The sequence below is a fragment of the Vicia villosa genome, linkage group LG7 (assembly GCF_029867415.1).
Source record: "Vicia villosa cultivar HV-30 ecotype Madison, WI linkage group LG7, Vvil1.0, whole genome shotgun sequence".
NCBI classification, from domain to species: domain Eukaryota; kingdom Viridiplantae; phylum Streptophyta; class Magnoliopsida; order Fabales; family Fabaceae; genus Vicia; species Vicia villosa.
This window is the reverse complement of record NC_081186.1, coordinates 26,094,752-26,166,840: the sequence shown is the minus strand read 5'-3', so window position 1 is coordinate 26,166,840 and position 72,089 is coordinate 26,094,752. Positions and strand designations below refer to the sequence as shown.

Below are 72,089 nucleotides of genomic sequence, written 5' to 3'. Positions count from 1 at the left end.
TTTTATTGTTTATCTTTTCTAAAAACACACAAATGTTCTCTTATTATATTTCCTATTCATGGCTTTTCCTTAATACAAGTTATTTTTTCCTTTCTATTTTTCTGATTTTCTCTCTTTCTCGAATTCGCAAACGTCCAATGATAATTTGGAATGAACATATGCATATGAACATGATTATCCTTTATCTTTTTATCTGTATGATTAGTAAAAAGATAGGAAAGGCAAATAGACAATGTCTAAAGTAATCCAGAAGTCCTCCCTCAGAGTCAATAATCTGGAGGAATCCCCACAGAGTAATCATTAAGAAGATATCTTCAAATACTCTCAACAAAAGACTTAGCTCCTCAACGGAATTCACGTCTTCAACACTGTCGGTTCCCCGACACTTTGCTCTCCTCCAACATGGTTTATTAATATCTCTCATCCCCAATCAGGGTACATCAAGCTACTGTTCATCCCCAGGCAGAAATCATAAATCCCCAGCTGCATATCTTCCAGACAAGATAAAGACACCAGGGTCCCGATCAAAATACGTCATACGATATGAATCATGATCATACATCGCATATATATCCATGCATTGCATACAAAGTTTCTCATTTATTTTGAGAGATTCATTACATAATACATGCATCATGACATTGCATAAAAACTTGCTATACCTATTGCAGAATACAGGTACAAACAGATGAATGAAATCTCCAACTTTCCAAGATCTAATTCAGTTACTACGAACGGTACTGACACAGTCAACGCTCAAAGATCTACTTCTATCATCACGAACGGTGTAGACACGATCATTTCAAAGATCTAATTCATTTACCACGAATGGTGATGACACGATCATTTTCAAAGATCTAATTCAGTTAATACGAACGGTACTGACACGGTCGACCCTCAGAGATCTAATTCCATCATCACGAACGGTGTTGACACGATCAAATTTTTCCTAAGTCTAATTCAGTTACTACGAACGGGGCTGACACGACAAGAGATCTAATTCTATCATCACAAACGGTGTAGACACAATCATCTTCCCAGGATCTAATTCAGTTACTACGAACGGTACTGACACGATCAAATTTCAAAGATATAACTCTATCATCACGAACGATGTAGACGCAATCAACTGTCATAGTCTAATTCAGTTACTACGAACGGTGCTGACACGACCAAGTCTCAAGGATCTAATTCATTTACTACGAACAGTAATGACATGATCAACATTCAACAACTACTTCTCAAACACTTCAAGTTCAAATATAGTCTAATGTATGACTTATCTTAATGCTCATCTGGATGGCATCTTTAAGCCCATCCCCCGATGGTACAAATTTTTGGGTACTTTAGTGTTCAATCCTCTTCCACCTTCAGATCAGAAATCAATAAATTCAAAAGTTTCTAAATTAGGGTTTTCATAGGAGAAAGTCAACTGAACTTTGACCAGCCATAACTCCTACATGGAACATCAGAAATTTTCCATCCAAAGCTCATTTTGAAGGAAATTGAATTCTCTACAATTTTGTCTCTCATAAGCCAAGTCCAAAAATGCTTCATTTGAGAGATATGACTCAAAACATTATAGGCCCCTTTGAAAATCAACCAAAAGTCATCTTTTTCAAAAGAGCATACAAGGAGCATGGAAAACTATTTTGACATGAGACCAAAGACATTGGTTAGAGGACTATTCAAGGTTTCTAAAAAGTCCAAGAACTTGAATAAATGTTGAAATATGAGGAAATGGCAAGGTGCACAAGTTCACCTATTTTCAAGGGCATGTATGAAGAGAAAAAGTCCAAAACTCCAAATATTTCCAAATGGGCCTATAATCTTTTTATCCTATCATTATTCTAAACTCATGCAAGCCCCAAAACAAGAGCCTTGTTATTTTTATTATTTTATTAATTATTTTATGGTTTTTTATCATTTTAAATCATAAATTAATTAGATAAAATAGTAAAATTAATGAAAGATATTATTTGCTTTGATTTTAAGTCAAGAAATCAATCAAATATATTCCCTCAAACACCCAAATTTCGTGCAAATAGAATAAAAAATGATTGAATCAAATATTGGACAAATTTAGTAACTATTTCAAATCAAATTTTTGCCAAATTGTAAATCAATGATTCAAAGAGATTCATTCCACAATTGTTGACCTAAAACCTTGCATTATAAATACATAACCCATTTAGAAGCAAAGGGCACGAATTTTCAGCAGTTGAAGAACCCTAATCAAAGTCTTAAAGTTCAAAAAAAAAAAGCAAATTCGGATTCCCAATGGCAACCACTTTCAGGAAGATTTAAGGATCGAATTGTGTTCCAGGAACATCAGGAAAGCTTCTCCAATCAGTTTCAAGGCTTGAAACATTACGAGTCATCGCCCTCTTCTCACGGTTTGGTTACTTTTTAATTTCTTTGATTGCACTGATTCTTGCATCATGAGCATGTTTTAATTACATAATGTTGTTTGGTATGATGTGTTTGATGTTTTTGAATCACTGAATTGAAGGTCGAACGCAGATATGGCGAGTTTCCATGGTTAGGTTTAAGAAATCTCAAAACAGGGATTCTTAGGTCGAGGCAATTTAGGCTTAAATTGAGGGCTCCATTGAGTTCGTAGGACCTTGTAGAATCGATCTGGGTTGCTGTTTGTTGTGTTTGGTTCGTTGTCTTGCAGATTACATGTTTGTGGGATCTGCTACGAGAAATTGGCCGCAAAACCGTAGCAAATTAGTAGCTGACGGTTCGTAGCAAATAACCAGGTGCAAGGATGAAGAAGACGAAGAGGTGGCAGCACCTCATTGGTTCGTTTGAAAGGATTTTGGCGCGTGCGTACAATGTAGGCGGCCTACGCAGATCTATGGTGTGCTCTTGCTCTGTAGCCATCCGATCACATGAGCCTTGGATCCAACGCACAGGGAGCCGCTGGCACATCATAATCCTTCGCAGCCTCACCACACTGAATCGAAGCTAAGAATTTTCTAATTTTTTTATTTTTAATTATATAACTTAGTTTTTATTTATTTGTTTATATTTATTCTTTCAAAACCTTTTTTTTTTAAATTTCTCTTTTAATAAAATTTGTTATAAATTTTCTTTTTTCTCAAAAAACATTAAAAATAAAAAAAATATTTATTATTAATAATACCTTTTGTTTGATCAAATTAATTAATTTAATTGTTTAATCGTTTAATTAGTTATCAATATTTTTAATTGATTAAAATATATATTAGGGTTAGGCAATTTAATCGAAATTTTATTTTTGCCGATTTAATTAATTAGGTTGAAAACCAATAATTAATTAATTTGGTTTTTTATTTATTCTATTAATCATAGTTAACTTGTGCCTTAATCAGGGTTTACGATGTTTATCATCAGATCATTCCTACACTAAAAATTTTTCCTTTTCTTTGTACAATTTTTCAGGGTTACCATCAGGGTTCTTCCGACTACGCGCCCTATCAATCAAAAGCTAAGTTCTAATCCCTCTTTTTTTTAAATATTAATTTTGCCTTATAAACTAAATTAGGGTTTATTTTCAGTAGCCAGTGAACTACTCCTGCACTCACCCTTTGTTTATTCTTCCTTTGACAATTTTCAGGGTTAACCAACCGGCCAAAGCTCGAACATTTGGTAACCCTAAAACTCATTCTGTTTTTAATTTCTTCTTTTAATTATTACTTATGTCAAACTTATTGCTCTGTTGGGATCTGTTTTATTGCCTTGTCTTCCCCTTCCCCATGGCTTATCTTGTAACTGCTCCTAGTTGTATTATGTGGCCTTGAAGGCACTTAACACTGTTATGCATATTATTAGTATTATTATTGCGTGGTTAGTAATTTAGGGCGTGAAAACTCGAATTAAACCTAGAATAACTAATTATAAGATAATTATTTGAATTAATCACGTGATTGTGCACCCACATCCCTTTTATGGTAACCTCTTCTGTTGCCTGTTGCCTGTTGCCTGTTGCCTTGTTGCCTTTTTTTCCAGTGCAGAATAGTCAAGTCCCTCGAATACGAGGACGCCTCAGAAATGTTGCCCTCAGTTCATTCTTGTCACAAAAGATCATAAGTCCCAATGATGCTGCCTTCGGTTCGGTTATATGATCTCGTCCCTCGAGGTTGCCTATGATGATGTGATAGTCCCTTTCGATTATTGCTGATATGTCCTCTTGGTTGCCTAATAATGATGACTATTTTGATCCTTCCCTTAGACTACCTGCCCCCTATGGCAGGGACAGTCTTATGGCGAACGATAATTTCGACGACCCTTCAACCTCCAAATAAAAGGACTTCCTACCCCCTTATGGTATGGAAAGCCCTAAAAGGCTAAAAGAACTTTTTTACAATGTCAAGGTAATTTGCCCTTAATTGCTTTGCTCTGGCTTAAATCTTTTTCTTACACTTTTTCATAAACCTTCAAAAAGGCTACGCTCATTTACGAGTTAAAGTCCTTATTTTCTTCTTCTACATTTCTAAACTTTTGGTTACAAAAGAGCAAAGCAATTAAGAGCCCATGGAAAACCATGGATGCAAAGGGTGCCTTACACCTTCCCTTTGTATAAATTACCCCCCGAATTCAGGTTTCTTTTAAAAAGGTTTTTTTTCTATTCTTTTAGCCTTTCTATTTAATTTGGATAAAATAAAAGTCGGTGGCGACTCTTGCTTACCGCGATATTTTCAATAAAGTCAGTTCACCGTATTACAGTAATTAAATAGAGAGTTAGTGTTTTAAATTGATTTCGTTACTTCAAAAGACCTTAAATTAAGTGAATGAAAATACTTTAAAAAATAAATAAATATAACTTTTGCATCTGTGGTTGCATAAGTCGCCAGGGTTATATATTATCAGTTTTTATAATACATGATTTGTCATATGCATTGTGTGATTGCCTTAGTGACGGGTAAAGATTTCTGTGTGATTGTTTTAGTGGCGGGTAAAGATCTCTGTGTGATTGTATTAGTGACGTGATTGCATTCCTTCATCACATGGAATATGCATTTCTGTGTGGTGCCTTAGCGGCGAGTTATTTTCCTCATTCATATGAGATGAAATCTGTGTGGTGCCTTAGTGGCGGACTGAAATATCCGGATCATGTAGTTTTAGAGCATGCATATTTTGCGTCTAACTCTTTGTTGGTGTTGTTAATCTTGAGTTAATTACTTTATATGCATTGGGTTATGGTTATACTTCTATATTAATAACTTTGGTGAATTTTTTGTTTATTTAATTCTCTTGGACATGAGAGGTGCATCGGTATTTTTCTAGTTTTTAACTCTTGTTTAGTTTTTTTTATATGGGTAACTGGCCCTTACAACAACATTTTAGGTATTGATGTGGAGTTCTCAAAGTGATTGATGTTTGTCTGATGCGTGATCGTGGGGAAAAAGGGATTTTCTTTTAAGCAATATTATGTAGTAATTAAACCATCCGCATTAAATTTTAAAGTTATTTATTTATTATTTTTCCCATTGAATTAGAAGCGCGGTTTTCCGCTTAGGAATTTGGATTGGAGTTGAATGTATTGCATTTTAAATCATTTTACTTTCGTTTAAAACAAGTATTTTAATCATTTCTGAGTCATGCTTCGGATGAAAATCTAACGCGTTACAATTGGTATCAGAGTAATAATCCTCAGACAAATATTTTTGGGTTGGGACGAGTGTGTGAGACGCTTGCTTTCAATTGTGTGTGAATGTTTGATGTCCTTCTTTTTAGACTTGTTATTATTTTCTCCTTATTACTAAGATGATCAATAGTTATTTGTAGTCATAGTATGCTTTGATTTGTAATTTTGTAATATTGTGATCTATGTGGTTGTTATTGTGTTTATGTTTTGTGGTTGTAGATGTAAAAATGTTTGTTATTGTCTATTTGTTTTAATTTTTATAATCTGTAATTTTGGTTTTAATGAAAACATAATTTAGCTTACTTGAGGTATATATTTAATTATCATATTCATTTGAGATCAGAGTGAGGAGGGAAAGTGTGACATTTTTGTTTTATATTAGTTGTTATAAACTTAAATGAACAATTTACATAAATTTATACTAAAAAAAATTTGATTATAGTTTTCAATTGTGAATTTATATAAGAGAAGTTGAATAGTTCTAATGTAGTTTTATTTTTTCAAGTGTTTTCTTGATTTATCTCAATCTTTTAGTTTTGAGGATACAATTACTATTTTAGGTAGTAATAATGTAAGTCTTAGACTTATATTTTATTATAACTATTTTATTTGTGATATAACATTTAACTTTGCATCATATAAATATTGATTTTACTGTCGCTTGACTTTATTTATTTAAGGAGTTATATCTTACTATTTTAGATTTTTAGTTTCGAAGAGGAAACTATTTTAAGGGGGTAAGAATGTAACATCCCGATATTTTCTATACATTAAATATATTCTTTTAATAAAATTTTACTGATTTATTATTTAATCAACAATAAGTCTTATAATAAGTATTGTTAAATTTTAATTATTTTTTTTAGCTATAATTAATTTAATAAATTAGTAATATCAATATTAAATGTGTTTGGTTAAATTTATAAATAAATTTATTATATTTAATAATTAGTGTTAAGAGTGATCATTATATTTGTGATTTTATTATTTTTATAATTATAAATATAAAAGCATTTTAATGTGATATTTTTTTAAATAAATAATACTTAAAGAATAATAAGAGTAATGAGGTGGTGGCTTAAAGAAGAAAAAAAATAAGTGAATGGAAAAGGGATATGACGTGTATATGTTTGGTCATGGTTAGGTTTAGGTTTATAGCGTTTGAAATAATAATAATAATAATAATAATAATAATAATAATAATAATTAAAAATAAAAGTAAAATTAGGAAATTAGAATCAGTCCAACTCTCTCTTTCTCTCTCTCTTCACTTATAAGTCTTAGACTAGTTCAATATTCTCCTAGTTTTTAGAACTACACGATCCTTCACTTTTCTCTTATCTTCCATTTTAAATCTATGTAGCTCAATCTATTTTCTTTCACTTCAAATATCCCTTTAAATCTATGGAACTTTTGCATTTAGGATGTTGTGCACATTATCAATAGGTAACCTAGTCCTCTTTTAAAGTCAAAATGTCCTTATGAACTCTTATTCAAAGAACTTCCATCCATGATACACCTAAAATTTTTTGGATGTTTATCCTATGCAACTTCTCTCTAGCTCACAGAACCATATTTCAACCTAGAGCTAGGAAAGCTGTTTTTCTTGGTTACAAGGAAGGTACCAAGGGTTTTATCCTCTATGACTTAGACACTCATACCATTTTCATATCTAGAAATGTGGTTTTCTATGAAACTACATTTCCTTTTCAACCTCATAACTCACCTCATCATATGCTTGTTCAGTCTGTACAAACCCTTAATGACCCCATGTTTAGACACCTAACTTTTCCCCTAGTCAGCAGCATAATACTACTGAGTTGTCCTCCTTCCCAGATACCAATGACAGTACTACTGTCCTATCTCCTCAGCCTAATAGCTCCCATATTTCTGCCTATCCTAGCTCGGTTTCCTCTGTTCCCACTGATGTGACTTCTCAAAGTCCCATCTCTCATGTTTTTCAAGAGGACCAACCTCTTGTCATTCCTGCTAGCTCTTCTCCACAGGATAATTCTCCTCCTGCACATAACCCTTCTTTACCGGTTAGACATTCCTCTAAGGCTTCCAATCCTCCTCAATACCTAAAATATGACCACTGCTAAAGGTTACACACAAATGGAGGGCATTGATTACTTTGACACATTTTCTCCTGTAGCCAAGATTACAACAATTAGAGTTTTATTATCCATTGTTGTAATCAAAGGGTGGCACCTTGAACATTTGGATGTCAACAATGCCTTCCTTCATGGTGATTTAAATGAAGAGGTATATATGACTCTTCCTCCTGTTATTATTGTTGATTCTCCTTCTAAAGTGTGTAGGTTGCAGAAATCTTTATATGGTCTTAAACAAGAAAGCAGGAAATGCTGCTCTAAACTCTCCTCTTTCTTGGAATCTTTAGGCTACTCTCATTCCCAATATGACCACTCTCTCCATGTAATATCTCAGCAAGATTGTTTTACTGCTATTTTGGTGTATGTTGGTGACATAGTCGTTGTAACACCCTTCTAAACCCCGCAGCAATTAATAAAATAATCAGAGTAAAACATAACAACAAGGGTACCACAATTAAATAAAACAAATAAATCCATTATAGTCTTATGCCATGCTTTAATAGGAACGTTCACCAAACAACATTATCATGTTTATCACAGCGGAATAACAAAACATCTTCCAAAATAATTCCAACGGAGGATAATCCAAACCAAATAAAATAAAGTGTAACAAAATTAAACTCTAAATCTATCGTTTCCAGTGTTACAAGACTAGAGCATGACCGACACGACCCAACGACTGGATTAACTCTACGAGCTATCCTCACCAAAATAAATAAGTCGCTACTCTTCAATCTGAAAAAGTCAACATGTAAGGGTGAGTCTCATTCACAATTAATAAATATTATGCATTCATAAGCAACAAAACATCATAATAAATCATTCACCCTATTTGCAATATATTCAGATTTTCAATTGTCATTCATCAACCACAACAAATACATCACCCAACATAACACTAGAATCCATTCAATCATGTTATGACAAATGCATATGAACCAACTGACACTATGCATGTGGTACCAATAAGCTGTGGAATTAATTCACCTGACCGATCTAAACATCACCAAGATACAGCCCTACCGGCACAAATTCCACACAATGGGAATTATGCCCACCATTAATCGAAACATCACCGGGATCCATCACCAAAATGATTTTATGAATGCACACATATGACATACTTACACATCACCGATCCGATGAAATACATCGCCTTACCATAACTCACCATTATCATCACCAACAAGTATGCACATGCTTCCGCAATCATTCGATTATTTACACATTTGACGCAATAACCATATGAACCAATTGACACTATGCATGTGGTACCAATAAGCCGTGGAATTAATTCACCTGACCGATCTAAACATCACCGAGATACAGCCCTACCGGCACAAATTCCACACTATGGGAATTATGCCCACCATTAATCCAAACATCACCGGGATCCATCACCAAAATGATTTTATGAATGCACACATATGACATACTTACACATCACCGATCCTATGAAATACATCGCCTTACCATAACTCACCATTATCATCACCAACAAGTATGCACATGCTTTCGCAATCATTCGATTATTTACACATTTGACACAATAACCATAACAATAACCATAATTCATCCATCATTACACCAATACATTACCATACTCACAATATATATATATATATATACATATATGCACAATGCTTCATTTTACCAAAGCAATTGAATCAGTTTTAAAAAATAAAGTCGGGCCACTGCCCATCTCAACAAATTATCATATAAAATATTTAATTAGTTTTGCAACGCCCAAAAAGGCACCTAAAAAGGATACACGGATCAAAATATACGTTGTTTCAAAGTTCAGAAAATTTTTGCACCGCAGGGTCCGCTTAGCGACCCTCAAGCGCGCTTATGGAATCAATTTTCCAATAACCCCGCTTCAAGCGATCAAAGACAGTAGCTAACTACGTTGGGACATCCACTTAGCGGGCTCAATTAATTTTTGAAAAACAAACAGTATCCGTTTAGCGAGCCAGAGGCCGCTTAGCGGACGTGCGATTATGCAGAGTTTCACCTCTGTGACAGACCTGTGAAATCCAACATCCCTCATTCAAAACTTAGTCTAAACATCGATTAGGCACGTATTATCATAATGTCAATCATCATTCAACCTCAATACCAATTAAAATAATAATTTCAATTACCCTAACCATAAACTCCCAAACCTAACAATCCCAAACCCTCTCATATCCAATTGAAGAAAACAATATCTTAATCAATCCTATCACCTATGAAACACATAATAGGTACTATAGGAAGAGTCCCCCTTACCTTGATTCAAAGTTTCTTGACAACCCTCTTCTTCTTCTTCTTCTTCTTCTTCTTCTTCTTCTCTGCTTTGTAAGTGTTTTGCAAACCTCCTCTTCTGACTCTTCTGTTGCCCTATTTCCCAATTTCCTTTATTATTATTATGAAATACAATAGAAAATAAATTCATTAAGGCCTCACACGTAGTACCCCCTCTTTACTAAACACATAAAAGATACTAATAGGAAGAGTCCCCCCTTACCGTGATTCAAAGTTTCTTGACAGCCCTCTTCTTCGTCTTCTTCTCTGCTTTGTAAGTGTTTTGTAAGCCTCCTCTTCTGACTCTTATGTTGCCCTATTTCCCAATTTCCTTTATTATTATTATTATGAAATACAATAGAAAATAACTTCAGTAAGGCCTCACACGTAGTACCCCCTCTTTACTAAACGCAACATCAAGCCCACTTACATCTTTCACAATTTTCCCAATTAATCCGATTAATTAATTAACTCTAATAATTAATTTTAAATTCCAAATAAATAAATAGGAAATATGGGGTGTTACAACTCTCCCCCACTAAAATAGTTTTCGTCCTCGAAAACATACCTCAAGCGAAGAGTTTAGGATAGGAGTCCTTCATCTGACTCTCTAATTCCTAAGTAACATTTCCACCTGTTGCTCCTCCCCAAGCTACTCTGACTAACGCTATCTCTTTACCACGTAACTGCTTCAAATTCCGGTCTTCGATCCTCATAGGCAATACCTCAACTGTTAAATTATCTCTCACCTGCACATCATCCACTTGGATCACATGAGACGGATCTGCAATGTATTTCCTCAACTGAGACACATGAAATACATCATGAAAATTCGCAAGCGTCGGTGGTAAAGCAATATGATAAGCCACGTCTCCTACCCTTTCTGTAATCTGAAATAGACCAATAAAACACGGTGTCAACTTCCTTGACTTCAGCGCTCGACCAACACCCATCATAAGAGTCACTCTTAGAAACACATGATCTCCTTCTTGAAATTCCAGTGTTCTTTGCCTCTTATCGTGATAGCTCTTCTGACGACTCTGAGAAGCTTTCATCTTCTCCTAAATCATTTTAATCTTTTTTGTCGTCTCTTAAACAATCTCTGGTCTAATTACCGCATTCTCACCGGATTCATACCAACATAATGGCGTCCTACATCTTCTACCATACAGAGCTTCAAACAAAGCCATACCAATGCTTGAATGAAAACTATTGTTGTAGGTAAATTCAATCAACGGTAAATAACTATCCCAACCACCACCTTTTTCCAACACACAAGCACGCAACAAATCTTCCAACGATTGAATCGTCCTCTCTGTTTGACCATCAGTCTGCGGATGATAAACAAAACTCAATCTCAACTTAGTACCCAACGCTTTCTGCAAACCTTCCCAGAATCTCAATGTAAACCTTGGCTCTCTATCGGACACGATACTCGAAGGAATACCATGTAAACTCACTATCTTCTCAATATACAATTGAGCTAACTTTTCCATCGAATAATCCATTCTCATCGGTATAAAGTGAGCAGACTTCGTCAATCTGTCCATGATAACCCAAATAGCTTCACAGTTTCTAACTGTCCTTGGCAAACCAGACACAAAATCCATAGATATGTTGTCCCACTTCCACTCCGGAATAAACAACGGTTGCATAGCTCCATACGGCTTCTGATGTTCAATTTTCGACTTTTGGCATGTCAAACAAGAATAAACGAACTTAGCAATCTCTTTCTTCATTTCAGGCCTCCAAAACAACTTCTTCAAATCATGATACATCTTGGTAGCACCAGGTTGAATACTCAACCCACTCTGGTGTCCTTCTTCAAGAATACTTTTCCGAAGTTCGGCAATTTCAGGGACACAAACACGATCACCAAACCTCATTATACCATTCTCGTCAATCCTGAAATCACCTCCTTTGCCTTGGTTAATTATAGTCAATTTATCAACCAACTCACATCAGTTTTCTGACCCTCTCTAATCTCATCAAGAATTCCACTTGTCAACTTTAGCATACCCAATTTAATACTATTAGGAGTACCTTCACATACCAAACTTAGATCTCGGAATTGTTCAATCAAATTCAATTCCCGCACCATTAGCATAGACATATGTAAGGACTTCCTACTTAACGCATCAACAACGACATTCGCTTTAACCGGATGGTAATTCATCCCAAAATCATAATCTTTAAGAAACTCTAACCATCTTCTCTGCCTCATATTAAGCTCTTTCTGATCAAAGAGGTACTTCAGAATCTTGTGATCGCTAAACACTTCAAACCTCGAACGGTATAAATAGTCTCTCCATACTTTCAATACAAAGACTACAGCTGCGAATTCTAAGTCATGAGTCGGATAATTCCTTTCATGTACTTTGAGTTGTCTCGAAGCATAAGCCACAACCTGTTGATTCTAAATTAATACACCGCCCAATCCCATCAACGACGCATCACAATAAACCACAAAAGATTCCGCCGAATTTGGAAAAATCAGGATCGGAGCACTGGTCAAGCTCTTCTTCAACTCTCGGAATCCTTCTTCACATTTAGAATCCCAAATAAACGCTTGCCCCTTTCTAGTCAACTTAGTTAACAGCAACGCTAACTTCGAAAATCCTTCAATAAACTTCCTATAGTAACCCGCAAGACCCAGAAAACTACGAATCTCTGACGCGGACTTCGGGGTTTCCTACTGAGATACCGCTTCAACCTTCGTAGGATCTACGGAAACGCCATTCTTGGAAATCACATGACCAAGAAAGCTTACTTCCTCTAACCATAACTCACACTTCGACAACTTCGCATAAAGCTTCTTCTCTTTTAACAATTCCAATACCACTCTTAGATGTTCTGCATGCTCTTCTTCGTTCTTAGAATATATCAGAATGTCATCTATAAATACTACCATGAACTTGTCGAGATAAGGATGAAAGATCCTATTAATATACTCCATAAAAACACCAGGCGCATTAGTAACTCCAAATGGAATCACTGTATACTCGTAATGACCGTACCTTGTTCTGAATGCAGTTTTCTGAATATCGTCCGCCTTCACTCGAATCTGATGATACCCAGACCTCAGATCAAGTTTGCTAAATACACTTGCTCCAACCAGCTGATCCATCATATCATCAATCCTCGGTAATGGATACTGATTCTTGATAGTAACTTTGTTCAGCTGCCCGTAATCCACGCACAATCTCATTGAGCCTTCTTTCTTCTTTACCAACAACACCGGCGCACCCCATGGCGAAATACTAGGACGAATAAATTCCTTCTCAAGCAACTCTTCTAATTGACTCTTCAATTCAGCCAAATCGGATGCCGACATACAATAAGGCATCATCGACACCGGACTAGTCCCAGGAATCAATTCAATAGCAAATTCCATTTCCCTCTCAGGTGGCAACTCTTTAACAACTTCTGGAAAGACTTCTGGAAAATCACGTACAACCGGTAATGCACTACCCACCGCTTTCCCTTTCACTTCCATAGACGCAATTAACATAAACACAGCTGCCCCATCTTTAACCGCTTTGTCATACCCCAAAATTTGCCCATCTCATTTTACTTCCCAAGCTCATATCAAAACTCAAGACTCAAAGGCACATTCTCCTAAACAATGGCTCAATGAATTAGGGTTTCAAATTCTCTAAGGAAAATCAATGGTTCAAGGTCTCCAACGGATCTCATATGGCTTATGATTTTTTGACAAAATTCAGGTTTCAATTCCAAGGATTGACCACTCAATTGCTCAGAAAGTCAACAGTCGACTAGTTTGACCTAAAAGTCAACTATGGTCAAAGTACAGTCAAAACTCATGGTTTTTTGTCAACAACCTTATTTTGAAGTATCATTCATCATTTGATCAAGGATTGATCATGATTCATCAAGAAAATATCAGAAATCAACAAATTCAAAAAGTTTCTAAATTAGGGTTTCATAGGAGAAAGTCAACTGAACTTTGACCAGCCATAACTCCTACATGGAATATCAGAAATTTTCCATCCAAATCTCATTTTGAAGGAAATTGGATTTTCTGCAAATTTGTCTCTCACATGCCAAGTCTAAAAATGCTTCATTGGAGAGATATGGATCAAAAGATTATAGGTCCTTTTTGAAAGTCAACCAAAAGCAGTTTTTTGTCAAAGCCAGTATCATCAAGATAAAATCTTCAAATGGAAAAAAGCTTCCAAAATGGCTTGTAGAGGACATCTTGAGGTTTCCAAAGAGTCCTAGAACTCCTCCATATTTTAAAAATTGAGGGAGATATGCCTTGTCAAAGTTGGACAATTTTGAGAGAAAAATGTGAAACAAAAAGGCTTCAAAATAGATTTCTTTGCAAAGAGACCCAACTTTTTGTGGCCCAATCTTGATCCACAAGTTATCCAAGGCCTCACATCTGGTTGCCACGAATTTTGGTTTAATATTCATATTTTTATTGAATTTAATTCATGAAAAATATAATATAAATCAAATAATGAGAAAAAAATATTAAGAGGATTTGTTTTTATTCTATTTTCACTTGATTCTAATCATCAATTATACCCATAATCATTCAAAAATCGTGCAAATTGGAATGGGAGAGATTGAATCAAATATTGGCTAATTTTAGAAAGATTTGAAACCAAATTTCCATCAAATGCCAATCTCTTGATTCAATAAGATTGGATTCAGTTTTGTTGCCCTAATTCCATATCTTATATATACACAAACTAGTCAGATTGCAGGAGGGGAGAATTGGACGAAAATTTGGCAGCATCCTGTACCAGTTCAAGAACAAAAAAGTGAAACGCAAGGGGTTGGCAGCCAAGGTTAGAGAGCAATTGAAGCCACCACACGCACCCAAGAAGGTTCCTCACTCTCTTCTGAAGCTAATTGCATCCCTACCGTTGATTGTAGCGCTCAGAATCACCAGATACGTTCACGGTTTGAGCCTCTAAGATTTACAATCGATTTCATTCATTCTTACATTATAAATTAAATTTGAATACATGTTCATGTTTGTAATAATGTTTGCAAAGTTTATGGGCCGATTAATTTGAGTTTAGTTACATGTACGTGGATAGGCCATGGTTAGGGTTCATAAAACCTTGAATTGGGGGTTGTTACTTAGAGACAGAATTAATCCAAATTGATTACAGTTCTGCGCTCAAGGGGTGAGGTTTATTGGAACTGAGTTAACTTTTGTGATGTATTCTGTTTATATGGTTTGTATGAGACTTGCAGGACTTAGCTATGGTGAAAATCGCTGCTGAGTGGAGTTTAAGCCGTAGCAAAATTGAAAACGAAGAAGAAGATGGGGGCTGCGCGCGTTTCACTTAAATTCCACTTAGTTTGTTTGTTCATATTGCTTTTGTGACTTTTATTTGACAGCGAAGTTAAAGTGGTCGGGTGGTCAGTGTATCAATCTGGAGCGCTTGGCATGCAAGGGCAAGGGTTCGATCCCTGCCTCTTGCATAATTTTTTTGAATTATTTCTTAGCATAACTTTGCAGGAAGATCCAATGCGCGCGTTCTCACCAGGCGCACGGTACAGCCTCCCTGTCCACCATCGGATATGCGCGTGGATTAATCCAGTGACTCAGAACTTGCAGTTCCACCATGGACCCTCAGGCCAACCACACAGGAGCAAAGCTAAGTTTTTTATTTTTATTTTTATTTTATTTTATTTTGTGTTGATTTTTTTATATATTTTCTTTATTTCTTTTTTTGTTTTGTTTTAAAATTCAAACCCTTTTATTTCTTTTCTTTTCAACTTAACCTTTTTTTTATATATAAATAAATTTAGATTAATGTTTTTTTAATTATTTAATTTTAATATTTAATTTTAGTGAATACTTAATTTAGTTTTAAATTAATTAAAAATTAGTTTAATCGATTTAAAAATTAGGATTAATTAATTTAAAATCAATTTAGGGTTCACAAAATTATTTTAATTAGGATTAGCCAATTTTAAAATTAATTAGGTTGAAAACCAATAATTAATTTTTAGGTTTGTTAACCTCGATTCATTTAGAAACCCTGATAGCCTTAGGTTTACTGGTAGGTGTTGCCCATTAACCCTGGTTAACTTGTGCCCTAATCAGGTTTGCGAGGTTTGTCATTAGATCACTCATACACTACAATTTCTCTTCTTTGTGCCCAACTTTCAGGGTTAATCAAAATTCTCCGACTACGCGCCATACCAATCGAAAAGCTAAGTCCTAATTCTTTTTTTATTTAAATATCATTTTTATTTTTATTTTTGCCTTTTGCCCAAAATAGGGTTCACTTTAAATAGTCAATGAACTCCTCCTACACTCACCCTTTTGTTTATTCTTCCTTTGCCAATTTTCAGGGTTACCCAACCGGTCAAAGCTCGAACCTTCAGTAACCCTAAAACTCGCTTTTTTTAATTTCTTCTTTAATTATTACTTGTGTTAAACCTATCGCTCTGTTGGGGTTTATTTTATTGCTTTTTTTCCCCTTTCCCATGGCTTATTTTGTAACTGCTCCTGGTTGTATTGTGTGGCCTTGAAGGCACTTAAACTGCTATTATAACTGCGTGGTTATTAATTCTAGGGAGTGCAACTCTGAACTGAATTTAGAATAACTAATTTACAAGATAATTATTTGAATTGAATCACGTGATTGTGCACCCACACACCTTTTATGGTAACCACTTTTGTTGCCTGTTGCCTGTTTCCTGTTGCCTTGTTGCCTTTTCAGTGCAGAATAGTCAAGTCCCTCGGATATGAGGACGTCTCAGCAAATGTTGCCCTCAGTTCATTCTTATCACAAAAGATCATAAGTCCCAATGATGTTGCCTTCGGTTCGGTTATATGATCTCGTCCCTCGAGGTTACCTACGATGATGTGATTGTCCCTTTCGATTATTGCTGAGGTGTCCTCTTGGTTGCCTAATGATGACTATTCTTTTCCTTCCCTTAGACTACATGCCTTCTCTATGGCAAGGGACAGTCTTATGGCGAACGAACTCTCGATGACCCTTCAACCTTCAAATAAAAGGACTTCCTACCCTCCTATGGTATGGATAGCCCTGAAAGGCTAAAAGAACCTTTTTAATAGGGGTAATTATCTCCTAATTGCTTTGCTCTGGCTTAAATCTTTTTCTTACCCTTTATCAAAAATCTTCAAAAAGGCTACGCTTATTTACAAGCTAAAGTCCTTATTCAAATCTTTTTCTTTATTCACTGCAAACATTTTCAAAACATACCAAAGTGAGCTAAGCAATTAAGAGCGCATGGAAAACCATGGATGCAAAGGGTGCCTTACACCTTCCCTTTGAATAAATTACCCCCCGAACTCAAAATTTCTTTTAAAGGTTTTTTTCTGTTCTTTTAGCCTTTCTATAATTTGGATAAAATAAAAGTCGGTGGCGACTCTTGCTTACCGCGACATTTTAATAAAGTCATTTCACCGTATTACACGCTTCATCTACTTGTCTCGCAGTCATTGCCAAATCTTCAACACTGGCATCTTCAGGAAAGATAACCGTCTTCCTAAAGCAATTAATATGAACCCGGTTGAATTCCAACCAGTTCATACCCAGAATAACATCAAGTTGTTCCAACGGAAGGCACACTAAGTCCATCCCAAACTTTCTACCAAAAATATCAACTGGACAATTCAAATAAGCAGAAGAAGTAGTTACTGACCCCGACGCAGGAGTGTCAATAACCATACTTCCATTAATATCAGATATTTCTAATTCCAATCTTTTGGCACAATCTAATGAAATGAACGAATGAGTCGCCCCAGTATCAATAATTGCAATTAAAGGTGTGCCATGGATAAAACACGTACCTTTAATCAATCGATCCTCTAGAGTAGTCTCTGACCCAGACAAAGCAAAGACCTTCCCACCAGACTGATTCTTCTTCAGCTTAGTGCACTGTGGGCTGATTGGCCTTCTTCACCATAGTTGTAGCAAGTCACGATCTTTATCCTACAACCAGAAGCAATATGACCCGCCTTACCACATTTGAAGCACTTCTTTTCTCCACTCTTGCCCTCGTTCCTTCTATGTCCAATTTCACCACAGTTGTAGCATCTAACGAGAGCACTAGAATCTCCCACACTAGACCTTTTCCTATCACCAACCTTTGGATTTCCTCTACCATATGGTTTACCTCTATCCATAGGCTTCTTACCCTTCTTGTCAACTTACTCGCGGGAGTGAGATGACTTCAGCTTAATGTTATCCTCTTCGAAGATTCTGCTACAATCCACCAAATCAGCAAATCGAGGAATCCTCTAATACCTAATACCTTGCTTGATCTCATCACGAAGACCGTTCTCAAATTTGATGCAATTTGAGAAATCACCGGCTTCATCATTGTTTTAGTGTACATAGAACTTCGCCAGCTCAACAAATTTGGAAGCATGCTCCGGCACCGTCATATCACCCTGTTTCAGCTCCAAGAACTCTATCTCCTTCCTTCCACGAACATCTTTAGGAAAGTACTTCCTCTAAAACTCTCTCTCGAATATAGCCCAAGAATAGCTACACGTCAGTGTCCAGTTCATTTCTCGTAGCAACTCACCAGTCATCTACTTCTTCAGACAACATGTGAGTACCATACCTAACTTTCAGGTTCTCAACACAATCAATGACTCTGAAAATCCTTTCGATCTCCTTCAACCACTTTTGAACACCTTCAGGATTGTGAGTACCCTTGAACAACGGAAGATTGTTCCTCTGAAAGTTACCCAATTTTCTTTCAGGACCGATTCTAGCTCCATTGGCATTTCCTTCCAACACACCAGCAATCATGCCCAGAGCCTTAGCAATTGCATCATCATTTATTCCACCTCTTCCAGTCATTGTTCTGCTAATCCACAAAGCAATTCCATTAACACCAAAAGTATCGACAGTGATAACTCGCACTAGTCGCATACAAGGGAATAACTGACACTAAGACTCTAGTCACAACGACCGACTATGCTCTGATACCACTATTGTAACACCCTTCTAAACCCCGCGATAATTAATAAAATAACCAGAGTAAAACATAAAAACAAGGGTGCTACAATTAAATAAAACAAATAAACCAATTGTAGTCTTATGTCATACTTTAATAGGAACGTTCACCAAACAACATTATCATGTTTATCACAGCGGAATAACAAAACATCTTCCAAAATAATTCCAACGGAGGATAATCCAAACCAAACAAAATAGAGTGTAACAAAATTAAACTCTAAATCTATCGTTTCCAGTGTTACAAGACCAGAGCATGACCGACACGACCCAACGACCGGATTAAGTCTACGAGCTATCCTCACCAAAGTAAATAAGTCGCTACTCTTCAATCTGAAAATGTCAACATGTAAGGGTGAGTCTCATTCACAATTAATAAATATTATGCATTCATAAGCAACAAAACATCATAATATATCATTCACCCAATTTGCAATATATTCAGATTTTCAATTGTCATTCATCAACCACAATAAATACATCACCCAACATAACACTAAAATCCATTCAATCAGGTTATGACGAATGCATATGAACCAACTGACACTATGCATGTGGTACCAATAAGCCATGGAATTAATTCACCTGACCGATCTAAACATCACCGAGATACGGCCCCTACCGGCACAAATTCCACACAATGGGAATTATGCCCACCATTGATCCAAACATCACTGGTATCCATCACCAAAATGATTTTATGAATGAATGCACACATATGACATACTTACACATCAGCTAACTGTTAGAACAAGAATTGTTCTGATCAATATTGTTAGTTTTGATGATAACAATGTATATGAATTTTGCTTAAGACAATGTGGTACTCTAATCCTATGCAATTTCCATTTCTGGAAATATATGAAGAGTATGCACAAAATCAGCGCAAGAAGCACTGACTCAGAAGGTTCAACATGCAACATCAGATCATGCTCTCGTAAGACATCAGAAAATGGTCAAGCAGAATCAGAACATGGTCTATTGAAGCATCAGAAGAACTTGAGATCAGAAGCAGAAGCACTGAAGTTCTCATGGTATCACGCTTGAAGCACTTCAAAGTCAGAAGACAAGAAGATGCTCTGCACCAAGCTGTTTGACTCTGATATATTCAAACATTGTATCTACAAAGATCAGATCAGAAGCAAGTACAAGATGGCAGGCTACGCTGACTGACAAAAGGAACGTTAGAAGCTATTAAAGGCAAAGTCAGTTAAAGTAGGAAAAGCAAGGCTCGAGGTAGTTCACAAAAGAGTGAAACATTAAATGCAATGCTGTACGGATCACGCAGCGCATTAAATGCTCCCAACGGTCATCTTCTCAAAACGCCTATAAGTAGAAGTTCTGATGAGAAGCTGAATACAACACTCTACGCAAACATACAGAAACGCTGTCAAAGTGAAAAGCTCTCAAAGCTTCATCTTCAACCTCACTTCATTACTGTTGTAATATCTTAGTGAGATTAAGCTTAAACTTAAGAGAAATATCACAGTTGTGATTATAGCTTATTAAGAAGCATTGTAATACTCTTGAAAGAATTTGTTTACATTAATTTGTAAAAGGTTCCTAGAGTGATCAAGGTGTGATCAGAATACTCTAGAAGACTTAGAAGGTATCTAAGTGGAAAACCATTGTAATCAAGGTTGATTAGTGGATTAAATCCTCAGGTGAGGTAAATCACTCTAAGGGGGTGGACTGGAGTAGTTTCGTTAACAACGAACCAGGATAAAAATCATTGTGCAATTGTTTTTATCTTAAGAGTTTTTAAAGTCACACTTATTCAAACCCCCCCTTTCTAAGTGTTTTTCTATCCTTCACTAACCGATGAAATACATTGCCTCACCATAACTCACCATTATCATCACCAACAAGTATGCACATGCTTCCGCAATCATTCGATCATTTACAAATTTGACGCAATAAACATAACAATAACCATAATTCTTCCATCATTACACCAATACATTGCCATACTCACAAAATCATATATATATATATATATATATATATATATATATATATATATATGCACAATGTTTCATTTTACCAAAGCAATTGAATCAGTTTTAAAAATAAAGTTGGGTCACTGCCTATATCTTCAGATTATCATATAAAACATTTAATTAGTTTTGCAACGCCCAAAAAGGCACCTAAAAAGGATACACGGATCAAAAGATACATTGTTTCAATGTTTAGAAAATTTCTGCACCACGGGGTCCGCTTAGCGACCCTCCAGCGCACTTATGGAATCAATTTTCCAATAACCCCGCTTCAAGCGGTCGAAGACAGTAGCTAACTACGTTGGGACATCCGCTTAGAGAGCTAGGTCCGCTTAGCAGGCTCAATTAATTTTTGTAAAACAAATAGCATCCTCTTAGCGAGCTAGAGGCCGCTTAGCGGACGTGCGATTATGCAGAGTTTCACCTCTGTGACAGACCTGCGAAATCCAACATCCCTCACCCAAAACTCAGTCTAAACATCGATTAGGCACATATTATCATAATTTCACTCATCATTCAACGTCAATACCAATTAAAATCATAACTTCAATTACCCTAACCATAAACTCTCAAACCTAACAATCCCAAACCCTCACATATCCAATTGAAGCAAACAATATCTTAAGCAATCCTATCACCTATAAAACACATAAGAGATACTAATAGGAAGAGTCCCCCCTTACATTGATTCAAAGTTTCTTGACAGCCCTCTTCTTCTTCTTCTCTGCTTTGTACGTGTTTTGCAAACCTCCTCTTCTGACTCTTATGTTCCCCTATTTCTCAATTTCCTTTATTATTATTATGAAATAAAATAGAAAATAACTTCAGTAGGGCCTCACACGTAGTACCCCCTCTTTACCAAACGCAACATCAAGCCCACTTACATCTTTCACAATATTCCCAATTAATCCGATTAATTAATTAACTCCAATAATTAATTTTAAATTCTAAATAAATAAATAAATAAATAGGAAATATGGGGTGTTACAGTGGTTGCTGGTAATTCTTTGGCTGAGATTCACCAGGTTAAGCTGCTTCTGGATCAAAAGTTCAAGATAAAGGATCTGGGTCAGCTAAGGTTCTTTTTAGGGTTTGAGGTTGCTAGGTCATCCAAGGGTATCTTCATGAATCAAAGAAAATACACACTTGAGTTGTTAGAGGACACATGTTATCTTGCAGCCAAACCCTCCTCTATTCCTTTTGATTCTCATCTTAAACTCTCTCCCACTGAAGGTGTTCCTTTAGCCGATCCTACCATGTATAGAAGGCTTATTGGAAGATTGATATACTTGACCAACACTAGACTTGACATCTCTTTTGCAGTGTAACACTTGAGCCAATATGTTTCTAAACCCCTTGAATCTCACTATCAGGCTGCAACTCGAGTATTAAAGTTCTTAAAGTCTTCTCCTGCTAGAGGTATTCTCTTTTCTGCTTCCATTTCTTTCAAGCTATATGCCTTTGCTGATTCGGATTGGGCCATATGCCCCACCACTAGGAAGTCTGTCACTGGTTTTTGTGTCATCCTTGGATCCTCTCTTCTTTGTTGGAAATCTAAGAAACATAATACAATCTTCAGATCTTCCAATGAAGCTGAGTATAGAGCTTTAGCCTCACTCACTTGTGAGCTTCAATGGCTACATTATTTGTTCAATGATTTCAGGATCTCTTTTTCTCAACCAGCCTCTGTGTATTGTGATAGCAAATCTGCTATATATCTAGCACATAACCGTGCATTCCATGAAAGAAGCAAGCATATTTAGTTGGATTGTCATGTCATACAAAAGAAAATCACTTCAAACCTCATCCACTTGCTTCTTATATCTACTACAGATCAACTGGTCGATGCTTTTACAAAGCCTTTGCACTCTCCAGCTTTTTCCTCAATTATGTCCAAGTTAGGCCTATGTAGTTTACACGGTCCAACTTAAGGGGGCATATTGGAGTAGGCTTCCTCATATATAGCTTATTTATCCTTTTTTCTATAATAGGATTAGATATCAGTACAGCTGGCATTATGTTATTGGTTCATTTCATCCTTGTATATATAGACCTATCTTGTATCTTTTCAGTTTAGTGAAGCAATAATATTTCCATCCATCTTCTTTAATGCACCTTAACCGTTTTCTGTTATTCTGTTACATGGCTTCAGCCATTGTTGATAATTAGTCTTACAATGATATAGTATGAAATTTGAGCTTCATTTAAATTAAAAGGGGAATTTGAGTTTCAAAAATATATGAATATTTAGTTACTAAATTACATTAGGAACATATATGCATTATTTGGTTGTTGTAGATATATGAAATTCCTCTGATTTCATGGTTTTATACTGGCTGTAGCTATAGACGTGTTATAAAAGTAGGGGATATATGTGCACAGGGTAGTGAGGTGTTTGCTATGTGTAATTGATACTTATTATATAATACCTTTGTTTTCCAATAGTGAGTGAATGCAAGTGAGAAAATGCTAATTAATTTATAATATAATATAGTCATGTATACGTGTTATAATTTATTTAGGTAATTAAATAGAGAGTTAGTGTTTTAAATTGATTTCGTTACTTCAAAAGATCTTAAATTAAGTGAATGAAAATACTTTAAAAAATAAATAAATATAATTTTTGAATCTGTGGTTGCATAAGTGGCCAGGGTTATATATTATCGGTTTTTATAATACATGATTTGTCATATGCATTGTGTGATTGCCTTAGTGACAGGTAAAGATCTCTGTGTGATTGCCTTAGTGGCGGGTAAAGATCTCTGTGTGATTGTATTAGTGACGCGATTGCATTCCATCATGACATGACATATGCATTTCTGTGTGGTGCCTTAGTGGCGAGTTATTTTCCTCATTGATATGAGATGAAATCAGTGTGGTACCTTAGTGGCGGGCTGAAATAATATGCTTTGATAGTATGATGTGTGATCTATGTGGTTGTTACTGTGTTTATGTTTTATGGTTGTAGATATAAAAATGTTTGTTATTGTCTATTTATTTTAATTTTTAGAATATGTAATGTTGATTTTAATGAAAACATATTTTAGCTTACTTGAGGTATATATTTAATTATCATATTCATTTGAGATCAGTGTGAGGAGGGAAAGTGTGACACTTTTTTTATATTAGTTGTTATAAACTTAAATGAACAATTTATATAAATTTATACTAAAAATTTGATTACAATTTTCAATTGTGAATTTATATAAGAGAAGTTGAATAGTTCTAATGTAGTTTTATTTTTTCAAGTGTTTTCTTGATTTATCTCAATCTTTTAGTTTAGAGGATACAATTATTGGGGTTGATTGTATGTCTAATGTTGCCTAAATTCTTAAATTAAGAAGGAAGTTAAAAAGTAGCTATTTGAAAAGTCCCACATTGCTTAGTGCGTTGAAGCAAGGGGGACCAAGGCTATATATTGGGCCTAAGTTCTTTGTTTTTAGATACACTAGTCAAAAAGCACTTTAGGCTTATATTTGATTTTCTTAATTCTCTAATGCTCTTGTATTAGAGTGTTGTGAGATTTAGTTTAAATATTTGCTTTGTAAGAGTGTGGGTGTACTAGGGGATTGGGGTGAGAGTAGAGAAGTCTATGTGTTTGTAAAATTTTCACATAGTAATAATTCTCTGGTTGTCTATTTAGACAACGGTCGTGGTTTTTCTCCGGTTTTGGAGTTTCCACGTTATATTCTTGTGTTATTGGTTGTGTTCTGTTTATTTATTTTTTTCTTCAATTGTGTTATTTCCCAACAGTGGTATCAGAGCTTCGGCTCGATAAGATATCATAATTCTTAGTATTCTCTGTGGTTGCAGCATTGTCTGATCTTCCACATAAGAAAAGAATTGTGATATTGTAAAGGTGCTGAAGAAGGGGTGGTACTGTGAAAGTGTTGTTAAGGGAGGTTCTGGCTAAGGAAAGACTTGGTATTTAAGCGTGTACGTTGTGAGCCACCTCTCTTTCCTGGGAACCTACTTGGTGCACGGTTTGCAGTCTACGCGTAACTACTATGTCTTATTCAAGTGCTATGAAGTTTGACATAGAGAAGTTTGATGGAAGAATCAACTTTGGCCTGTGGAAAGTACAAGTCAAGGATGTGTTGATACAATCAGGATTACACAAGGCGCTAAAAGGAAACACTTCCAACATGGAGGTTGACAAGTGGGAGGAATTAGATTTGAGAGCTGCGAGTGCAATTCGTTTGTGTTTGGAAAAGAATCTTCTCGCGAATGTGCAGAATCTGTCATCAGCCAAGGAACTCTGGGAAAGGCTCAAAGGGTTATATCAAGCAAAGGACATCTCAAATTGTTTGTTGTTAAAGGAGCAATTCCACACTTTGCGCATGGATGAGGGTACAAAAATCTCTGACCATCTTAGTACTTTGAATAATATTGTTTCTGAGCTTGAATCTATTAAAGTTGAGATTGATGATGAAGATAAAGCATTAAGGCTTATTTTTCCCCTTCCACCTTCTTATATTCATCTCAAACCTGTTTTGATGTATGGGAAAGAAAAGTTGAATTTTGAAGAAGTTGCAACTAAAATTATTTCTGAAGAAAGGAGGATGAAAAGTGATGAAAGTACTTCATCAAACTCGACGTTGGTAACTAGAAGTGGGGCTAATGGGAAGAAGATCCATGCAAATAATATGGTGTGTTGGAAGTGTAGAAAGTCTGGGCATTTAAAGAGAAATTGTCCAGGCGGAGCAGTATCTGAAAAAGACTCTGAGGCAAGTGCTACCAACGTCTCTCTTGTTTTGGGAGATGATGGGGATCCTTTTTAGAAGATAAGGTGTGTCCTTATGGTATTTCTGCTATACCATGCAAAAGGACAAATCATTGCTAGCGGATTCAGGACAACACACAGGCATTGGTTGGCATTGATGCAAGGTGTGTGGTGAGATGTGTCGATGGCTGAAGAACTTCCTAAAAGCCAACATGGGAGTTGCACCATAATCTTTCAGTAAGGTTTTGACGGGAAGAAAAATTCTTGGGATGATAGTTTCAAGTGTAGTGTACTCTTTATGGTGGAGTATGATAATTTGATTTCTCGGTATAGACAATGAGAATTATGATTGTCGGTGTAGACAATGAAGTTGAAGACCATTACAATCAAGGTGGAGATTGTTGGGGTTGATTGTATGTCTAATGTTGCCTAAATTCTTAAATAAAGAAGGAAGTTAAAAAGTAGCTATTTGAGAAGTCCCACATTGCTTGGTGTGGTGAAGCAAAGGGGGACCAAGGCTATATATTGGACCTAAGTTCTTTTTTTTTAGATACACTAGTCAAAAAGCACTTTAAGCTTATATTTGATTTTCTTTGTTCTCTTATGCTCTTGTATTAGAGTGTTGTGAGATTTAGTTTAAATATTTGCTTTGTAAGAGTGTGGGTGTACTAGGGGATTGGGGTGAGAGTAGAGAAGTCTATGTGTTTGTAAAATTTTCACATAGTAATAATTCTCTGGTTGTCTATTTAGACAACGGTCGTGGTTTTTCTCCGGTTTTGGAGTTTCCACGTTATATTCTTGTGTTATTGGTTGTGTTCTGTTTATTTATTTTTTTCTTCAGCTGAGTTATTACCCAACAACAATTACTATTTTAGATAGTAATAATGTAAGTCTTAGACTTATATTTTATTATAACTATTTTATTTGTGATATAACATTTTAACTTTGCATCATATAAATATTGATTTTACTGTCGCTTGACTTTATTTATTGAAGGAGTTATATCTTATTATTTTAGATTTTTAGTTTCGAGGACGAAACTATTTTAAGGGGGTAAGAATGTAACATTCCGATATTTTCTATAAATTAAATATATTCTTTTAGTAAAATTTTACTGCTTCATTATTTAATCAACAATAAGTCTTATAAGTATTGTTAAATTTTAATTATTTATTTCTATTGCTATATTTTAATTATTTTTTTAACTACAATTAATTTAATAAATTAGTAATATCAATATTAAATGTGTTCGATTAAATTTATAAATAAATTTATTATATTTAATAATTAGTGTTAAGAGTGATAATTATATTTGTGATTTTTTATTATTTTTATAATTATAAATATAAAAACATTTTAATGTGATATTTTTTTAAATAAATAATACTTCAAAGAATAATAAGAGTCATGAGGTGGTGGCTTAAAGAAGAAAAAAAATAAAGTAAATGGAAAAGGGGATATGACGTGAATATGCTTCGTCCCGGTTAGATTTAGGTTTATAGCATGTGGAATAATATTAATAATAATAATAATAATAATAATATTAATATTAATAATAATAATAATAATAATAATAATATTAATTAAAAATAATAGTAAAATTAGGAAATTAGAATCAGTCCATCTCTCTCTCTCTCTCTCTCTCTCTCTCTCTCTCTCTCTCTCTCTCTCTCTCTCTCTCTCTCTCTCTCTTCACTTATAAGTCTTAGACTAATTCAATATTCTCCTAGTTTTTAGAACTACATGATTTGTCATATGCATTGTGTGATTGCCTTAGTGACGAGTCAAAATTTCTGTGTGATTGCCTTAGTGGGGCGGGTAAAGATCTCTGTGTGATTGTATTAGTGACTTGATTGCTTTCCATCATGACATGGCATATGCATTTTTGTGTGGTGCCTTAGTGGCGAGTTATTTTCCTCATTGATATGAGATGAATTCTGTGTGGTGCCTTAATGGCGGGCTGAAATATCCGAATCATGTAGTTTAAGAGCATGCATATTTTGCATCTAACTCTTTGTGGTTGTTGTTGGTGTTGTTATTCTTGAGTTAATTACCTTATGTGCATTCGGTTATGGTTATACTTCTATATTAATAACTTTGATGAATTTTTCGTTTATTTAACTCTCTTGGACATGAATGTGTATCGGTATTTTTCTAGTTTTTAACTCATGTTTAGTTTATTTTTTTTATATGGGTATGGCCCTTACAACAACATTTTAAGTATTGATGTGGATTTCTCAAAGTGATTGGTGTTTGTCTGATGTGTGATCGTGGAGAAAAATGATTTTCTTTTAAGCAATATTATGTAGTAATTAAATCGTCCGCATTAAATTTTGAAGTTATTTATTTATTATTTTTCTCATTGAATTAGAAGCGTGATTTTCCGCTTAGGAATTTGGATTGGAGTTGAATGTATATAGTATTTTAAATCATTTTACTTTCGTTTAAAACAAGTATTTTAATCATTTCTGAGTCATGCTTCGAATGAAAATCTGAGGCGTTACATTATGAATTGGACATGATGTCATAGTATTTTTAGTTGAATTTGTGAAGCCGCTGCGTAGTAATAAAAGTTGTTTATTTTTAAAGACTAAATAGGTTGTTATCGGTTCACCCGAAATTATGTGTTATGTATCTGAACTACAGGTGATCGTGCTATGTGTTGTTTTAAGTTGAAAGTGTAGCATTCCATTTGTTTGTTGGAAATTGTGTAACTTTGACTTTATATTATTCGTTGGGTAGAAATGGGGTCATCATGTTTTAATTGTCGAACTTTTGAAACATATTTTCCACCTCTCTCGCATATCGTCATTACAAATGCTTACCTTCTACTAGTGCTATTGTCTGACTTTCCAATCACAACGTTAAACCCAAGTTTGCTAGCTTCCATTTGGACCCAGTCAAGCATATGTTGACGAGCATTGAAAACTTGATCATTTGAAAATTGTTGCCCAACATCTTTCTCAACAACAATAGTTTTAGCATCATCATTCACCTCATCTGTCTTAGCATCATATTCACCTTGGCCGAAACAGCTTTGGAAAACATGTCGGGGTGCACCATATCTAAAATTGGCAAAAACATAAAATCTGTTAAGAATTCAGCTTTAGTAACAAACAGTTTCAGAAATGCACTACTAAAATAATTTGGGTGAGTTTCGGAAATGCATTTCCGAAGCGACGCAGTATTTTGATCCATAAAACAGCTCCAATGCAAGGAAATGATGAGAGTTTTCCTGAAATTGTAATTTTTTGTGCTCTATTTGACATGATAAAACACTTGAAATTTGGTTTGAAGACGAAAAATGTATTGAGAATGAATGCAGTTTTTTTTGGAGGGTTTTGGTTATGGAGTGAAAAGAGTAGAATGAAATAGTTCATGCAGTAAGGTGGTATATAATGAATTATTTCGAAAATACATTTCCGAAAATATCCCGGAATGTTTAAATTTAACGTCAAATGCAAATAGGGTGGTTTTGGAAATGTATTTTCGAAACTCTTTAAAATATGATATGAGGTGCGTTCGGAAATACATTTCCAAAATGTTTTAAAATTTGAGATGAGGTGCATTTGGAGATGCATCTCCGAAAAACATTTTAGAGTTTTCATGAAATTCCTTTAGACTTATGTATTGGGCTTTTAACCAGCCCCAAACACAACTTTGTTTTCATCTTAGTCCAACATTCAACCGTTTGTTTGAATGAACCTAACCCCTTTTTCTTAAATTATGAATACATTGAATTTCCATGAAGTAAAATCAAAATGAACTCCATGATGAACTTAAGACTCAAATTATATGATTATACGGTTTATAACTATTGGTGTTCAAGGTCATTGACGTCGGCTGAAAGGGAGCGAAATGATAAATTAGTCACACATTCACACCAACCAATCAGGCGAGTTGAACATTCAAGTAGTACTTAAAGAATTGCATTTCATCAAAATTCTTTCCGAGTCCAAGCATCTATTACTAAAACAATACCACTAGTCCATTTTCTCTAATACTTCAGATGCTCTTATTAACATGACTTTGTTTTTCTTGTTCCCTCTCTTTTTACTCTTTCCTTTCTTCTTTGATTCGTTTTCTCTCGGAGCCACTCTTCACGAAGATGAAGGTACATATCTCATATCATGTATTATCCATATCGCATGTTTTTGTTGTTCTAATCTTGTATAAATATTTCAGTGAAAGCTCTGATGGACATAGGCAAAACACTTGGGAAGAAAGATTGGAACTTCAGTGTAGATCCATGTAGTGGACAGAACAACTGGATATCGCCAACTCAATTACAAGGTTCTGAAAATGCTGTTACTTGCAATTGTTCTTTCCAAAATAACACTCTCTGCCACGTTGTTAGCGTGTACGCACACTCTTCCTCTTTCCTTATCTACTGTATTTTAATTGTTGTGCTGACCATAATAATGCTAGAGAGAATTTAATTAATATTCATGTTCATACTTACTAACCACCAAGAATGCGTAGTTGAGAGTATCTCAAAATAGATGAATATTTTCATTACCATACAATATACTCTCTCCATTTTACCATTAGAAATTCAGATAATCACTATTGGAGAAGACTAAATGCAATTATTGCAACATTAATATGAATTAAGGTTAATTATTTTCTCTTTAGCTTTGGGTTATTGTCCGTTTCAGACTCTCCATCATCTATTTTAGTCTCTACTCTACCCTATATTTTATTTCATTTTTTATATTTTTTCGATGTACTAGTCTTTCATTTAGTCTCTACAAGAAGGATATTATATAGGCAAAACCAAAGACTCTCACTTTAAAAATATTTTACACATAACATCAACCAAATTACATCTTACCAAACCACTATGATTAGTCAGAAAATATTTCTACAAGCTACCGACTTAACTTCTCTAAAAATTTGTAGTCAATGACGGATAGTTAATAGCTGTTGCACAATACTTATAGCTGATTAATTAATTAATTGAAGTATTTGATATCATTACAATTTCAACAATTGATAAATATAAAATAAAATAAAAATATTTTTTAATTAATAATTTAATGATTATATAATTTTTTATATTATTATTATTAAATAAATTAACTTTTAATTAAAATTAAATAAACACATGTAAATAATTGTAAATATATATATATATATATATATATATATATATATATATATATATATATATATATATATATATAAATTTAAATATATTTAATACATGTAAATTTTATCGGTAGACAACTAACTAACAATAAATAACGGAGTTGGAATCAACAAAGAAAAAGAATAGAGGAAAGTGCAATAGAAATGACGGAGAAAAAAATAAAAATAAAATTAGAGTAACAGATTCATAATTTTTTTAAATATAATTTTTTTTTACAAATACATTTAAATTATATTTATTTTATTTTAAATTATTATAAATTGTTAAAAAATAAAATGATTTTTAATTAAAATAATAAAGATAAAAATGAAAAAAATGACAATCTATAACTTATTTCAAATAGTTTATAAAAAAATTATAAATTAGAAAGAAAAAGGCATAACATACAAACTAAAAATCAGTCATAAAATATGAATTTTATTAAGGTGAGTTGAAAAGTTAAAATGTGTTTGTTTGTAATTTATTTTTTTACAGTTGGTTAAAAAACACTTTTTATGCTGAATGTGCGTATATTAACTAAACTAATTCTTTTAAAGTTTTCACCTCTAACAACATTAATGATGTAATGGACTTTCAGTGTTCTAAAAGCACAAAACCTTTCTGGTACTCTTCCACCTGATCTTGTGAGGTTGCCTTTTCTCCAAGAAATGTATGTCACACTCGAAAAACTTACACTCTCACTTTTAATTTATAAGGTTTTTACATAACTCTTATCGTATTATTGATGATTTCTTATTTGTTTTTGATACAGTGACCTAACTCTCAACTATCTTAATGGAACAATTCCTAAAGAATGGGCCACATTAAGTCTTGTAAACATGTAATACATATGTATCTTTCTCTATTTTTTCCAAATCATCATGTATGTGTGCTTATCATGACTAATCTTACAATTTTTCTTTTGGTTAAGTTCCTTCTATGGAAATCGTCTATCTGGTCCAATTCCAAAGGAGTTTGGAGCCATCACCACTCTCAAAAGCTTGTAAGTTTCTTGTTTAAGAACTTGTTTGGTTTCAATTATTATAAATTTTGAGAAACTTTATTTTCAATGGATAGGGTATTGGAATTCAACCAACTATCAGGAAATCTTCCTCCAGAACTTGGGAGTCTTAATCAGATTGAAAGACTGTAAGCCATTCATATGTTTTTTTAAGACACACTGATTTGGTGATCTGTAGTAGCAGTGATTGATATTGTATGCATTTTATTCTTTGGTGTTGCTGTAGGCTTCTTTCCTCCAATAATTTCACTGGAGTGTTACCTGCAACATTTGCTAAGCTCACTGCATTGAAGCAATTGTAAGTATTTTACTTTCATTATTGCAAGATTTCATTACTATGTAGCACCAACACAACACTTTAGATTGAAAGCGTGTCTACGCGTCTCACATGTGTTGGTGGATAATACTCATACGATACGACACAGATCCATGTGTCAATGATAGTGCTATATAGCTGCATGGTTATATATTCCATGTTCATAATTACTGCTATTTGTTGCTTAATGCAGTCGAATTGGTGACAGTCAATTCTCTGGAGCTATACCCAATTTTATACAGAGTTGGAAAAATCTTGAGATGCTGTGTGATTCTCTTTCTCTTCTCTTGTCACACATTTTAGATTCTTTAGTATTGTCATTTTATTTCAGACTATTTTCCCTCATAAATGTTTTTCACAGTGTGATCCGAGGCAGCGGTTTGAGTGGACCAATTCCTTCTGGAATTTCACTTTTGAAAAACCTCACTGACTTGTAAGTATGACGATGCGCACAGACTGCTCAAACAAATGTTTTAAAGGTTTTTTTTATTGTGATTAACTATGCTTAAAATGTGATACCCAGGACTATTACTGACTTGAATGGATCTGATTCACCTTTTCCACAACTTGAAAATATGTCAAAGCTATCAAAATTGTAAGTTAATTACTCTCATTATCTTTAATATTATTCTTATCACTGATTTAATATCTTCAACAAGGCATTGTTTTAAGGATAGAAAATAATGATAAATTATTGCAAATATGCAGAGCCTTTTCCCACTAGTTGGTGTAGGTAACATAAATCAATCAAACCGTGTTTTAATGTCTTATAATAAAACAAATTAAGGAGAAATTGTGGTGAAATATTTATACATGGTCTAATTGGTTGCAGAGTATTGAGAAGTTGCAATATCATTGGAGCAGTGCCTGAATATCTTGGAAAGCTAACTAAACTGAAAGCGATGTAAGTGCTGTGCTGTTATACTTTCCATTTTTGTTTGTTGATCGAATGATAACTTTCAAATTTTCTTTGCTTTTTATACTGTTGATTTAATAAAGGACTGTGACATGATTCTTTTGTTCACCACAGAATAGGGAACTATTCTTTATGTTAAATCCTATATTTACTCTTTCTCTGAAAAGAACTTATTCTGAATATCCTTTTCAGAGACCTCAGCAACAACAAATTAAGTGGACAAATCCCCACAGGCTTAGGGGGTTTACAGAACATCATGTACCTGCTGTAAGAATTTTGCCGCTGCTTCATCTATCATAACTTAAAACTGTAGATGAAAAATTGGGAAGACTAGCTAGTGTAGGTGGAAAGATATTCTAGACACTGGAAACTGAAATGTTTTTGTCAATTGCTTTTGTTAGTAGACTAAAATAAAAACTAATGCTGCCAAAACCTGGTAAGTTGATGAGTCATTTCAGAATTATCCAAAAACTGGGATAATGTTTACTATCTTATCAACTATTTTTATTGTTATAACAATAATTTGAATGCAATTTATTAACTTTTTGATGTTAATTTAACTAGATTTTTATCTGGGAATCAGCTGTCTGGACCGCTACCTGACTGGATAGTTAAACCCGACTTTGTGTAAGTTGTCTCTTATGCTACTTGATAAAATGTGAAATTTCTTTGTTTTTATCACTTTTAAGAACTGTATCTTTAGCTTCATGTTAAGGTATATATTCTAGTATGAAGCACAATCACCTCAAACACGACCCCGATACTGACATGGTGACATCGGTAATAATTTAAAAAATTCAATAAATTAAACGTGATCACAAATATCGGTGCAAGTGTCCGACATCGACACAGACACGCCTTTTTTCAGTGGTGTCGGTGTTACATATTAGATGTCTCCTAGAATGGTTACAGGACATCTTCTCATATTGCATAAGCCTTTGAAAGATATCAGATTATAGTATGGAATGAACTATAAATTGTTCCATGAAGTTGATCAATTGCATCATCATCTAAGATTCTGACAGATATCTTTATACAGAGATTTGTCGTATAACAACTTCACTATATCAAACTTTGAGCAGCAGACTTGTCAACAAGGAAGTGTGTAAGAGTCTTAGCATTGTGTTTTTTTCAATTTTCTTTTAATTTCATGGTTTTATTGTTTTGTATTTTTATGAAACGACCCGAGCCTCAATCAATTTCATTATGCCTCAGAAACTTGTTTGCGTCTTCTTTGACGGGAAACAGCTTGTAAGTTTTTATTTCTCTCATGATATAAATAATTACCTATTTAGTTGTATATAACTTGTATATGTTACTGAGTGCTAACTTGTTCTCCCTGTCCATTTGTAATCTTCTCAGAGGAAATGTTTCATGTTTGGAAAACTATCAATGTCCTAAAAGTAAGTTTACTTTTCATCGATTTCCAATGCATTGTTTGCCATTATTTGTATGTTAAGTACAAGAGAAAATATCAATTGTGCATATATAATACTGATTGATTACTCTAGAAATTGATAACCTATTTCTTCTTGTCCAAGCTTGGTACTCTCTCTACATAAACTGCGGTGGGAAGAGCAAAACAGTTGATGGAAATAAGACATATGATGATGATTCAGCTGAGATGGAATCAGCAAGATATCGTCAAATTGGAACAAATTGGGCACTTATAACTGCTGGTCACTTTTTTGATAGTGGACGCTCTGACTACTACATATGGTCTAATGCAACAAAGCTTGCCGTCGACAATGGTACTGAACTATACATGGATGCACGTGTTTCTCCAAATTCTCTTACTTATTATGCATTCTGCATTGGAAATGGAAACTACACTGTGAATCTCCATTTTGCTGAAATAATGTTCAGTGATGATGAAACATTTAGCAGCATCGGAAGACGTGTATTTGACATCTACATCCAGGTGCATGTTTTTTCATTTGATTGTTACCACATGTACTAATCACATGATGATACAAATAAATTTTCCCTAAAACTAAATTAGAAAATAAAATTCAATTCATTCAATACTGTGCATTTGAAGGTTTTGTATATGGCAGAGAAAGTTGGTGGTGAAGGATTTCGATATTGCAAAAGAGGCAGGTGGTGTTGGCAAGGCAGTCATTAAAAGTTTTACTGCTGGTGTGACTAGAAACGCATTGGAGATTCGGTTAAGTTGGGCTGGGAAAGGAACAACTACTATCCCATTTGGATCAGTATATGGGCCTCTTATATCAGCTATATCAGTTGATCCGGGTTAGTTGCACTTTCCAAAATTTTATATTGTCTTCAATCACCTTTGTTGTCCATATAAAATCTATAATGCACCTATTAATTGTGCAGATTTTACACCTCCATCGGAAAATAATAGAAGCCTACCTGTAGGAGCTGTAGTTGCCATTGTGGTTGCTGGAGTAATTGTTATCATCTTTGTAATTGGCATAATGTGGTGGAAGGGTTGTTTAACACATAAATGTTTAGGAGCAAGAGGTAATCACTGAGAAACTACTTCAACTATCCTGATTACCATCCTTTTAAATAAAATTCAGAAAATCTTGTTCAGAATAATGGGATTTAGCACCTGAGGGATGAAGTATTGAATTATTTCACCTCTCTTCCTGCATAAACACTTAACTAACTTCCCTTGAGGAAAGTAATAAGACTTCGATGATGAACTCAGTGATACAATATATTTCTAATCCTTGATGCTTTTCCAAAGATATCTGTGACTATGAAGCACGGACACACACATGACACACTCACGACACTGACACTGACACATCGACACCGGTAAAAATTAAAAAAAATGAATAAATTGAACGTAATCACCAGTGTCAGTGTTGTTTGGGTGTTGGGACACAGACACACCTTTTATCAGAGGTGTCAGTGCTACAGAGATCTCTGATATTGTTTGCTTCTATTGTCAGAGCAAAAGGGTTTTGCTTCACAAACTGGCTTATTCAGCTTACAGAAAATCAAAGCAGCAACAAACAACTTTGATGAATCCTTTAAGATTGGAGAAGGAGGATTTGGTCCTGTTTACAAGGTTTACTTTGCACAATTTGATATTATTATTCAATTAACATGTGGTATGACCACAATGATAAGTTGTAGTTTTTGTTAATCTCAAGTTCTATACTGTTCCTCAAAATGCAGGGTGTTTTACAAGATGGCACAATAGTAGCAATTAAGCAGCTATCTTCTAAATCAACTCAAGGATCTCGTGAATTTATTAACGAGATAGGCATGATTTCGACTTTACAACACCCTAATCTTGTTAAGCTCTATGGCTTCTGTATGGAAGATGATCAGTTATTGTTGATTTATGAATACATGGAAAACAATAGCCTTGCTCATGCTTTATTTGGTAATTATTTAATTGCTGTATCTGTAATCAGTTATAATCTTCAACATATGTTAATGAATAAAATGATATTGTTGTCTAATTTCTATCAGCCAAGAAAGAAGACCTAGAAAATCGTCAATTGAGATTGGAATGGAAAACTAGGAAGAGAATTTGTATTGGTATAGCTAAAGGTTTGGCTTACCTGCATGGAGAGTCAAAAATAAAGATCATTCATAGAGACATCAAGGCCACTAATGTGTTGCTAGATAAAGACCTCAACCCCAAGATATCTGATTTTGGTTTGGCAAAGCTCAATGAAGACGACAAAACCCACATGAACACCAGAATAGCTGGCACTTAGTGAGTTCCCATACTTGATTCTCTCTGGTTTTGAACTTTATTGAGTTTCCATACTTCGAAGAAGCCAAAGAGTAGAGGTTAAAATTGAATTCCAAATATAACTTGGTCTCACGTTTGCGTGTGTGTAAATAATGTGTTTGATTTATTCGCAGTGGATACATGGCTCCTGAGTATGCTATGCATGGTTATTTAACGGACAAAGCAGATGTTTATAGTTTTGGAATTGCTGTTTTGGAAATTGTTAGTGGAACCAACAACACCGTTAGTCATCCTCAGGAGGAATGCTTCTCTCTTCTTGATTGGGTAACTTATGTTCTTATGCTCTCCTTCATTCATGCCAATCCTATTGCCCCTGAAAATATCTGACATAGTTGTGTAATGTATATTGTCAAGAAGTTAGAAAATTTAGTACACATATAAAAATAGATTTAATGTTGTGCTACTGTGGATGACCGAGTAATCACATCTTTATTTGAAACGTTGAATTATACATTAACAGGTGCACCTCTTGAAGGAAAAAGATAATCTATTGGAGTTCGTTGATCGGAGATTGGGCGAAGACTTCAAGAAAGAGGAGGTTACAACGATGATCAATGTGGCTCTTTTATGCACTAGTTTTTCTCCCTCGCTCAGGCCCTCCATGTCTTCAGTAGTAAGCATGCTTGAAGGAAGAACAAATGTTCAAGAAGTAGTGGCAGAATCAATTGAGGTACTGGATGATAAGAAATATAAGGTGATGCAACAATACTACAAACAAACAGGAGAAAGTAGCACAAGTGAACCTCAAAGCCGAAGCCGAAGCATCGCAACAGATGAATCTAATGCCTTTATTTATGATACAGATTCTTCATGCTGGGAACCAAGAAATTAGGAAATCTATACAGCTTGCATAATTTTATTTTTAAGAAAATAGAACTTGCATTAATTAATCAACATGTTTCTCCCAATATGTAATTTTTTTTTATAAAGAAAACCATAGAAACGCTCAAAAGGAAAACTAATCCATAAGTGAAAAACTATATGTATGTATGTGTATGGAACTATGGTGGTGAAAATTGAATCGAAAGTAAAATGATTTTTTGTTTGAATTTATGCTGACTCGCGCAAGACGCTGAAGGAAGTTTTTATGTTCGTGATATCTAATAGTGTAGTATATGTGATCGAATCAGTGTATATTACAATTTGAAATTAATAATGGAAAATTGTGTGTTGATTTAGGATCAGTTATCAAAGTTGGTTATTTTGGAGGAAAATTTTTGGAGGGTTGCATCTATATTTTAAAATGCGTGATTGATCATGCATAATTATATCTTTGCTGAGATTTCAAATGTCAGCATGTTAGCGACAAACAAAGCATTAGTTCATACAAAGAACACAACACATTTCATTGGAAGAATTTAAGCTTAGAAAAATAATGGCTGACTTATAGATTTTTTCTTTGTAAAGTAATAATAATACATAAATATTAATGGCAAAATAAATGGTACAAAACTTTACTGAACTAAATTAAAACACACTCTTCAACTTATTGAAAAATGTTTCCTATCATAATCGTGCATGTTACTTTCATTATTTGTTTACTGTGATTGTTTTTTACTTGTCATCTTTAATAAATAAAATCACAATCTTCATACGTAAATTTCTATGTTCATAATCTTCATATGATTTTTCTATGAAAATTTCACTTAGTTCAATGCATTTCCTCAATGATAATATGTATTTATAATTTGACAGGACAACAATCTAAAAATAATATGTATATATAATTTGATAACACATGCAGAGCCTAAGCTTCTAAATAACATACAACCATATAAATTTGAATGTATACTTTATTAATTTAAAGCAAAATTTTTGAAAAGAAACTTAAGTTGCTTTTTTTCCCTCTTATATTTTTCTATAAAAAAGTCAATTGAAAATAATCCCACTCAAATATTTTTCTTGGAACATGTTGCTTTAGCTTTATTGATAGTATATCGTATTTAATGCAGGTCATTTCCAACTGTAACTTCTGCGAAGTCATTGACTTTAGTGACGCCATTAAGAGAAAATGGAGTCATTGACTAGGGTGAGGCGCCAGGAAAGAGCGTTCAAACCACGTTGGGATGCGGAGGTTACAAGGAAGGATCGGTTATGGAAGGAGGATGCTCAGGGCGGTGAGCATGCAAGTTGTTCTTTTTTCTTCACGGAGTTTCCAGACAGTCATGGAGCAAAGGAGCTATACAACTTATTCAGAGATTTCGGGGCGGTTGATGAGGTGGTTATTCCTCCAAAGCGTGATGTGAGAGGGAAGAGATATGGTTTCGTGAGATTTTTCAATGTGAAGGAACTAGAGAGATTGGCATTAAAACTAGACAATATATTTATCGAGGGAAGAAAGATTCATGCAAATCTACCAAAGTATGCAAGGGCAGGTGATAGAAGGAGTAAGGTTGTGGGAGGTAATGGTGGTCTGGGGTTGGAATCACTGGGTGTTGAGGATAAGGCTAGGAGGGAGAAGGGTCAGAATCAAAAAGCTCAAGTTTTTGAGAGGAGGATGGCAGCTGAGGGAAACCGTTCGTTTGCTCAGGTGGTAGCGAATAAAGGGAAGAAACCAAATTTCGCTCACATGGAGTTCAATATTGGGGAGGATCAGCTAGCCAGGTTTGAAAAATCCTACATTGAAGTGGTGGAGACTCCAGGTATGACTTACAATATGCAGGAATACTTCAATATGGAGGGGTATTTTTCGGTTAAGGTCACTCCTATTGGTGCAAACAAATGCCTTTTAGAAGAAAGGGAGGAAGGGGAGTTGGAGTTCTTAGTAAGGGAGGCAAAGGATTGGTTGAGTCAATGGTTTAAGGAAATCAGAAAATGGAGTCCAAAAGAGGTGGATAACGAAAGAGTTACTTGGCTTAGTTGTTATGGCATCCCCTGTCATGTTTGGTGTCCGGAATTCTTTCAGTTCTTGGTATCTCCAGTGGGAACATACATGTGTTCCGACGATGAAACTCATAATCTTGAAAAATTTGATGTAGCCAGGGTTATGGTTAGAACGAAATACAATATTGTCCTAAACGAGACCTTCAATATTGGGGTGAACGGCAGTTTCTTTTCAATCAAGATTGTTGAGGACTCTCAAGGTCCGATTAGGATTGTTATGCCATAAAATATGTCGAAGCTTAGCGTGGAAATGGTGGCGGAATCTTCGTTGGGGGCGGAGGAAGGATCGGCTGAGGGGGAGGTGGAAGCTGATGAATCAGAAGATTATTTTATTAAAAAAGTTCCAAAAGTACCTTTGGGTGCAAACGTGGAAGAAAAGCACATGGAAAGTTGTGAAAAGGTGAAAACTGGAAGCAATGTAAACGACAAGTACACTGGTTCGGCGGCTGGAAAAGTTAAAAGGAAGAAAAGTGGTTCGATTTCCCGTGTCCCATGGTCCAATGGTTTGTTTGATGGGGAAGGTCAACCATTTAATGTTGGATTACGTGTCTCGAGCGTGGAGGAAGAACTGTCGCAATCAAAGAGAGACGTGGGTGCAGTGTCAAAGCAAGTGGAGAAGTCCAAGATTGGGAAGAAAAAGAGGAAAAATGTTTACACCATCACGTGCAGAGCAAAAAGGCCGCTGAAGGAATTGGTGCGTGTGGGCCATAAAAAAAAGTCCGTTATGTTTGGGCCCAATAATGAGAGTCTTCCCTTGGCCCAATAAAAAAAACAAGAGTCCGTGAGATCTAGCGAGGCTACCGTGTCTTCAATTCCTGTTGGGCGGAATAGGAAATCCCTAATTTCTTCTTTTGTCCCTAATTCAAACTGCTCATTGTCAAATTCGATTATGAGAGGAAGAGATAGGGGAGAGAATTCTGTCTCGGCAGCCAACACAGAAGGAGATGCAGCAAGGGAGTCGGCAAGTAAAGTGTGGAATGAAATAGTTGAATTGGGAGTGGTGGGTGATGAGGAAGACAGGGTTTATGTTGAAGAAATTAGAGCAATGGAGGTCAGGGATCATAAGGAGAGTCAAGCTCAGTTGGGGGAAAATAATCAAGGGGCCTGATGAATATTGTGTCTTACAATATAAGAGGGGGAGGTAATTCGTTAAAAAGAAGAAGAGTTCAGGAGTGTCTGAGAAAAGGGGCGGCGGATGTGTGTTTCATCCAGGAAACAAAAATTAAGGAAATGAAAGATGTAATAGCTTGTTCTTTTTGGGGTGGTGGGGATGTGGGGTGGTTGGCAAAGAATTCTCAAGGGATGTCTGGCGGTATTCTTACGCTTTGGAACAAGGAGGTGGTGGACGTGTGTTTTAGCTTTTCCGAGGAAGGTTTTTTAGGCATTTGTGCAATGTTCAAAGGTGTGAAATACTACTTTGTAAGTATTTATTCTTCGTGCCATATTGCGTTGAAGAGGAGGTTGTGGGGGGAGTTAATATCTCTGAGAAACAGATGGGTGGATGGAGAGTGGTGTTGGGGGGGGGATTTCAACTCTATTCGATGCGAAGCTGAACGTGTTGGTAGGGGGTCTTTTTTTAGGTCTCAAGAGGCGTCGGAATTTAACGATTTCATTGAGCTGATGGAGGTGGAAGACTTACCTACGGGTGAGAGAAAATCCACATGGAGTCGGGGGGGAGCAAGAGCGTTGAGCAGGATAGATAGGTTTCTGCTGTCAGACGGATTCGTTAGGCTTATCTCCGCTGAGTCCCAACAAATTGGCTTGAAGGATATATCAGATCATAACCCTGTTTGGTTGAGATGTAAGAAAACTAATTGGGGTCCTAAGCCGTTTCGGACGCTTAATTGTTGGCTAGATCATCCTGAGTTGGTTAGCTTTGTGGCTGCAGAATGGGGTAAAATGGTTGTTTCAGGATCAAGCGCTTTTGTAATTAAGGAGAAGTTTCGAATTCTGAAAGAAAGGTTACGATGGTGGAACATTTCCGTGTTTGGCTGGGTGGATTGCGGGATTGAAAAAGCTGTTGATACGATTAATGAGTGGTGATCCGCTGTCGCTCGCGGGTCAAAAACGAGTTAATTTTATAAAACTGTAGTACGACGGTAACGGTAACTCGTGTATCGTCTCTCAAGGATTCCTCTTCTTATTAACCGAATGTAAGTCGAATTTGGGGGGGGGGTTGGTTTGGTTTCGATTAAACAAAAAAAATGATTATGAAAAAGTGATTATCAAATAAGCTGAAAAGTCGAATTACTGATTCGGTTCCTATCTATCATCGATTAAGCAATATTAATCTCCTAAGCGGATAATCTATTCCTATTCGACTACAAACTCAGTGACAAGCGCGAAGAGTATTGTACGATGTATAATCCTAATATCCGAATTAAGCAAACGGAGTTACGCTTCACGAATTAAGCAAACGTGATAAATCATACACGGTAACGAATTAAGCAAACGGTAACGTGTTTATTTGTTAGGGTCATACAATCAATCGAATTGAATCAAAATACTCTATGCAATTTGAATTAAGCATTCAAGAACATAGAACAAAATTGAAAGGAATAAATACTAGATTAACATTAAAATAATCTCAAGGTCGGAACCTGAATACAGCAATTCGACAGGATTTGGTTAGTTCTCCATAGAAATTCGTCAAAGCTTTCAAAATCGTGAATGGAAGATGATGAACAATATTTTCGTGGCTGCCTAACCTAAGGGACAATAGCACAACCCGTTTCACAACCGAACTGGGTCAAAAACAAAACCCAGGCCCATTACTAATTGACCCGAAACTTAACTAAAACTAGTGCTGCAACTTCAACGAATATTCTGGCCCTTCTACAGTCCGATTCTGACTTCGACTCCAACATAAGAATTGTAGATCTTTCTCTTAGCTTTCCGTCGATTATTAGAACGCCTCAATCGGACTTCTAGAACTCCAGTTATGATCGTTTCCGTGCAGACTGCTAAAGCTGAAAATTACATACGAAAATCAAATAACAATAAAAATAAATAAAAATATAAAAACATTATAAAATACAAAAATAAGATAAGAAAACCATGGAAATGTATAAGTACAACCGTAGAGGAATGTGCATCAAAATGCACTGATCAAGTGGGATGATCGGTTGGCTGTTTCGGTGGATTCTCAGAGTACTCAGGGTGGAACTGAAAGGGTAGAGGCATCTCGAGATTTTTGGAACTTGCTACAGCGTCGAGAGAGTATCATTAGGCAAAAGTCAAGGGTGAGGTGGATTAAGGAAGGAGATTTCAATACTAAATTCTTCCATAATTCTCTGAAAATTAGAAGAGGGAGGAATTCTTTGGTTGGCATCAATACCAGTGGGGGCAGGATTGAAGAGGTCAATGGCGTGAAGCAAGCGGCTAGAGATTTTTTCGCTGAAAAATTTATGGATTCAGGTTTCTCTCGGCCTCGTTTGGATGGTTTGGATTTCCCGTTGTTATCATCGTTGGATTCTCAGCAGTTGGAAGCTTCATTCTCCTTGGAGGAAATAAAGGGGGTTGTTTGGGAGTGCGACGGCGATAAATGCCCAGGTCCTGACGGTTTTAACTTCAATTTTTTGAGGAAGTGCTGGGAAATTGTTGAAAAGGATGTTTTTAATTTCGTATCTGAGTTCCATGGCAAGGAAAACATTCCAAAGGCGATATCTGCTTCCTTTATTGCATTAATCCCTAAGTGTGATAATCCTCAATGGCTGCATGAATTTTGCCCTATCAGTTTGGTGACTAGTTTGTATAAGATCCTAGCAAAGCTGATGGCAAACAGGCTGAAAAAATGCATTGGGAAGCTTATTTCAGGTTATCAGACGGCATTCGTTCCAGGTAGGCAGATTCAGGATGGGGTGTTAGTACTGAATGAAGTTATCGATTTGGCAAAACGATCCGGGCAGGAGTGCTGTATTCTTAAGGTGGATTTTGCAAAGGCCTACGATAACGTGTCATGGGATTTTCTTTTCTACGTGTTGAGGATGAGTGGTTTTGGTGTGAAGTGGATTTCTTGGATTAAGGCCTGCATCTATAACTGTTCCATGTCTGTGTTAGTAAATGGTAGCCCGACTTCGGAATTTCCAATGGGTAAAGGTCTTAGGCAGGGAGATCCGTTATCTCCGTTCCTTTTTACACTAGTTGCGGAAGGCCTAGCGAAAATGATGGATAAGGCGATTCATTTGGGTCTTTTTAAAGGTTTTAAAATCAATGAGGAGACTAGTTTTCATCTTCTTCAGTTCGCAGATGACACAGTGGTTATTGGGGATGGTTCGTGGAGTAATATTAGACGTATCAAAGTTGTACTGAGAGGCTTTGAGTTGGTATCAGGGCTGTACGTAAATCTAAGCAAGAGTAATCTGTATGGTGTGAACTTGAAGGAAGACAAAGGAAACCTCATCGTTCTTGTGTTATTCTAGGGGCAATGTTCCATTCGATTTTTTAGGAGTTCCGGTGGGGGCAAAACATAGAACCAAGGCTGTTTGGGCGCCGGTGATCAAGAAGATGAAATCCAGGTTGTGCTTATGGAAGAGCAAATTTCTATCGGTGGGAGGTAGGGTGACGCTTATCAACTCCGTGTTAAATTCAATTCCCATTTTTTTATCTTTCTTTAAAATTCCCAAGGGAGTGTTGAAGGAACTTATTCGTATTCAGAGAGAATTCTTGTGGGGTGGTGGGGTGGACAAGGTGGGTATAGCGTGGGTCGGTTGGGATGAAATTTGTAAAAGCAAAAAAGAGGGTGGGTTAGGTGTGAGGTGCTTGTTGAAGGCAAATGATTCGTTGTTATGTAAATGGAAATGGCGGTTTTTAGTGGAGGAGGATGTTATATGGCAGAAGTTGCTGGTTCATAGATACGGTGTTTTGGAATTGTGCGTTTTCAGGGGGGTGAGCTTGTCCAACATCAAAAAGTCTTCTTTGTGGTGGCGTGACGTGATGTCCATAGGTCATGTTATGTCAACCAATGCGAATTGGTTTTTGGATTCAATCTTTTGCAGGATTGGCTGTGGATCAAGGGTGATGTTTTGGAGAACGAGATGGATTGGCGGACAACCTTTGTGCATAACTTTTCCTCATCTCTACGAACAGGTCATGGATAAAGAAGCTCTGGTTAGTGTGATGGGCTGCTTGGTGAACTCAGTGTGGCTTTGGGATTTTCCAGAACCAGCGGAAAATTTGGTGGGTGAGGCTGCGGAGCAGTTAGCAGAGTTAAATGATATTTTGAGCACCGTCACGATCAGACCTGATGCAAAGGATTCCTTCGTGTGGTTCCATCAAGGGGAAGCGACATATTCCGTTAGTGGGGGTTACTCTGTGGCCAGAAGCTGTAGTAATAATCCGTCTTTGAATGCTGCGGATTTATTAGCGGTTAATCAAATCTGGAATACGCAAGTTCCGTCGAAAATTCATGTGTTTGGTTGGAGATGCATCAAAGACAGAATTGCTACAAGGGAACAATTGTTAAAAAGGGGTATCCTGATAAATTTTGATTCAAATGTGTGTCCGCTTTGCAATAGGTTTGGAGAGTCGTTGTTGCACTTGTTGGTTCAGTGCTCTTTTGCTGTGGAGGTGTGGAAGCTTGTATGTATGTGGACTGGTATATCTGTGCATCATTCTGATTCATTAGCAGCTCATTTATTTTCTTTTACTGAATCCATTGGTAGCAGAATTCCTGTAAAAAAGAGGCTGTTAATATGGTTGGTTTGTTGTTGGTCATTATGGTGTATGCAAAATGCAGTGATTTTCAAGAATGAGGAAGCGGTGGTGGCGGATGTGTTTGAGAAATTAAGATTATTGTCATGGCAGTGGCTGTTTATAGGGAATAACTTTAATGGTCCTGTTAGTTTTTATTTTTGGTGTCATAATCCGCTGGATTCGATGATAGTGTAAAGCTTGTATTCTCGAGCAAGCGAGTATTCCTTGTACTCTGTATTATGTGTTGTTGAATGAAATTGCTACTCCATTGCTTATCAAAAAAAAAAAACTGTAACTTCTGCGCCAGATTTTTATCCTCACTATATTTTGGAGGTATAGAATAATGGTTTATATGGAATGCTAGTAAAATATGCATATAAAAAAATAGAGCTGTCTCATTCAACATCAGACATATAGCAGATTTCCTGTGTACACTAGGAGCCTTAGGTCTGCTAATCCATTTCATTTGGAACCACTTGGTAATTAAACAACTATTATTGTATGCTTCCCATTTTATGTTACTACTTTACGGTAACAGTTAAAATATCATATTTCTTACGCGGATTCCAAATTGTTTCTTATCTGTTGGCGTCAACTTCAAATTTTTAACAAAACATGTGGTCTCATTGATTTCTCTCATCACTATTGCTAAAGTACCTTATACTTAAAAAGCAGTTTGTTCTCTATTCTTGACAGATAATTACCTGCATAATTTCCTTCATAATCTTCTAAGGTACATTGACTTTTACTTAAACTCAACTTTTACATAATCCATTCTTGAATCTGATTGTGATTACAAGAGTTTTATTTCAACACCATTTGAATGATAATATGTACGAGTGGTTCATATTTTCTGTTGATGACGGTTCATATTTATTGTTGATGAGCACCAAAGGATTGCATTAGAGTGCATAATCTTTGTGATTGGAGTACCAACATAGACCATGATTGGAAAATATTTGGAGTAAAAACGCCAAATCAAAAATTCATAAAATCAAAAATATTTTCACTGTTATTCTTTTCAACAGTAGAAATCTCTTGAGAAACATATACCTAGGGGTGATCGTATCCGAACCAATCCAAAAGGAAAACCGCAAAACGAACCAATCCAAACCGAAAACCGCAAAAACCGCGTTTGGTTTGGATGATTTTGGATGATTTTTGGGTCAAACCGCACGGTTCGGTTCGGTTTGCGGTTTTCATTTCAGAAAACCGAACCAAACCGAACGGAACCGCATATTTAACTAAACTTTTGAATTTCTATAATTAATTTATTATATTTCCAATCCAATTGCAATATTGTACACTTGTGACTCACTATTCCTTCATTCTTCCTTCCTATTCAACATTTCAAGTTCATTCTCTGATTTTTCTCTCATTCTAGAGAAGCATTTGGTGTATATGTAGTACTGATAATATTTAGTCCTGAAGTTATAATGTTGAATTAATATTTAGAATTGAAGTTATTTGATACTTGTATATGTAGTATGTAGTTTATTAGTTAGTATGTAGTTTATTAGTATGAGAAACTGTATATAGTATGTAGTATGAATAACTGAAGTTATATTAGTAATTTAGTATGTAGTATATGTAAAATACATAGTATGGTACTGTAAAATACATGATACACTTATATGGTAGTAATTTTGGTGTAAAATACATGTATGGAAGCATGAATTATTTTGGTGTAATTAGTATGAAAAACTTCTTTTTAATGGTACTGTAATATATGTATGGAAGAATGAATTATTTTTCATTTTTTTATTTCAGTACATTTTTATTTTATGGTGTAAACCGCAGCCCACCGAACCGATTCTAACCGCATTGGTTTGGTTTGGTTTGGTTTGGATGACTTTTTAAAAATTAACCGAACCAAACCGAACCGCATGCATTTTTATCTCGCGGTTAGGATGACTTTTATGCTCAAAACCGAACTAAACCGCACCGCAAACACCCCTACATATAGCTAAGCCAAAATACCAATTAAAGTATGCATGTAGGTTTTCTTAATGTGTCAAAATATTAAAATTTTACATAATGTAGGCAAGAGTATATATGAAAAAACAAATGAGTCATGTCAGCTTGTGTTACAGCCTAAAGCAATCCTCTTTCCAAATTCCAATTGCAAGATCCTAAATCATATAAGAATGTATATACGAGTCAAAAACTGAATGACTACCCTGGAACATCAGAATTCATCTCATACCCGAAAATCCAGTTGTTCTAAAGGTCAAATAAACCATACAACAAGCTCATATGACATAAGTCATCATTCAGTAGTATTTTAAAATAACAATGTATATGTAAAATAACAAGAGTTCTGGCATTTTTTATATTGGCTGGAAAGACTATATATGACACGGAAAGATACACAAGTTGGTTGGTAGTGTAGAATGCAGTAGATTCATAGAAGTTTTTCAAAATATCTAGAAGGTATATATAACTTCAACATTAATATGAAATTTCCATTTAACTTTCATAAGATTTCCTATTATACTATTTGTTTTCCTAAATTTCTTTTTTTTTCTTGCAGGATATCACAACCACTTTTTGTGTAAAAGAATATAGCAGGCTTCTAATCAACTACCTAACTAAGATTGAAACATACCACCAAACACCCTATATTACCCTTTAACTCAATTTTCATTTACACTAATTAATGTCCTTTTATGTAATTGACTAAATACACATTTGTTGTCCAATGAAAACCAAAGATTATGCCAAGTGGCAACTACATCCCATTTTCAATGGGGAGAGAGAAATTAAAACCCTACTTTTCCCTCTTCTTTTTCCCCTCTTCCTTTCTTCCCTGACGGTGGGAAGTGAAGCGCCACGGTAGTTCCGAGTTGTGTCCTCGATGGCGGTGGTACGTTATATTTTTCTTCTGTTTTTAACTTAGATCCACCTTACATCTTTAAAATCAAACAAACCCTTCATTTTTTCTGAATATTCAAACTCTCTGTGCCGATTTCATGAACCAGCTAAAGCACACAATTTTAGAGTGTTTGAAGTGGTTTCCGACAGTTTGTGGATCGGGAAAGAAGCAGTGTAAGATTCTTCAATGGATTTTGCGTTTTCTATGTGTACATCAACAAAAGATTATTCATTTAACATTTTTTTTACATTTAACAAAATATTCTACATCAACATTTATGCTTTATTCCATGCCAAACATGGTTTGCCTCAAAATGCTTTCTTCGAACCTTTACACATCTTTTCACATTTATTCAGTTTCATTCATTTTTTGTATTGTTCATTCATTCACGCTGCAGAAAGCATTACTGGCTGAATTAGGCGAAGGGGAGAAGAAGGTGTGTATGGCATTTTAAAGTGAGGGCTAGGTTATTAAGGCCACTTTTTAATCTATGTCTGGTGTGCTCTCTCTCTTCTGTTTTCTCTTCCTTGATCTAAGGTATATTCATATCCTACTGTTATCGTTTTTTCATTGGACATTGGACATGTTCATTTTAATTTTCAGACTGTTCCTGAAGAGTATACATCTGATTCTGTGTTGGCGGTAGTTGAGTTCTATTTTTATAATCTGTGTCCGTGGTAGTTGAGTTCTATTTTTATATTTTGTGTTGGTGGCAGTTGAAACTTGTAGAAATCGGAAAACATGATTCATTTCCATGTTAGTTGAGTTCTGTTTTTATAATGTGTTTCATACTTGTCATTCAAATATTTGTAGAATGTTCACTAAATGTAGTTTTGTTCTATTTTTATAATCTGATTCATGTCCATGGTAGTTGAGTTTTATTTTTATAATGTGTTTCTGACTTGTCATTCAAATATTTAAAACGTGTTTCATACATGTTTTTATAATGTAGTTTTGTTCTATTTTTTTAATCTGACTTCTATATGTTTTTTAAATGTTTCATACTTTCCCTTGATTTAGTCATATTCATCCCCAAATATTTGTAGAATCATGATTAACTCTGTTCAGAATCGAAATTAACTTGATTATGGTTTAGTGTTTTGGTTCAGCTTGTGTTTGCATTAACTCGAATCATGATTAATGTTTCATACTTTCTCTTTTTTAGATATAATTTTGTGATGGAACATGGCTAAGGATTAACAAGTTGGTCTGGTGGTTGCACCAAGCTGGCCTGCCCGCTCCAAGTTGCGAGTTGACCCACGGGGCTCATGCGAAGGTACATGTCTTGTGAGTCTTAGACAAGAGGGCATAGCGAGAGGCTGGTTTCACATGTATAATTTTGATGGTAATAACAGTTCATTGACATATAGAGGCATCAAAGTCTTTCAAGACATTACAGTATGACCCTCTTGAAGGTAATATTTTCTCTTTGTGATGCTAGCTCAGTGTTCTGCTACTCTTCCGAACAGTTATAAGGCGCTGATGCAGTCCGATTTTGGTTGTGATCTGGTTCTACCTGAAATTCCTTAAGCAGGTGCATGTTCTTAAAACAATTATTAATAAAGGTGGGAAGGTTGTAAAGGAGAGGTTGGTTTCCTTAGATTAATTGACAAATTGATGAATCACATGTTCTGAATGTGTCCTAATCAAGCCAATCCTTTGGGTGCTGTTCATAAGGAATGAGAACATTTTCCCTAATTTTTTCTTCAATGCATGTTTGATATTAATGTGTTGTTGCAGTCTGCGTTACAGTGCCTTGCACTCACCGGTCATTGCAAATAAGATAAAGTGTTTCAAGGTATTATTTTCAAAGAAAGAGTAAATATGTCATGTTTACTCTTTTTTTCTTCATTTATCCTGTGAAAAATAATTATGAATAAGATTCTATTAGATTGTTTTGATTTTAATGTTTTATTTCTGTGGATGTAGTTATGCATTTGTTGTATCAGAAAGTTAAATCAGTGATCCAAATATGTGCTGCAGTTTGCACTCCCTATTCTAATGTTCATCTGTTTGTATTTTCACTTCCCAGATTGAGAATTTGGGTCGCTGATTAAATTGTTCTATGTTGTGATTTCCTCAAGTGACTAAAGATGTGGAGTAATTGTCACTAGGAGCATTGAGTTCAAGGATAAAGTCAAGAACATTGGTGTCAGTCTTGTAAAGAATGTTGCTAATGCTGGTGAAGGTAAGTTGTTATATTTGACTTTTTTATATTTTCCATTTGTTAAATATTATTGTTATTTGATTGGATTTAATCACTTTCTCTACTCATTTTCTATTTTTTCTTAACATAAACATAATTGACCTAATACTAAAGTTGATTTATGTCTGTAGCAATGCTTAATGCCTTTTAAGTGTATTTATGTATTCTGTTTATCGAGATTTCTTTATACAAGAAACTATGGTTCTCCAAAATTAATAGAGGACTGTGTGACACTTACTACTGCCACTATTCCCACTAATAGAGGATTGTGCTTATAGTATTTGTAGTATGGCACAATGCATCTGTTTTGTAGCATGGCGCTGTTTTCTTTGTCATTTCCTTATCATGGGTTATAGTTGGATTTAAAATTTGTACCAAATTTGCATCAGTTTTGACTTCCTTGCATTATATGCACAATGCTTATCTATGAATTCTAATTAGATATTGGAATCCTTTTCTCAAATAAACTAATGTTACTCTCTACAAACATTGTTTTGCAGAATCAAATTGATGAACTATACAAGGAAGCATGGGAGCAATGTCATGAGCCATGTGATGCAAAATCCATTTGGTTTTATAAATATAGTATAGTTGTGTGTTAAAACAATCACTCTCAATGTAATTTTTGTCAGTTTAATTAATTAATAAGATCATTTCTAAGAAATATATATTTTTTGGAAAATAATATTGGATCTACTTGCTCATTCCATCATGTAAATTCAATAAGTATTAAAGGTGAATAAATATGCTATCTTTTGGACTTAATTTATATGTTAATCAGATTGTTTGGGTTTGTACGGTTTGAACAAATATCGAAGAATCACTTGCTAAGTAAATATGAAGTAAAATTTTAGAGTATTTTAGTGTGCTCTTAAAATTCACTACAAAAAACGCGCATGAATTGTGGGGGTTATTATTCAATTTTGAGGAGGTTTTTGACCTCCGCAAATTGTTTTGCGGGAGTTATAAAAACTGCCGCTTATACGTTTCCCAAAAATTATCTGCGGGAGTTCTAAGCAGCCGCTGGTATTCAAGCGAATAAACTGTGGCGGTTATTCTGTGGAGGTTAATAACCCCCGCAATATGTTAATAATATGTAAAAAAAAATGAATCATATTAATTAAACTTTTATATAAAAATAATAATGAAGAGTTATATTAATAAAATATACTTACATATAAAAAATACGATAAAGTAACAAATATATTTACATACATATGATAACTCAAGTACACACCAAGCCGTAGCACTCAATCTGAGAGCTATAAATTGAAAAAGCAATAAAGGATATTTAAATTAAAGTAGCTAAGCGAACAAGAGTTGTTCAAACAAAGATAAGAAGATTGTAAAGCCAGTGATTAATTAACACTGTTAACTCAACAAATGCAATCCGACACCACTCAACACATGTATACTTACTCCAATAAAACAGAATTCATAGTATCTCAAATTCAAGATCACCATAAAGAGAAAACTCATCAAGAAAGAAAAATTACTTGAGCAAAAGTGAGATCCCAAAAATTGATGTTACCTTCACATAAGAAGCCCTTTGTATCTTCTAAGTACATCATGCAAGCCTCCCATGCAAATAATTTTTCCAAGCTCTTAATCTCCTATATGATCTCAGGTGTCTCAATCTCCATCATACTTAAGAACTCTATCAATCTCAAACTTGCATCTTTTCTTAAGCTTTAAAAAAATATAATAATTTTTATTAATAAGTCAAATTATAATATTCGAACAAACAAAATAACAAGTTAGAATCTAACTTTTCACATCAAAGGCCATCGACATCATATTAAAAATTAGCTTACATAAAAGACCCATATTAAATAATACACCAAACTATGAAACCAAGTGAATTTAAGGTTGAATGATGTTCATCACTACTTCAGCATTTTAATCACATGAGAAATTAAGAACCATTATAAGAGCATGAAACAATGTCAATTATTTTAGCATACATAAATAACTTACTATATGAGACTATTTTTGGAAGGTGGAGGTTGACTAGATGAAGCACCCAATTGGATGTGACTAAGGAGTCACATGTTTTATTTGTTAACTCAGAAGTAAGGTAAGATCCCTACAACAGGCTCATAATTGATCAAGTCACTAGACTCTATCATAATGAGAGTCTTAAAATACCAAGTTACAAAGAATAAGAAGGTGGAGAGTCAATTTCCAATTACTAAACTCATCACACAACTAAATGACTAACTAGTATATTCCACTTTATAAATATGAAACACTATAGATGCACATCTGAAGAAGATAATTACAGAGAAAAATTCAAGCAGTATACCAAATTCTAGTGTCCAACAAAAAAGTTCTGGCATTGATACACCAAACTGATATACCAAAAAGTTCTGGCATTGATACATTGATTCCAATGAAAGTTTGACAAGTAATCCTATCACTCCATGTAAAGAAAAATAATAGAGTTATAATTTCATAAAATCAAATTCACTCATTAAAAGTTGCTTACATTATAAATTAATTGGGATATAGTAGATCAGCTATTTACACTTAAATGATCTTTGATTGATTGAAACAATCCGTGCTTACATCATTCAACATTTTTGAATGATGATAAAGAAAATTGAATACTACATTGGACAAACAATTTTTGACATCCACAAACAAGTGTTCATTGTAGACTATATAAAAGTAGAACAAAATGACAAATACACGTTTCCACATATTGCATATCAAATTCATGAAGGACTCAATAAAAAATCAGAAGAAGCTATTACAAATTTCAAAATACAGCAATGTTGTCTATCCTGGATTGCAGAAAATAGCAGTGTATTCAAATTTCTCTATGCTACAGTGTAGAGCCATAACACAAAAAAATGCACACTATAATTCTACTATAGCCATGACTTGATAGTACTACATTACAGAGTAAAAAAACATCGAGTTATGATTGCAACTTACATGAATACATTCTTCTCTCGTTAAACATTCATCGGGACAAACCACATGAAATGAAACAACCTATATCTTTATTTCCGGCTTTAAACCTTGACATATCAAATATATCTCTCGACGAAGGTCTGGTGGCTTTAGTTCTCAACGACGACGACTTCGTAAACAATGGTTTACAAATCTTGTTGATTTCTGCAAAGATATTAAACCAGTTCATTTTCAAACATATACATTACCAAATCAACTGACACAAGTTTGCCCAGGAAAAAATGAAACCACAATATCACCTTTTTCGTCTTCACTCTACAAAAGCTTGATAACAAGATGGCCTCCAACTCACAAGACTCCCTTGTCATCTAAACCGGACAGATCATCCTGTGGCTCCTCATCCTGAATATCAGCATCAAAATTACAAACAGAAGCAACCTTGCCAAAATCCAAATCTAAGGCTCACATCGTATCCCAATATGTATTTTTGAGATTCAAACATACCTATTAACTAAAAGAATCAACAATTCAACATTTTTAGTGAGTTTGTGAACTTCAAATTGTAACGATTTGTAACGATTAGATGAAAATTCAAATTAGTTTATATTTTTAAAATAGAAATTTTAATAAAGTTGAATTAATTTTAGGGTTCAAAGAGAAATTTGAAGAAATCAAATGAATTTTAGGGTTTCAAATTCAAATTTGAAGAAATCAAATGACTTTTAGGGTTTAAAATAGAAATTTAAAGAAAACAAGTTCTAATGAACAATAGAAACGTTGATGAGATATAGAAGGGATTACCGTACGCCGAAGAGGATGAAGAGATAAGAAGGTGCAGTGAATCAAGACATGTGAGCCGCGAATGACAGTAAGATTTCATTGTCGGGTGCGAGAGAGAAAACCGAACATGAAAATAAGAGTTGCGAGGAGAGTGAAGGGTTAGGGTTTCTAGAAGCACGAAGATGAAAATGAGAGGAGGCTAGAAAAAAACAGGGGAAGAAAAGTTTTATTAACTTTACTTAATTTTGCGGGGTTTTATTAAACCTCCCTAAAACAAATAAATATTTACTCTATCATTCGCTATTTAATTCAATTTGCGGGGATTCTTATAAACCTCCCCAAAACAGTCGCCACAATTAGGCGTAATTTTTGTAGTGATTGTATTTGTTAAAATTATAGTGAGAAAGTAAATTTTATTTGTTATCTGCAAACAAATTTAATAGTACACATATTCATTTGTATAAGAATAAACAAGTTTTTAAAAATTGAATTTTAAATGGTGTGCAAAGGAAAAGAGAATCGGAAGGGTCGTATGTTTAATCAACATTGAAATAGGAAATATTTTGTGTAATAATGTTTTGTGTAATACTCCAACAAAGTTTTGTGTAATAATGTGTGTGATTAATGTGTAATAAATGGCTAAAGTATTGTGTAACAATGAAGAAATCTACATGGCTAAAGTTTTGTGTAATAATGTCTGTAATTAGTGATGTATAGGGAATGATGGTTATAGTTTTGTGTAATAATATGCTCCCTCTTATTATTATTCTTTTCATTATTATAAATAAATATTATTTTTTTCAGATTTATTGAATAATAAATGTATCTATCTTTTATGTAGATCAGATATATTGTATGTAATTAGATAAATTCTTTGATACCCACGAATTTAAGTTGGGTACTGGTACTTTAGTGTAATTTGTGTTAAAATTTTAATTTATTTTAAAAATAAAATAAAATAAAAAGTGATGTAGCATTGAATCATAGTATTTGATTGGTTAAAGGTACCGGTATCCAACTAAACTAAGAGTATTGGAATGTTCACCGATGTAATTAATGTCAACTAAGCTAATTATGAAAAGATTTAAAATGGCAAAATGACAGACAAAGGCATGATAAATCCTTGGAAATAGGACATTAACCTAAAGCCCAAACCATCTATACATTTAACCCAAATTAGATTCATATATTATTTGAATACTTATAATAAAATACATAAAAAATAAGAAGAAGAAAAAAAAAGCTGAATGGGGAGAACTCCCTCCCAAATCTCTCATTCTCCTTTTTATTATTTACAAAGTTATAATATAAAAATAAAAAGAGAAAAAAAAATTGAATTTTGTAAACACAATAATCAATTCACGTGAAAATAGTATCCTCTTCCACACCATATTTTCAATCTCTCTTTCTAAATAATTATAATCACTTTTTTAAAAAAATAAACAATTACCAATTAATAATAAAAAATAAATGAAACATCATACCCTTTTTCTTACGTGAAACTCTATTTTTACGGGTCACTATCACCATAATACTTTTCTTATGTGAATTTTATCATTGAAATTCACTATTTTACGGGTCACTATCACTATAATACATTTTTTATGTGAATTTATCATTGAAACTCACTTCTTCCACGGGTCGTTATCACCATAATACCTTTTTGTCATTATATCTATATTATATTTTATAAATCTTAATTTAACATTTCTCATTCGAGTTTTCATACATTTTTTTATGCGTTTGCAATATATTATTCATCTTAAGATTTAAATTACCCGTGCGGACGCACGGGTCTTCTACTAGTTTAACTAATATTCTTTTGTTGTAGTTTCTTAAGTAAATTCCTTGATCAATACACAATCTTGCTGATATTGTATTCATGTTATTCATATCATGAACAAAATGCTACCCTAGAAAGTTTATACCCGTGCGGACGCACGGGTGTTTTACTAGTTTTATTTTTAAAAAAATAGAACTTGCATTAATTAATCAACATGTTTCTCCCAATATGTAATTTTTTTTATAAAGAAAACCATAGAAACGCTCAAAAGGAAAACTAATCTATAAGACCATTTACAATGGGGGGTTAAAAAAATTATTCAATAGTTGAATAGGTGCAATGAAGTGTTGAATAAAGAGTTCAAAGTGATGTGAATTAATATGTGTTGAAAATATTCAACATGTTGAATGAGAAAGTGTGGGCCCACATATATTACTTTGCAAAATTTTATTGGTTGTTGTGATTGTTTAAAATGGTGGGATTGGATGTTGAGTTTTATTAAACAAAATCATTGTAGTGAGTAAAAATTAAATGAGTGTTGAATTATTATGTGGAAGAAAGAGAAGATGATGTGGAAAATAAAAAGTGAAAAAAGAGGATGTTGAATATGCATACCATTGTACATAGCCTAAGTGAAAAACTATGTATGTATGTATGTATGTATGTATGTATGTATGGATGTATGGATGTATGTATGTATGTATGTATGTATGTATGTATGTATGTATGTATGTATGTATGTATGTATGTATGTATGTATGTATGTATGTATGTATGTATGTATGTATGTATGTATGTGTGTATGTATGTGTGTATGTGTATAGAACTATGGTGGTGAAAATTGAATCGAAGGTAAAATGATTTTTTGTTTGAATTTATGCTTACTCGCGCGGGACGCTGAAGGAAGTTTTTATGTTCGTGATATCTAGTAGTGTAGTATATGTGATCGAATCAGTGTATATTACAATTTGAAATTAATAATGGAAAATTGTGAGTTGACTTAGGATCAGTTATCAAAGTTGGTTATTTTAGAGGAAAATTTTTGGAGGGTTGCGTCTATATTTTAAAATGTGTGATTGATCATGCATATTTTTTTACTATTGTACTTAGACAATTCTATAATTTAATTTATTATTTTTACTATTTTAGTGTGTTTTTCTATTTAAGTTTATTTCTACCTTTAATTTAAATTCGTACTTTATTTTTCAGTTTAAACGGTAAATTGATATCTTCTTAGTGTGCAAACCATAACTTGAACTATAGGAATCGAATTGACGTATTCTAATATTTTTTTGAAAGCTAAGATGATAAGCTACAACTTTCATGTTGATGTTGAAGCGATATCGGAATCGAAATCGAACCGAAACTAAAAATGAAAAATATTTGGAACAAATTTATTTTTTAAAATTAAAAAATAGTTTACTGCTTCGGTTTCTAAAAAATTGTCTTTTAACGATTCGAAATTTCGAAACGGCATACCAAACCAATGATTTTGGTTCGGTTTGGTTCTTAGTAAATTGAAACAGTTCGGTTCAATTCGAATGATTTTTTACTATAATTTAATTTGATTCTGTTTAATTTTATCAAAAACTGTACCATGAAACCCCAATTTAATTGTTTTAAACATTACACATGTCATAGCTATAAGAAGTGTGAGATTAAATCTACCCGTTTAAATTCAATATAATGAAGTGTTGGAGATTGCAATAAAGATTAAACAATATGGAAATTCCAACACACATGAAAATAAAGTTGATGATGAATCTCACACTGAAATTATATTTTTTGAGAGTTGTTAGTTGATATGTTTACCGGTTAAAATTATACTAATTTAAAGTTAGTGTAAGTTATAACTATTGAGAAATGGAAATGTCAAGCAACTTTTAACTATTGATGTTCAAGGTCGGCTGACAAAAAGCGAAATGATAAGTGTTTGTCAATTGTCATATCCACCAACCATTCAGCCGAGTTTATCATTCAACTAGTAAATTACTAGTGATTTGCATTTCTCCAAACTACTTTCCCACCATTTTTATTAGTTACACAAACATTCATACATTTTTCTCCACTTGTTCCCAAATAGAGAAAGGGATTTCAGCTACTGTGGGTTACCTTATTCATTAGTAACAATGACTTTGTTTTTCTTCTTCTCTCTCTTTTTACTCCTTCCTTTCTTCTTTGATTCATTTTCTCTAGGAGCCACTCTTCAGCAAGATGAAGGTGTACATATTGATATCATGTATTTAAAGCAACAATGAATTGGGTGATGTTGTTCTAATCTTTTGTTTAATTATTTCAGTGAAAGCTCTGATAGACATAGGTAAAACACTTGGGAAGAAAGATTGGGACTTCAGTGTAGATCCATGTAGTGGACGAAACAACTGGATATCGTCAACTCAATTACAAGGTTCTGAAAATGCTGTTACTTGCAATTGCTCTTTTCAAAATAACACTCTCTGCCATGTTGTTAGCGTGTACGCACACTCTTCCTCTTTCTTACTCTCCATTATCTATATTATTATTATTATTTTTTTAATTTTGTTAATGTATGTAGTATTTTATTTATATTCAGTTAGTATTTTTTATAGAGACTAAAACATATTTAACTCATATATCAAAACAAATTCTTATCAAATCACTTTCATTAGTTCACCAAATATATTTTTTGTAAGCAAACAAAATTATAATAAATAAAAAAATTGAAACATAAAACGTGACCAACAACCACGTATATTATTTTTTAATTGTTATTTTTAAACTTTTTTTATATATATAAAAAAAGGTGACGTCTAAGATGAACCATTAAATAGGTAGTTTACCGTGAATCACTTTTATTAACCATTAGATTTATTTAAAATATAATCAAAGGTGTAAATCAATTCAAATAAAGAAGAGCACACATATACGTTTCAACTTAGAATCCTGCCCCCTCACCCTGTTTCACTCATTCATCTTCATCTCTCCAGCGGTAACCAACTGTTTTGGTGTTGATAATTTCAAATACAATCACAAATTATAAAAGTATGTCTAGCCAAAATTTTCTTATTTTTGTCTTGTCAATATCTTGTAAGACAACATTATAGGATGAATCATATATCCAGGAATTAATTTTGATACACAAAGCTTTTGAACTAAGAATTAAAAGTGACAAAGAACCGCGCATTGATAATTGTTTTTTCTTCATTAAACTTTTCAAAGAAGTCATTTCCAATGTCTACAATGCTTTTTCCACAGTTTTTGTTTCTAAGATTCATTATATATAAAGAACATGATTATAATTAATTTGTAATTTGATCACTTTCTAAGTTTTAAATAGATTTCATGAAAACTCCATGATAGAACAAAACTTAAAGTCCATCTTTCAGAAATCCCCATTTTTGAAATACCCATAATTTATTGGGTGACAGACTAACAAAGCACAAATAATTTTAAATGTGACTGAGTTTAAAATTCCCATAATTTATTGGGTGAAAGATTGACAAGTTTATAAGATCTTGGCCAAGTAATTTTAGTTTTTTTTTTAAACAATATTAGGTCAAAATTAGAGAAAAGAAGAAGATACACGTAATCTAGTGTATTTAGTGTATAATATGATTTACAAACTAGATTAATCTAATGGTTATTAGATAATGTTTAAAGTGCCTCACTCATGAGGGATTTGCTTAATGACTCATGTTAGAATTCACCATAAAAAAAAACTAATTATTATGGTTACTTTTTATATAATATTTGATTTTTTCCTCTAAAATAAATAATTAGAGATAATTTTGACAAAAATGAAATTAATGTGACAATTTAAAAAGAAAAAAAAAATTATTCTAAATTTCACAGAAATTTAGAATAGAAAAGAAAGAAGAGTAGAGAAGTAATAACCAACGTTGAGAAGAGGGGATTCCTCCCTGTTGATTCTAAGACATACGATCGTAAAAAAACCACCTTCATACAATTATTTTTAAGTTTTGACCTCTAACAAAATTAATGGTGTAATGGGCTTACAGTGTCCTCAAAGCACAAAACCTTTCCGGTACTCTTCCACCTGATTTTGTGAGGTTGCCTTTTCTCCAAGAAATGTATGTCACACTCAAAACTTATACTCTTTTTAATTATAAGGTTTTTTTTTGTTAACTTTTATCGTATTATTTGATGATTTCTTATTTGTTTTTGGTACAGTGACCTTACACTCAACTATCTTAATGGTACAATTCCTAAAGAATGGGCTACATTAAGTCTTGTAAACATGTAATACATATGGTTCTTTCTCTCTTATGCTTGTTCTTTAGTTTTTTCCAAATCATGTATGTGTGCATTATAATTTGAGACTATTAAGTGGGTTTCGTTTTATATTTCTTACCCCATTTTTTTTATTCGTATTTTGTTTTGGTTCAGTTCCTTGAATGGAAATCGTCTATCTGGTTCAATTCCAAGGGAGTTTGGAAACATCATCACTCTTAAAAGCTTGTAAGTATTTTGTATAAGAATTTTTCCCATTTCAATTATTTGTTGTAAAATTGTGAGAAACTTTACTTTAACTGGATAGGGTATTGGAGTCCAATCAATTATCTAGAAATCTTCCTCCTGAACTCGGGAGTCTTCCCCGGCTTGAAAGACTGTAAGCCTTTCATATGATTTTTGTTAAATGACACCGGTCTAGCGATGCTATTGTGATTGATATTTGATGCATGTTAATTGACTTCAATTTATTCTTTGGTGCTGCAGGCTTCTTTCCTCTAACAACTTCACTGGAGTGTTGCCTGCAACATTTGCAAATCTCACTGCATTGAAGCAATTGTAAGTATCTTACTTTAATTAATGCTAGATTTCATTGCTATGTAGCACCAACACTTTAAAATGAAAGCATGTGCATTTGATAGGACACCTAGGCTTATTCTAGAAGAAAGTGGGGCAAGCGGAAGTTAGCCAGTGAGGTGTCATGAGCCATGTGATGCTGTGAGTGAGACGAATGGGGGACGAAGAGAGGCATTCTGATATATTGTTAGATTTGGTTAGGAGAGTTTTCTGTGGTCAGGGCCATTGTGCTCGGGTAGGAGTGTTACACTCAGGTTTATCTTTCTGTTCTGTATAGCTTCATGCTCAATCATTTCCATAAATAATATTGAATTTCCTTTCTTCCATTAAATTTGTGAGTTCCATCAGTGTCCAAATATCTGATACTCCCATGACATTGACACTTGTGGTAACATTCAATCACTTTCGTATTCTCAATTTACTTCTGAGTATCTATGTGTTAATGCCTATGCTTCGTAGCTGCATTGTGTTATAACTTCCAAGTCGATAATTACCTATATTTGTTGCTTAATGCAGTCGAATTGGTGACAGTCAATTCTCTGGTGCCATACCCAACTTTATACAGAGCTGGAAAAATCTTGAGATGCTGTGTGATTCTTTTTCTCCTCTCCTGTCACAAACTTTAGTTTCTGTTAAGTTGTTTTACTATTTTGTTGTTATTTTATTTGAAGCAATTGTATTCACAGGGTGATCCGAGGGAGTGGTTTGAGCGGGCCAATTCCTTCTGGAATTTCATTTTTGAAAAACCTCACAGACTTGTAAGTATGACGCGCACATGTTTTAGAGCATTCTTTTTCTTTGTGATTAACTGATTAACTATGATTAAAATGTGATACCCAGGGTTATTACTGACTTGAATGGACCTGATTCACCATTTCCACAACTTGAAAATATGTCAAAGCTGTCAAAATTGTAAGTTAACTAAACTACTCTCGTTATATTTATTATTCTTATCGCTGATTTAATATACTCAATCAAGCTTTGTTTTTGAGTAGGCTACATACATCAAACCATATCGTATCGTCCTATCATAAAATAAGGATTAATTGCTGCAAAAATATTTATATATAGTCTAACTGTTTCTAGAGTGTTGAGAAGTTGCTATATCATTGGAGCAATGCCTAAAGATCTTGGAAAGTTGACTAATCTGAAAGTAATGTAAGTACTGTTATACTTCTTTCCATTTTGTTTGATTGATGTAATGATAACTCAAATTTTATTTCAGACTTTTTAAACACGCTTAAGAACTATGACATGCTTCTTTTGTTCACCACATAATAGTGAACTATATTTCATGTCGAATTTTTTACTCTTTCTCTAAAAATAACTTATTCTGAATATCCCTTTCAGAGACCTCAGCAACAACAAATTGAGTGGACCGATCCCTGAGAGCTTCGGTGATCTACAGAACATGTATTTGCTGTAAGAATTTTTTTTGCTGCTTCTGCTTGAGAACTTATAATTGTGGATACTACATTCTAGTTTTTCTTTGTATCTGGGTGTGTTAATTTTATATCACTTGAAAGGTATGAATTCTGGAAAGATTAAATTGAGCTGCTTTCCTTGGAGATATATCAGTAATGATGTAACAACTATTTATTTGAATTCTATGGATTAACTTTTTAATGTTGATTTCATTAGATTTTTATCTGGGAATCAGTTGGCGGGGTCGCTGCCTGACTGGATAGATAAACCAGACTCTGTGTAAGTGGTCTCTTTTTATGCTACTTAATAAAATGTGAAATTTCTCTGTTTTTTCATTTTTAAGAACTGTGTAGCTTTAGCTTCATGAGGTTAGCATTTTGTATTCAATAGAAAAAAAGTTAACACCATTCATGTCTTTACTATAAACAGATAAAAATGTGAAGGTGTTTAGATATTTTTAAAGAATAAAAATCAAATTAGCATTGAACCATTCAATTTGGTTTTATATTTGTATATTTAGAGTTAGGAAAAAAAGACATAGCAGTGGAAATTTCTATGAATCTTATTTATAATAAGAACTGAGTTGTATACTTTACAGCTGTAGTACAAATATATAAAATTAGCAAATTTTAGTTTTAGTCTCTGTAAAAACATACCGTTGGTTTTAATCACGGTCTTTAAAAAAGGTCCATTATTGCGATTCAAACTGTGACAAAACGGTATTGACATTTTTACTTTACAACAGAGTGAAAATAAAATCACACTGAAATAGTCACGACGAAATGCTGTTACAACAGCGGTGAAACACTGTTACAGCTATGACATAATGACATTCATAAAAATAGACAGAATCCCGTGTTTTAGTACGTATTTGAACATAAATTACATAACTTCATCTCTTTTTAGCTTTTTCTCACTCTCTAAACTTGAGATTTGTTCTCTCACCTCTGGTTGTCTCTTTGTATGATTCATTGTTTCGTTAGGTCCATTTACTTTTAACATCTTATGATAGTGGAAAACAAATTAGTTTAAATTATTATACATTATATGATAATACAAATAGTTTTAATGCAGTGGCTCATCATCTAAGATTCTTAAACATATTGTATGAATGAACTAGCAATTTCCAAAATTGATCTGTTGCATCATCATCTAAGATCCTGAAACAATTGTTTAATCTTTATGCAGAGATCTGTCATATAATAACTTCAATATAACAAACTTTGAGCAGCAGGCTTGTCAACAAGGAACTGTGTAAGAGTCCTCACTTATGCAGCTTTTCACTTAATATACTTTGTTTTGTAATTTTATGACGCGACCCGAGTCAATTCCCATATGCCACAGGAACTTGTTTGCATCTTATTTGAAGGGAAACAGCTTGTAAGTTTTTTCTTTCTCTAGTAATAAATAATTACCTATTTAGTTGTAAATAAATTGTATATGTTTCTGAGTGCTAACTTGTTCTCCCCTACTATTTAAAATCTTCTCAGAGGAAATATTTCATGTTTGGAAAACTATCAATGTCCTAAAAGTAAGCTTACTTTTCATGGATTTCCTATAAACTGTTGATCATTATTTTAAAAGAAAAAAATACCAATTATCCTTATATAACACTGATTGATTCCTCAAGCAGTTGCTAACCTATTTCTTCTTTTCCAAGCTTGGTACTCTCTCTATATAAATTGTGGTGGAAAGAGCGTAACATATGGAAATAAGACATATGATGATGATTCAAATGACATGGGACAAGCAAGGTATCGTCAAATTGGAACAAACTGGGCACTTATAACTTCGGGTCATTTCTTTGATAGCGGCCGCGCTGACTACTACAAATGGTCTAATGCAACTAAGCTTTCTGTCGTCGACGATCCTGAACTTTACATGGATGCGCGTGTTTCTCCAAATTATCTAACTTATTATGGATTCTGCCTTGGAAATGGAAACTACACTGTGAATCTCCATTTCGCAGAAATAATGTTCAGCGATGATAAAACATTTAGCAGCATTGGAAGACGTGTATTTGACATCTACATCCAGGTGTATGTTTGTTTCATTTTACTACATGATACCAACCAAATTTTCTTAAAACCAAATTAGAAAATAAATTCAATACTTTATGTTAAGAGTCCCACATCGGACAATATATGGCCTGAACATGTCCTTATAAGTGGGGGCAATCCTCACCCTATAAGCCGGTTTTGTAGGGTTGAGTTAGGCCTAACCACACTTCTTAACATGGTATCAAGAGCCTCGTTTAAGATCCGGTGGGCCACCTTCTATGGTTTCCGCTATCGGGCCACCCGCCATTTATTTCCACGCTCCAGTTGTCTAGTCCTGGGCGTGAGGGGGTGTGTTAAGAGTCCCACATCGGACAATATATGGCCTGAACATGTCCTTATAAGTGGGGGCAATCCTCACCCTATAAGCCGGTTTTGTAGGGTTGAGTTAGGCCTAACCACACTTCTTAACACTTTATATTTAAAGGATTTATATATGGCAGAGAAAGTTAGTGGAGAAGGATTTTGATATTGCAAAAGAAGCAGGTGGAGTTGGTAAGGCAGTCATTAAAAGTTTTACTGCCGAGGTGACTAGTAATGCATTGGAGATCCGCTTATATTGGGCTGGGAAAGGAACAACTACTATCCCATTTGGATCAGTATATGGGCCTCTTATATCAGCTATATCAGTTGATCCTGGTTAGTTGTATTTTCCAAGATTTTATATTGTCTTCGATCACCTTTGTTGTCCATATAAAATCTAATGCACATATTAATCATGCAGACTTTACACCCCCGTCGGAAAATAATAGTAGCATACCTGTAGGAGTTGTGGCTGCCATTGTGGTTGCAGGAGCAATTGTTATCATCTTTGTAATTGGCATAATGTGGTGGAAGGGATGTTTAACACAAAAGTGTTTAGGAGGGATAGGTAATCAATGAGAAATTACTTCGACTGTAAATAATAGAACCGTTTGAATGAAATTATGGAAATGTTGTGCACACTAATGGGATTTGGCACGTGATGGATATGAATTGATTGTTTGAGTTTGAGACCTATTGTTAGTTATCTAATTATTTGACCTTCCTTCCTGCATAAACAATTTGCTAACTTCACTTAAATTATAGGATTCAGACGGTGAACAAAGTTATAGTAACGATTTCTAAAAAGTTCTATTTACATAATAAAAGATATCTCTGATATTGTTTACGTTGTATTTCCAGGGAAAAAGAGTCTTGCTTCTCAAGGTGGCTTATTCACCTTACGGCAAATCAAAGTAGCAACAAACAACTTTGATGAATCCTTCAAGATTGGAGAAGGAGGATTTGGTCCGGTTTACAAGGTCTATTCTGTACAATTTGATATTATTGTTTGGTCATCACATGTTCTGTGTTCTGAGCTCAATAATAAGTTGTAATTGGGTTAATCATAAGTTTTGTATTGTTCCATACAATGCAGGGTGTTCTTCCGGGTGGCACAATAGTAGCGATTAAGCAGCTATCTTCTAAATCAACACAAGGATCTCGAGAATTTATTAATGAGATAGGCATGATTTCTACGTTACAACACCCTAATCTTGTCAAGCTCTATGGCTTCTGTATGGAGGATGATCAGTTGTTGCTGATATATGAATACATGGAAAACAATAGCCTTGCTCATGCTTTATTTGGTAATTATTTAGTTTCTGTATCTGTAATCATTTATAATCTTCAACATTTCACATATATGATCACCAATAAAATGATATTGTTGTCGAATTTCAATTAGCCAAGAAAGAAGACCTAGAAAATCGTCAATCAAGATTGGACTGGAAAACCAGGATGAGGATTTGTATTGGTATATCTAAAGGTTTAGCTTACCTTCACGGAGAGTCGAAAATAAAGATCATTCATAGGGACATCAAGGCCACTAATGTATTGCTAGATAAAGACCTCAACCCCAAGATATCTGATTTTGGTTTGGCAAAGCTCAATGAAGATGACAAAACCCACATGAACACAAGAGTAGCTGGCACTTAGTGAGTTCCCATACTTGATACTATCTTGTTATGATCTTTATTGAGTTTCCATACTTGAGAAAAAGAGTAATTGTGAAAATTGAAATCCTTGCCAAATATAAGTTGATCAACTTGTGGTTGATATAAAAGCAGTTAAATTAAACAGATATATAACTACTGTATTTGATTTATCTTCATGTTGCAGTGGATACATGGCTCCTGAGTATGCGATGCATGGCTATTTGACGGAGAGAGTAGATGTTTATAGTTTTGGAATTGTTGTGTTGGAAATTGTTAGCGGAACCAACAACACTGTTAGCCATCCCCAGGAGGAATGTTTCTCTCTTCTTGATTGGGTAACTTATCTAGAATCATATGATTTCAGCATACTATTTATTTTCATCTTTTGATAAAACACCATTGAATGAAAAAAATTTATTTAAAAATTCAACATGCCAGTTATGAAAACTGCTATGATGTCTGAAATTGAAGTCATCATTCAATTACTGTATTTTGTTAAACTATGGTGCTTGGCAAGGCAAATGTGAAGAAATCTTTCTTCACAAAATCTCCAAGCTACTAAAACTATCAAAATTTCAAAATAACTGAATTGTACATTAACAGGTACACCTCTTGAAGGAAAAAGATAATCTAATGGAGCTCGTTGATCGGAGATTGGGTGAAGACTTCAAGAAAGATGAGGTAACGACAATGATCAATGTGGCTCTTTTATGCACGAGTTTTTCTCCGTCGCTCAGGCCCTCCATGTCTTCAGTAGTAAGCATGCTTGAAGGAAGAACAAATGTTCAAGAAGTAGTGGCAGAATCAACTGAGGTATTGGATGATAAGAAGTATAAGGTGATGCAACAATACTACAAACAGAGAGGAGAAAGTAGCACAAGTGAAGCTCAAAGCATAGGAACAGATGAATCTAATGCCCTTATTTATGGTACAGATTCTTCATACTGGGAACCAAGAAATCAGCAAAACTATAAAACTATGTAACATTCTTTAGTGGGTAAGGGTGTTAAATTGTTCCTGGGTATTGAACTTTTGACCTCAATTTACACTATAGTCTAAAGAAATTAGGCTTTTGAAAATTTATACATAATAATGAAGCGTTGTTTTTTTGGTATAAGCTATGTTCGTATTAAAATAATTGATTCATACTAACTAAAAACATTTATAAGTAGAAGAATTTTTTTTTCTTAAATATTCTTATTCTGAATTGATGTATTTATCTTTATAATAAATGCAGAGTATAAGATATTGAATTGCAAATAGTGTTAATTAAATATTTTGAGAGAGAGAGAGAGGGAGGAGTATATGCACCAGCATTTTATACTGTTAAAAGGTTGCCATTAGCAGACTGAAACATTGTGGCTGTTTTCAATTTTGTTGTTTTTCAATTTTGAAAATGTTGCCATTGAAAAAATTACCGAGTTGACCTGTGGACTAAGTTCTCCTTAAGACGTTTTGTGACACTGCCTAAAGTTATGTAAAACAGTCACTCAACCACGCCGCCTCCTGGATAAAACAGTCAAGTTCTATATTGTACGCCTACTACTTGCACGGTAGATAATTGGTCTAAAAATACATCATCTGATGGTACAAAGTCCAGTTGGTGATGGTGTTAAAACCACTCTTAGTATCTGGTATACAGACCTGTAGTAATTTCTCAAACAAGGAGAAATTCAAATAATTCTTCTAAAAGAATTCAATAATGGTCATTTGACCACTTAAAATAAATTCTCATACAAGTGAAATTCAAATAATTCTCCAAAGAAAATTAACAAATTAATATTTGTAATTTCTCAGTTCAAACGAGGAGAAATTAACATAGTTCTCTAAAGAGAATTCAAGAAAATATTCAAAAAATTCAACGAGTAAAAAGAAAGGGGGAGAAATTGGCGCTTCGATAATTCAAAAGACGTAGAGTTATGAAAGTGAGGAAGGAAAAACTCAATAGAAGTTTTTTTTGTGTGTTTTGGAATGAAACAAGGAATTTCCTTATATAATGAAGTGAACTTGTTAAGATATCTCACATAAACAATGTGAGACTAAGAAATTATTTTCAAGGCCTCAGGTTGTTGTTCAGTGGGTTGGAAGTCAAACTGTCCCACAAGATGAAAGTCAACATAAAAAAAATCCATTTTAGAGAGAGATGTGCGATGTATAAATCAATATAGATATAAGGGACCACGAATAAAACCCTAGACATCAAACAAGCTACATTACATTATGCTACACTACCCTGCCAATACAGACAATCTAAACACCCGCCTACAATCTCTAAAATGAAAACCACAAAATTAGGAAAAACGACACATACCTCAATCGTTAAAATGCTTCGCTTATGCGTTCCTCTCCTTCGAATCCCTCTTCTCCCTTCTTCGTTCCTACTTGCGTATCTCTCCTCATTCGTGCCCGAGTTCCCCTCGTTCCATCTACGCCCATCCTTGTTTAGGGATTCATAGTCTTCGTCACTCCTTCCATTTCCTAGTTTGGGATTTAAGGATTTCACATCTCTCCTTCCATTATGCAGTTTAAAACAAAAGTGATTTTAGAGAATTACTTAATGGTAAATAAAAAACCAGTCCATGTCATCAACGTTACAACCATCTCACAAATGTTAATGTCAAATATTCATTTTTAGAATGATTTTTTTTTTTAAAAAAAGTTAAAGGTGTAGGCGTTAGGTAACTTAAAGGAGTGACTTGTTAATATTTTTTTAAAAATCAATCTTTAACAATTAAATAACTTAAAAGATTCCTAATGTAATTTGTAACACCCCAAATCTACCCAATAAAATATACGGAAAAATCAGAGTATAAATTTCAAAAAAGTTCATTTGAGGTATCACATATTCGTCATTCAAAAACAATTACGGCTTATTTGCCTTCACATAGACACATAACACAAGAATTTAAAACGATAATTAGATCATTACTAAAAATCACTTGTTCAAATTTAATAATTAACTCGTAGCGGAATCAACAAACTTCATAAATATTCAAATCAAGTCATAGCCTCTTTGCATGGAAACTTTAAGTTACAATTTAAACCAAAACAATATAAAAATTCAGCAAAAGAAATAATAATTTAAACAATCGTTTTATCCCCCCCCCCCCGAGTGCTACGTATCAGAGCAAGACACCAACTCGAATAACAGCCACTAAAACTTCATAAAGATGCTTCGCATTCACAGCTACACTTAAGTACCTGTCCATTTCCCATGGTAGGGAAACATCATTCAGAAAGGGTGAGATATCTACCAATATAAACAAACGCATGATAAGCAATATATTATAATTAAATCGTACAAAATTATCACGTTACAGCTTTCAGACAACAGTTATAATAACAAGTAAATGAACCGTTATAATAACAAAAATCAACAACAACAACAACATATTACTAGTTATAACAACTATTTCTCATCTTCCAGACAATACCTGTCACAACACGTCATTAGTATAACAACTTATAATTACAACTTCACATTATCACAATTCAACAACAACTCAAGTCACATCACGTCAAAATTAAATCACACTCATGCCACATATAATGAGACTCTAACAAATACACATGCATGTGGTACCCAGGGCTTCAGCCCCATCGCCAATTGTCAGTTAATAGAGGCATCAAAAACAGGCATAAGCCTTCGTCGCTGTTTTGCCAATCCAGGTCTTCGCCAAGAATGCATATGTGTATGAATGCAACAATCACACACAACAAATAACAACATCATCACAAAGGCATAAGCCTATCGTCGCTATACCAATAAATAGAGGTATTCATCGTCACTGAACCATCCTGCAACTTTGCATAAAATAACAACAATATACACTTCGCTGAGAGATCACAAAGAAAATACAACACAATGTATTCAACATAATTCACAAAACAAATCAATCATAACTACCTACTGAAATATACGAACTACCTCAACAAATTTCAATTAATTTCGGTTAACTAAATTTACCGCTAAATTCGCTATCCCGGCTAATTCGGAATTCTTTCGCTCACTGCTATCGCTACCAATTATTATATGACTTCTATTAATTTATTAGACTGCTATATTTAATTCCTTGCATCCAAATTCATTCTGTTATCAAAATTCCAGCTCTGCCATTCACATCTCATTGTCTGCTAAAAACCTACCACTTAACTATTCCTATTAATTAAGGACTAAATCCTACTACTGCATTGCCTCATATGCTACTGTTCACGATTCCTTATCCTAATGTTTCAATCATATTTCACCTCCTAAGTATTGTTCATTTCCATTATGTATGTCATTATATAATTGCTTCAGTAGCAGCAAGCAAACATGGAACAACTGGGCACCTACATTAGAACAGAAAGAAAACAAAAGAAACATCGCACAGTGACACGGCAACGAAAAAAATCACATGGCAAGGTGGGGTGTGCCACTCGGCAACCCTTCCCACACCTCGCTGCCGCCCGTCATGGGCTTATTGCTGTCGGCCATCACGCATGCCTCCTTGTCGGTAGTCGTATGGTGATGTCGGCCGTCGTACCGAGAGGGTGCCGGTCGTCGCGCACCATCCTCTTCTGTCCGTCACTGACAAGTGTGCCCTTTCTCACGTACCCTCAGAACACCAACGCTTCCGGTCTCAAAAATCAATTCATCCAACGTATACAGCAGCATATATTTTCACATACTCACAATTTCAATAGAATCAACATCATAATAAAACAATTATTCTGCAACACCAATTCACACAAACAGAGAGACAATTTCATATAACCTAACCCCTCAGATATCATTCATCATGAGTTCAGTTATAGAGTTAGAACCCCACCCTTTACCTTAGATTTAACGGCCGCTCTAACTCCGATCGAAATTCCAATTCCGGTTCCGGCTTGTGCTCTTCTCGTATCTTCTTCTTCCAAACCCTAATGCCTTCATTCTTTTCCTCTTCACGTACAACCACCAATTAAATCCTTCAATCAGGCCTTATGCTTCTTTATATATAAATCCAACTTAACCCTAATAAAATACTTATTATTCCATAACGTCATATTGGGCCAACCAATTAACACCTCCGATATTATTTCTCACACCACCGCTAAATCCAATTTTTAATCAAATAGTAGTCCAATATAATAATATTATTTCTAATATTATTTCTCCGATTAAACCGAATGAAATCTGACTTTAACTTAATAATTCAAATGTGCCTCTTAAAATCACACTAACAAATCCAGTTATTCCGATACATTCTCAAACTTCTTCCAATTTCCATAATTAAATCCTTCAATAATTTAACTAACTAATTAATTAAATTTGGGGCGTTACATAATTTTGCTAATATTTTAATATAATTTTTAGTTTTTAAAATAATAAATTATTAGTAGTTACTAATTGTTAATATTATTTATGTTATCGTTAGAATTTGAATGTTATGTTATTTTATTTATCTTGAGAGTGTGTTCCTCTCAAGGACCTAAGTTCGAATCCTGCTAGGTGCTATCAATTTTTGTGTTGGGCTAGTCTATACAGAAATTTGTTCTGACTTTAAACGGGCTCCCGCTAGTGGACAATGAGTCCTTCTTATTGGAATTAAACTCTCAAACCTTTGAGTAATTCCTTATCGTTAAAGATGACAATGAAGAAAATAAGAACAAAAGTAGGATTATGGTTTGCGGAAATTAAAAGAGAAGAAGAAAGTATTTTCTGCAGAGTTTCTCTCTGCCCACAAACTGTGGAAATTCTGTTATTCACTTGCAACTGCAACTTCTATGAATACAAGTTAATGACTTGATTACAAATAATGAGGGTTACTCCCTATTTATAGATTTAGGTTAGCTTTCTTCCTAAGCCAA

At 34.3% G+C, this 72,089-nt stretch overlaps 4 protein-coding genes, 1 long non-coding RNA gene and 1 pseudogene across 5 annotated transcripts; all 6 read left to right on the top strand.

Moving 5' to 3' along the window:
- The first annotated feature begins 29,431 nt into the window (after window positions 1–29,431).
- LOC131620405 (probable leucine-rich repeat receptor-like serine/threonine-protein kinase At3g14840) lies at window positions 29,432–38,077 on the top strand (annotated as a pseudogene).
- An 802-nt stretch (window positions 38,078–38,879) lies between these two features.
- On the top strand, window positions 38,880–39,977 carry LOC131618792 (uncharacterized). Its single transcript, XM_058889950.1, has one exon. The coding sequence runs from the start codon at window positions 38,880–38,882 to the stop codon at window positions 39,975–39,977; it is 1,098 nt and encodes a 365-aa protein (XP_058745933.1).
- A 1,004-nt stretch (window positions 39,978–40,981) lies between these two features.
- LOC131618791 (uncharacterized) lies at window positions 40,982–41,794 on the top strand. The gene has a single exon (XM_058889949.1). It carries the CDS (start codon window positions 40,982–40,984, stop codon window positions 41,792–41,794), a length of 813 nt encoding a protein of 270 aa, XP_058745932.1.
- A 1,364-nt stretch (window positions 41,795–43,158) lies between these two features.
- On the top strand, window positions 43,159–45,640 carry LOC131618790 (uncharacterized). Its single transcript, XM_058889948.1, has 3 exons — window positions 43,159–44,154; window positions 44,378–44,622; window positions 44,749–45,640. The coding sequence occupies exons 1-3, from the start codon at window positions 43,159–43,161 to the stop codon at window positions 45,638–45,640; spliced, it is 2,133 nt and encodes a 710-aa protein (XP_058745931.1).
- Window positions 45,641–48,227: 2,587 nt separating this feature from the next.
- On the top strand, window positions 48,228–51,097 carry LOC131620407 (uncharacterized). Its single transcript, XR_009289105.1, has 6 exons — window positions 48,228–48,311; window positions 48,427–48,493; window positions 48,718–48,857; window positions 49,486–50,118; window positions 50,353–50,508; window positions 51,027–51,097. It is a non-coding gene; the product is annotated as an uncharacterized LOC131620407 (long non-coding RNA).
- A 6,645-nt stretch (window positions 51,098–57,742) lies between these two features.
- On the top strand, window positions 57,743–67,425 carry LOC131620406 (probable leucine-rich repeat receptor-like serine/threonine-protein kinase At3g14840). Its single transcript, XM_058891476.1, has 24 exons — window positions 57,743–58,228; window positions 58,308–58,482; window positions 60,007–60,078; window positions 60,179–60,247; window positions 60,395–60,466; window positions 60,546–60,617; window positions 60,725–60,796; window positions 61,331–61,402; window positions 61,501–61,572; window positions 61,655–61,726; window positions 61,901–61,972; window positions 62,165–62,236; window positions 62,456–62,518; window positions 63,428–63,493; window positions 63,584–63,619; window positions 63,730–63,770; window positions 63,900–64,276; window positions 64,740–64,935; window positions 65,021–65,167; window positions 65,461–65,579; window positions 65,696–65,906; window positions 66,005–66,254; window positions 66,439–66,589; window positions 66,858–67,425. Exons 1-24 carry the CDS (start codon window positions 58,138–58,140, stop codon window positions 67,236–67,238), a joined length of 3,021 nt encoding a protein of 1,006 aa, XP_058747459.1. The 5' UTR covers window positions 57,743–58,137; the 3' UTR covers window positions 67,239–67,425.
- Window positions 67,426–72,089: the final 4,664 nt, after the last annotated feature.

Excerpts from the sequence above, each read along its gene's own strand:
- LOC131618790 (XM_058889948.1), top strand. The coding sequence starts at position 43,159 with ATGGATTCAGGTTTCTCTCGGCCTCGTTTGGATGGTTTGGATTTCCCG. Across the intron at positions 44,155-44,377 it reads AAGACAAAGGAAACCTCATC|GGAGTGTTGAAGGAACTTAT; the intron begins GTTCTTGTGTTA and ends AAAATTCCCAAG. Across the intron at positions 44,623-44,748 it reads AGATACGGTGTTTTGGAATT|GATTGGCTGTGGATCAAGGG; the intron begins GTGCGTTTTCAG and ends AATCTTTTGCAG.
- LOC131620406 (XM_058891476.1), top strand. The coding sequence starts at position 58,138 with ATGACTTTGTTTTTCTTCTTCTCTCTCTTTTTACTCCTTCCTTTCTTC. Across the intron at positions 60,248-60,394 it reads ACATTAAGTCTTGTAAACAT|TTCCTTGAATGGAAATCGTC; the intron begins GTAATACATATG and ends GTTTTGGTTCAG. Across the intron at positions 61,573-61,654 it reads TTGAAAAACCTCACAGACTT|GGTTATTACTGACTTGAATG; the intron begins GTAAGTATGACG and ends TGTGATACCCAG.
- LOC131618792 (XM_058889950.1), top strand. The coding sequence starts at position 38,880 with ATGGAGTCATTGACTAGGGTGAGGCGCCAGGAAAGAGCGTTCAAACCA.
- LOC131618791 (XM_058889949.1), top strand. The coding sequence starts at position 40,982 with ATGAAAGATGTAATAGCTTGTTCTTTTTGGGGTGGTGGGGATGTGGGG.